The sequence below is a fragment of the Melozone crissalis genome, unplaced genomic scaffold (genome assembly GCF_028551555.1).
Source record: "Melozone crissalis strain CALT ecotype California unplaced genomic scaffold, PUWL_Pcris_2 ptg000006l_1, whole genome shotgun sequence".
Lineage (NCBI taxonomy): Eukaryota > Metazoa > Chordata > Aves > Passeriformes > Passerellidae > Melozone > Melozone crissalis.
Window position 1 is genome coordinate 43,231,230 of NW_026535784.1, and position 71,668 is coordinate 43,302,897.

The window sequence follows — 71,668 nt, forward strand, 5'->3', positions numbered from 1 at the left end:
GGAGGAAAAGACAAATACCTCTGGATGTTTGTCAAAGCAAACTTTTACCTCAGCTGCTCCTTTTGGTACCATTTCCCTATAGCAAATTGTGCTGTACACCTGTCCTCAGAACACGTCTGAGCTGCACTGAACCACGAGGTTTTACCCTCACTGGTCAGTTATTGGGATATGTAATTATAAAATTTCTGCTTAACTGGAAATCATTATGGACTAGTTTTGCTGCTATGGTGAGGCAGAGGTGTGTTACAAAAACATCATGATTTAACTCATCTAAGCACTGGGTACTTGAAGTAGTACTTTTTTTCTCCCCATCATGGTAGAGCAAGGCAAGATTAGAATAGAAACTTAAACTGAAATACCCTCTCATGTTTCAGCTTTAGAGATTGTTACTGAACATTATGTTCTGCAGCTGATGCAAAAGATATTAACAACTTAGCTGTTTATCTTCAATCATAGTTTATTAAGCTTTAGGGATGTCTTCACATTTAATTTAATGATGTCACTAATTAGTGCTAAGGATCACTTAAAGGTTTAGGTCAACAAGAAAACACCGTCACCTCTCACAGCTGGAGGCTGGGAAATGAAACTTTGAGTAAGTATACTCTGTTATGTTAGTGTGGTGTTAACATCATGCTTATGCTTTTGAAATAAGCAGCTTTTAAAAATAGTAAAGTCTCAGTACTGTTCTAGAATTCCATATGACTGTCCTCAGGGTTTAAAGTAAATAGATATAATTCATGCAGTGGCTTTTACCAATGACATATACGCCTTTGAGAGCCTTGTAAAAAGTCCTGGTCAAGGCTGGCAGGGATCACAGCCAGAATTTACAGATATTGCTTTATCTTTATGCTGCTCTTATTGTGTGTGTGTCTGTTGGATGGATGGATGCTCTGTGGATGGGTTCTGCTCAGTTGAAAAGTTGGTTATGAAAAAACTAAAAATGCACAATGGCTCTAGATATTTATTAGCACACCTTTAAAATTTTTGGATATAAATTAATATAGGTAAAATCTCAGAACTAGTAATTCAAGAGGACTTTGTGTAGAAGAACTTGGCATTTCAAGTGGCTCATTAAAACTGTTCTTCCTGCTTTAAACATTTTTAAATTTCTGATATGGAGAGTGAAGATGTTTAAATGGAAGATTGTGGAGTACACTGATTCAGTATTTGTATTTGATAGAGCCTGTTTCTCAGTCTGTTTCTGCTTTTTATCAAAAGTCTCTGCAGGTACTCAGCATGGTCATACTAAAAAGGCTCTGGGCAAGTGAATTTTGGGGTGCCAAATCTCCAGTATTGTCACAGTGCTACCAAGCTAGAGTCTTGTAGCATTACCTGGAACCTGAGGACTGCTTTATCTCTTTTATTTTTGTTCATGGCAGTGAAAGCTTGTGTTTGTCTAGGACTGTTTGATGCGCAATTCCTGTGGAGCAGCTAAAGCTTGCTGTCTTCCTGCCACAATGAAGAACTGTCTTTCCACTAGAGCACTTCAAATAGCTTTCTTTCAAGATGTCATTCTTTGAGAGAGCAGTTGATTTGCAGGAATGAAGTTTTATATCAGTAATGAAGATCCTTCTCACTCAAATGCTTTCTAGAAGAGTTTGCTCATATTTACACCAGCTTTCTCTGAATTTCTATCACTCTTAATAGGTGCAGTTAATTAATTTGTGCATGCCAAGTATTGAGCAGCCAGATCAACTTTTCTCTGGTTAGTCATCATGTTTCTTTAATGTTAGGAGTAGTGAGGATTCTGTGTGAGGGTCTCAATACTGTTAACAAGAATGTTTTAATGGATCAGATGGTTTTAAGCTTTTATTATCTATACCACAAGTAAAAAATAGATGTTTCTGTATTATTTTCCCACCCTTTTCCTATGTACAGAGAAATATGTGACTGCTTATTAAAAAGATAAAACTATGCAAGAATAGGGGTATATAGGGAGAAAAACTCTGGCACCAGTCAGGCTGTCACCTCTTCATGGCTTTTCACATCCTGAAATAAAATGGATTTGACCTAGGCAGGGAGCTCGTACACCTGTCAGACTTGTCATCAAATACAAGTAAAGATTTTAGATAAGTGTATGATCTTCAAGTTTGTAATTTTCCTTGTGTCTTTGAAACAATGTGAATGTAGGCCAGTATTTTTAAGAAAGGAACTGAATTTCAGCCAAAAGCTGAAATTTAAAGTGTATCATTCCCATGGAATTACAGAAAGCAAATGTGCAGCACAGTGCAGCAATCTAAAACCTTAGTGGAAACGTTGATAAATTTGACCAGAGACCTTTTGAATATTTTAGTAAAGGTATATTGCATGCGGTTGATTACGTAGCTGGTGCAGATGCTTATCCGTGGTGCACAAAGCCTAAAGGAGCCATAGGTTCCATAAGCAGAAGCGTTCCATGAGCATTGCTAGCAGCAGAACTGTGTTAGTGCCCATCCTTTTGTATGGCACGGGTGAGAGACGGGGGAAGGAGTTTTAAGTTACCACTTGTCCCAGCAGCAAACAAGTTTAAATTTCATAGGGAAAAAGCTGCAGCTCTGATCTGATGCACACTGAGCAGCGCCCTCTTCACAAAGTGATCTAAACTATTTTCGTGAAAAGAAAGTGCTAACCTCCCGCGTTATGATGTACTTTTAAAATAGAATAGGCCTTCGCTTTAGTAGTCAGAAAGGATAGGGGTAAGACCTGGTGTTCCGGTCACAAGTGTGTGATAAAAAGCATCACTAAAACTGTATTTTTGGGCAATGTTTTGCCGTCACTGTAAGGTACTGCGCCCTTACGTTCTCAAGCAGTTGTTTTTTGTTCGTTGTTGAGTTCTTCAGTAGAATTTTAAAGAAAAAATTGCAACGCCCCGTGGTGACAAGGGATACTTTGTAGCGTTTCGTAACCCGAGGATTTGAAGTGGCGTTTCCCACGGGCGAAATAAAAGGACGGGAAGCATCCCCCGCCCGTCCCCTCACAGAAAGGCGGCAGGAGAAGGGGCGGGGGGACGGGCGCAGCCGCTGCTTCTGCGCAGGCGTAACAGCCGCGCGCGCCTAAACGAGCTGCCCTGCCGGGCGCGCGACCAATGGGACGGGGCCGTGGGGGTGTGGCCCGGGCGCTGCCGTCCGCCGGCCGTGCGCGCGCGCCCGCCGGGAAAGGCGCGCGAGGTTCGAAGGCGGCGCTGGGCGCGCGCGCGCGCCGGCCCCGGTCCGGGATGGCGCAGGCCTTGGTGAGAGAGCGCGGCAGCGGCCGCTGTGTGTGTGTGTGTCTGAATGTCCGCGTCTGTGTCTATGTGTCTGTCTGGTTTGTTGTGGGCGGCGGCCGGGCCCGTCTGTAGCGCAGGGGCGCGGCCCTCGGCGCGCTCCTGAGGGGAGGGACGGGGCCGATCTTCCCCTTCCCCATGAGGAGACCGAGGCTGGCATTGGGGTTCTGCGCTCACTGCGGGTCCGGGTGGTTGGCACGGACATTTGTGGGGCTGGTGTGGCGGGAGCCCCGTTCCCCGGAGCGCACCGGTGTCTGTGCCGGACCCGTGTCCTGTTCCCCTCAGGCTGCCGCGGGAGAGCCGACTTCCACGGGAGAGTGAGCGCATCAAGAGCAGGGCATTTGTGCAGGCACGCTGGAATCGTGCTTGAGTTTTAACATTCTTCATGTGTAGCGCGACACGGACACAATAATAAATGAACTGGTAAAGGCTCTTTTAGGTCCTTGACAGGAAATTTCAATTTCATTAGTGCGCAGTGCATTGTGCTGCACTCTGCTGCGAAGGGAAGGGGGTTTAATGTCCGAGTGCCGGATTGACTGCGCAGTGTGCTTCTGTATAGTTTCTGAAGTGGTGGCTTTTGGTCAGTTGTTTTCCCTGTATCTTCCTTCTGCCGCTTTAAACCCATGTTGAAAATTTGCAGTGAAATCTATCCGTATAGCGTTTGTTTACTTTTGATACCGGAAGTAATAGCCAAAGGGGAATCACAATGAAATGCAAAATACTGTCAATATGGCAAACTTCACAAAAACGTGTAGAATTCTCTTGCGTTAGGATTAGATACTCTCCACGTTGCTAAATATTCTACATTTATATGAATCAGGCAGAGGTTATAATTGTTTTTCAGATAAACATTTATATTTCTTTGTGATGTTTTCCTGTCACATTTGTGAAGAACTGCACTCTGCTTTGCTGTTGAATTTTTCTTGCCCTTCATTCCCATTTTATCCTCTGCAGCCATTACTGGTTCCCAGGTCAGCAGCTTTATTTGATTACACAGAGAACGTGCTGCTGCTTGAATTATTACTGCTCTAGTTGTGGTAAATGGCTGGAGTCCTGTCTGCTGTTCGAATGACTGGTTGTACTTGGGTTTCAAATGTATGAAGAGGCACTGTGGCACTCTAAGAAAAACAGTGTTGCAATAACTCCCACTGTCCCACTACTTCAGGATGTCTCAAGAATCCTCAAGATCTGCTTGCTTGTTTTCCTGTCAAGTGTCATGCTTAGTAAAAATTGATTCTTATTTCTTCACAGAATCGTTTAAAAAAAGACTACAGAGCAAGATTCTGCCATGGAGGAGGGTAATTTGCATTTAAACACTTATTCTTAGATTCTGGAAAACTTACCTGATTTTTATCTTAGAGCTAAATGTCAAAACTACTTGATGTACCTTATTAAACTGATCATGTGATGTTTCCCAAATTTCTTGTATTTCTTAGTGGTAAGAGGAGCAAGCTCTGTGGGGAGACAAGGCTCTGAGGTTTCCCTTTGCTGAGGCAGCAGGTGCAGCTGTACCTAAGGTACCCCTAACTGGGCTGCCTGTGTAGGGAAGCAGTGATCTGTGCAAGCATGTTGTCTTTTAAGGAGTAGGGAAATTAAACCCAGGCAGAGTTCCAGCATATTTGGACCTTGCTGGTAAATGTTAGAGATGAGTTTGAGCATTTGCAGTGCTGTGATGTTCTGTACATGCGTGTTAGGAGTCTGTGAAGTTTTTGTTGCTGAAATTCATTTCTGGAAATGCATTTCATGAGTTTACCAAATGTACACAATTAGTTGTTTTTAAAGATATATCATGATCATTGTGGGAGTAAAACTCCATGGCTTTTCTGTTATTTTGGTTTTGATCAACATTGTCTGGCTGGTGAATCACTTACTTCTGCCCTTTCCATTTGGGCTGGTTTGAAATAATAATCCAACCAGCTGAGCTGGTCACTTGCTTATGGATAGTAGTACCTCAGGCCTGGTTCTGACTTTATCACTGTGCAGGCAACATAGCTCCAGGTCTGATTTATAAAAAAATTACATGTTCAAGTGAGACTCTAGTCAGCCTAAAGCTCATTTACCTCAGAGCTGTTGCAGTAGTTGCATGTGTTATTTAATGTAGAGAGAATTCTTCATTCTTATTATAATCTGTAGCAGTGAGGCTTTTTTTCCTGGAATTCCTACTTAGACAAATTTCTTTGCAGATATCAATGCATGGAAATGGTAGGTAAAAATGTATTAAAGTCTGAACTTGAAGAAATAATAACCTACAACATTTAGAAGTAAAACTTTGCTATGTTAATATTTGAGATGAGAGCATTTGGCATTTTTGATTGAAAATATTTTTCTCTCTTCATTCTAGAAGTAAGATTGATCTACAGCCAGGTCAAAACGTACTGAAACTCATACAGGATTGTTTTGAAAGTAAGCTCTTGTTTGGTGTTTTGCTTGATTTGCTGATAAAAGAAAATAATTATTTTCTTCCCTGTGTTATATTGAGTGGTAAGTACATAGAAATAAAAAATAGGGATAAAATAGATAGAAATAGTATTTCTCAGGGTTTTTAAGAACAGTCCCTTCTCAGCTTTTTAAAACTGTCTTAGCTGTCCTATAATCTCTTTCTCAAGCATCTGGTTCCTATCTTGTTTGGATTTACATGACCTTAATGAACCTTCGAACTTGTTAAAATAAATAAAACCTGGACAATTCCAAGATTCCCATATTTACTATTTACTAATTCCCATTTATACTTTTTTCTTCATAGGTTGCAGCAGTGATCTTACAATAAACTCTCCAAATAGCTCAACCTTTGTTTTGAAAAATGAGAAGAGGACTTCAATCCAGAGACAAAGGGTGAGTTCTGTCAGTGTCATTGTAGCACTGGATACAGGTTCATGGGGGTACAAGTTCAATTCTGTAGCATTTAGCTGTGTATGAACACTGTAAAAGTATGTAGGCTACAATTTAATGATCTATGACAGTTATTATGTGTGTTTTTTCTTAGTTTGTTGTGCTCTAATAGTAAATATTCTAAAAGTAGAATTATTTAATAGATTTTTTTCCTTGGGTTTTTACTAATGAAAGCTCCTTCAGCTTTTTGTCCAGGATAGTTAAATTTCTCATGGTCTGAGGCTGAAGCACGCTGCCTTATTACTGGTGCTGGATTTGGCTGTCTTGGACTCCACTGGAGTTGGTTGTGGTCACTTTGCCAAACATATGGGCACAGTTCTTAGCCATCAGATGGGCAATAAAATTGAAAGGGGATTTATGTAGAAAAGCAGCTGGATAACTCCTGATAGTTATCTCAACTATACAGTAACTTCATACAATAACTTCATAGGTCTGTAACTTTGTTGATGAGTGGAAACAAGGTGAAGACCTTGTTTATGTGCTGCCTGAGAGGATGATGCCAATAATCTAGAATGTATATTTAGTTTTAATATGTTGATTTTACTTTTTTAAGTAGGATATTCTATTAATGGTAGGGTTTAGAAGAGGCAACCTTATAATGTTTAATTTATTCTGATGTTAGAATATAATCTCAAATCAATTCTTGCTAAACCTCAGCTTGTCTTAGTAAAGGGTAATTAAACAGTTTAAATGAATTTATTCTAATAATAATAATAATAAGTAGTTTACCTTGAGATTAGCCAGATGTCTGGTTAAAGCTGCATATAGATTTTTACTGTACACACTGTTTTACCTGTTGTTTGAAATTTACAGTTACTTTTAGAGTTTTACACCATAGAAAGCGGAAGTGTTTAGGTGAAATACAACTGTGATTTGAATGAGTATGAATTAATGGAAGAACATGAGACATCTTGAAGTAGTGGGACAGTGGGAGTTATTGCAGCACTGTTTTTCTTAGAATGCCACAGTGTGAATTATATTAATGTTCTACAGAAATGTGTATTCCTGTTAAAATACTGTTGCTTTATCAAATATTTTACCTCATCTCATTATTTGTTCCCAACTATGACAGCCCAAGGCAGGGTCAGCCAGCTCTGTGAAAAGAGCCCGTGAGTCTGCAGAACCCTCACCTGCATCAGCACTAAAACCAGTCAGCAGCAGAGGTTGGTCACACTATTACTGAATTAAGGTTTTTAGAGTAACTATTTCTTGGGATTTTGTAAGGTTTTAAGTAAAAGAATGAAACTTGTTCTATGTATATGGCAGGACTGTCATGTGAATCACACCTGAAAGCTGCAACACCTGATTACGTAGCTACTCCTAAAAAGACAGAGTCTCCTGTGTCTAAAAGTGAAAAGAAAAGTACTTTAAAAGATATTGAAGCACCATGCCAGTGTCCAGCTGTGCCTTTGAACCCTGAGGATAATCGTGGGGCTGTTGGATCACCTCTTCCTGTGGAGGAAGCGAATAGTTCTCCTGCAATTAAGTAAGTAGAGCTGCACGTGATTGTGGTGTCATATTCCAGGTGTGCCCTCCCCCTCAAGGTAAATTGAGTTGGGATTGTGAACTCATAAAAAATAATTGAAAGCTTTTTAGGAAGTTCTATATCTGGGTTTAGAAAGGGCAGAATTATATTTTATTTAATATTCTGGTGATAAGTGCAGTACCCAAGTGAAGGAAGCCTGTCAAAATAAATGTAACTCTTTTTTGCAGGAAAGTGCTCCAAAGTATCAGCTTCTCAGATCATCTAGACTTCTTCAGTGAATCTTATTGACAGTGTTGACTTTAAAAGTTAACAAGAATTTGTTAAAGCAGAAATGAGCAGTCATTGTTCCTCTCGCTCTCAATGTACAAATGTTTTATTCGAAGTAAAATAGCTTCAGTTGTGATTATTATCTCCTTGTTGGAAGAATTGAAGCTGAACTGCAGCACTGGCCAGTGTCCTGGCCACAGTTCTGCTTTCCTGGAGGACTGAATCTCTGGGATAGATCATGGAGATGGATTGACACTGATCCCATTGACTCCCATTGATGGAGTGAGATTGGAAAGACTGTGCATCTATGACTAGGAAACCTGACAATTTCTCAAGCACATCCTCCTAAAATTAGGAATGTGTCTTGCTGAGCAGCCTTTACTTTGATCAAGAGTCACATGCTGACTCCATGTTGCCTGTGGGCACTTGCTACTATACTGGAAAGCCCTACTGCTCACCTGTGTTGCAGCAAGTTTCCAAAGGGAAGCTCGTTCATAGGAAGTGAGATGCTGTCAGCAGGAACATCTGTTCATCCTCACAATACTTTATTGTGCACTCAGGATTTCTAGCAGCATATTTGAATGCTGTTTCTCATTTGTAGATTGCATTTTGATAAGTGGAGTACACCAGCTGCAGCAAAGAGCCATGGAGAAGTGGAAAATTTGGAAGGACCTCTGCCTGGGAGAGATGAGCGGGTTGTTCCTGTGCGAGGAACAGAACGTGCTGCATCATCTGCCCGGACAGATAAGACCTTCTCTTCAGCTGTCTTTGCAGCTATAGCAACAGGAACATTTGGACAGAGGTTTGTATGGAGCCTTAATATGGAGCATATGATGGATGGACTTTATAATAATTCTTTTGAGGAACATTCTGTACTGTGTCTAGGTGTGGGGAGTTACCACTAGATTTGAAAGACTGAAAGTCAATTTCCCCCCCCCCCGATTGATATGAATGTTTTTTCCCTCCATTCTTTAGATATTCAGCCTCCATATCACCACCATCACCTCATCCTGTGAAATATCAAGAAATAGAAATAGAAAATGAATGCGAATTTTTAATTGATGAATCGGGTGGTGCATCTTTTACTTCTTGGCTTTCGATACCCACTAAGAAGAAAAAATCAAAAAATGATGGCTCTGCAGCTCCCATTTCTAAACCTCAGCCCTCTGAAAAGAAGAAGACACAGAATAAGAAAGTCAAGAACAGAAAAGTACAGGGTAAAGCACTTACTAAACAGAAACTGGATCATCCAGATATTGGAGCTTTTGACTTCAAAGAAACGCCCGTGTCAGATCCAATCCCTAGTAGTGAAGAAAATGTCCTTACAACTCAAAGCCGAAAGAGTCCTTGTGCGGGTAAGTTATTTAACAGCTCTTCAGACTTGACCTTACAGGTGACATTACTGGATTACTTTCTGGTGGTTTATGAGAAAATTATAATAAAGTAGATGATAAACATCAATAGATTTTTTTTAGGTGTTTCAGTTATGCAGTTAGATTTGGGTGAGACAGAGAGGCAGTGAGAGTGTCTTCACTTTTTTGCCACATCCTTTGCCTTTCCTGTTAGAATACTAACAATTAAATTAGCAGTGTTGCCTTTTTGTATGAAGAGTCATAGAAAGTAGGTACCCAGCAAGCTTTTGTTCCTCTCGCCATAGAAAGGCAGTTATATTTGGACAGGAGGGGGGTTGAGTGTTTTTATTTGTGAAGGATTTTGTAGCATGAACACTGAAAATTGGAAAGCAGACTGAATGTAACATTTCTGCCCCCTTTTTTTCTAGGAAATACCGGAAGAACACTGAAAAGTTTTTTGTGGACTTTAGTTTAGTGAAAGCCTTCTTTTAGCCAATGGTGATAAAACTGGTTTTGTGATACCTCTTCCCCCCCCATTTTGATTCTTTGGGGTTTTTTTGTGCATTCAGATGTTAACGCATGTCTTCAGGCTTAATGGGAAAAGGTATTCATGTCCAAATATTTTGTGTATTGACAGGAAAGACTGAAAAGGATGCACTTAGACAAGACTCTCCAAACCAGAAAAAGAACACATCCTGGAAACCAGAAGCTGAAGTACCGATGTGGTCTGGATTGGAAACAGAATCATCTGATGAAGAGCGGCGTAAAACAAGTATGCCAAGTGAGGATTTACCTTCTGTGCCGTCATCTGGGCATCAGAAAAAGCAGACTGTGTCACTGAAAAAGTCTCTCAAGTCTTCCAAGAATCTGCAGTTGGCTTCTAAAGCTTCTCAGCATTTAGCTAAGAAGAAACAAACTGCTAAGCAGAAACTTCCAAAAGTCAAAGTAGCTAAGAGAGAGACAGCAACTCCAAGGAAAACATTTAAAATATCTGTCCAGAAAAGTAGTAATAAAAAGCCTCAGTTACAAAGAGAAGAGAGTTCTAACAGTGGACCTGGTGAAGAAGAGCTTGAAAGAGAGCCTGTGGAACTGAATGAAGTATGCACCACATCTTTGCATCAGAAATTAGAGACTCCTGTGATTCAGAAGTTGACTAAGCCCAAAAAGCCTGGAAATGCATTACACATACCAGAGCCGCCTGGTGATGCCAATAACAGAACTCCTCTAAAAGCACTCCAGCATCCCGCGGAGAGTGTGAAGAATCCTGGAAAGAAATGCTCTGCCAAGTCTTTAGGGAAGATACCCAAAAAGGTTCCACGTAGAACCAATAAAGCTCCTCACTCAATCTCTGAAGGCTCTGAGTCTCAAACAGATTCTGACAGCTCTTCTGTACGGGACAGGGCAAGGAAAAAACGGAAGTTACCAGATGTGAAAATAAAAAGTAAAAAAAGAAAACGTAACAGACAGCATGGACCACAGTAAGCTTTTTGTGTGATTCTTTACAAATGTGGTATGTAACTTGGTAGATAATGAAATACATCTTGTCAGCTTCTAAGCAGAGATGGCCCAGTTCAAGTACATGGTAGTTTGAGCCTGGTTGAATAGTTAATAGAGAAACCAAGCAGTTTAATCAACATTCTTTTCTCAAAGCTTGGTGCCATACTTTTTGTCTCCTACATGAGGAAACTTGTTCTAGTTCAAGTCTTCTTGTGAGACTTGCAGAGCAGATCTAGTTTAACACAACCCCACCACCCATGGAATAACTTCACTGTCAAGTTGGTTCCTTTTTAAAAATAAATTTAGAAAATACAGCATTTAATTCTTGAGCTATATTTGTTTTTGTCAATCTAAAGACTAAGTTCAAGTGGTCTAAAACCTGGTTGATAATCACTGGTCTTTGCATTGCTTTTTAATTTTTTTTAATGTCTTTTTTATAGTTTTGTTCAGGACATAAAATTATTGACCTACGGGTTCCTTTCATTAAGTTTATTTAACACCAAATATAATAAGAGTGTTGTTTTCTTTTCTAGGAATTCCTTTGTAGCTGAGAGGGCTGTGAGTTGCCAAAGGTAATTTCCTGAGTTGTCTGAAACACGTTACTTTAATCCTACTTCTGGCCCATGGAGTTGCCCTGAGAGTGGGCAGCTGGTACAGCTGCTGTGTGCTGTGCCCTGCTGGTGAAACACTGAGTAGAACAGCATTGTGATTCCTGCTTCAGGGCTTTAAATACTGTGCTAATACAGTTAATAAACTAATACAATTTTTCTTCCTGTCATGAATAGGGGGTCATAATAAGCTTATTGCCTTTGGGGATTTCTTTCCTTTGAGACTTGCTTCCACATTAGTGTGTGATTTTTGAACAGAAGGATCAGTGCTCCTAGAACTAATGACAGCTGCACTAATAAAATTGATGTCAAGTAGGGTATAGAGCTCAATCTACAATCCAAACTCTTTGTGCATGTACATAGGCGTGTATCTTCCCCTTTTGTGAGATGGAAACTTAATAACGAAGCAAACAGGAGTGGCAGTCTGTGAAGTTAATAAATTCTTATGCAGTCATTGTACTGAAAATGTTGGGGACTTTATTTCTAAGGAGAACTTACTGCAGACTGACTTGGACAGATTTGCAGTGTAGATTTGCTAACCTAGGTAGTTGAAATGCACCTTTTGGAACTGAGGTGGATAACAGCTGAACTTCATTGGCACAGTAAAAGCAATGAAGCACAGCCTCAGATGGGGGAAGAAGGAAGGTCGAGGGTGCTGATTCTAAGGCTGTAGAAGTTCTGTGACAAGTGGCTTGATTGCTAGAGAATCTCTGTTGGAGTTATATGTATAAATTGTTGCCATTTTATGGGGAGGATTTTATGACAGGCTACATTTTATTTTCCTGCCCTTTCCTTAGAGTATGCAAAACAACTCTTTAAAGCTCTTTTAATTATAAATTATCTTTTATAATTATGGTATATAGAAAATTGTAAGGTAATGCTGCAGAGGTGGTGAGAAGGTCTGTTCTGGAATGGAGAAAGAAGTTTAGGAAACCTCTTTAGAGAGGAGGTGTGAACACTAATTGTCTGCCTGATGACTGAACTTCTGATGAACTTCTGACCTATGATTTTTAAGGAGTAGTCATTTGCTTCAGTGTGTAATTGGTATAGACTTGTTTAAAAGCAAAATAGAACCCAGCCCACATGATCTGGTAAAAACTTTAATTTGCTATGCTTGGAAGTGCTGTGGTGTTCCTTTGACATGTTCAAGCAGGTGTATATTTTTTCCTTTGCAGTGGGCCTGTTCTAGAAGATGGACTTGCTTCCAGCACTAAGTGTCCTGAGCAGGATGATATATCTTCAGGTAATGTTTGAACTTTGTAATTCCTTGCATTTTATGTATAAACTTCTTATAAACTGTGACTGACAGTTCAATAATTTGTGTTGTATTCAGCTTGTGCAGGAGAAGAAATGCAGATTTTATTGGCTGTGGTTGCATTTCTATCCAAGTGTGTGGTACAGCTTGCCAGCTTTATCTGGTTAGCTTTGGGAGAATGTAGCCCTCTGTGTTTTGGCATCATGCATACCAGGATAAAGTTATTCTTTCTAAAATACTTTGAACAAAATTTTCAGGCTCAGTTTGTACCAGTTTGATGTGTTCCCGTGTGATTGTCCTGTATGCAGACACTTCAGGTAAACCTGAGCCAAATTACAGCATTGATGGAGTCATGGCCTGTTCCCCAAAGAATACTTTGGTTTGGTGTTTTTTTCAGGGGGGGGTTATTTGTTTTGTTTGTTTTTTTGTTTCTGGGTTGGTTTTTTTTTTGTTTGCTTTGTTGTGTTAGGGTTTTTTTTTGTTAGTTGTTTGGTTTGGTTTTGTGTTTGGGGGCTTTTGTGTGGGGAGGATTATTATTTGTTTGGTTTCAGTTTTAAATTTCACTGCACAAGTTCCACATGTTGTTGTAATGAACATGAGCCCTGGAGATACAAAGTCTTTTCCTTAGTGCTTCAGAGCCAGATGTGGATGTCATTAGTCCATGCAATGCTTTTTTCAGATACCTACTTTTGTGTGTGTTCTGGTAAAAAATTTGTTCTGAAGTTAGGTTTTAGTGATATAAATCTGAATGACCTTGCATTTTGATCAGTAAAATTATGTGTATAGTTTATAATTTGTCAATGTTCACTTTATCAAGAGGGATAGGTCTGAGGAGTATTTACTTGAATGTATAGTTTTCAAGTAATTTTTAAGTTTACTCTGTTTAAAACTAATTACAGATACTGTTTATCTATACTGGATTTAATATATGTTTATAGCAAAAGGTGTTGGTGGAAGCACTGTCCTTGGGACTTCTGTATGTGTTACTTTTGGTTGCTTCTAGTTGGCATATTGAATAAAAGTCAGGAATAATAAATGCCTTTGGTGATGGGGTTTTTGAATGTGTTTTCAGATAATTCTGAAGACTTGAATTACAAATTAAGACATCTGTTGTCAGACGAAAGAGCAAAGCATAAAATAGGTAAGAGTATTTTAAAATATAATGTAAGTGTGTAAATGCAAGTGCATTTTCAACTTGATTTAAATGTTACTGAAGGAGACACAAACACCTAGAAATGGGTTCCTCTGTTCATAAGTATTTAGAGATAGGTTTGTTATTTCTTCAGGCCTTCAGCCCTTCTCTTAATTTGAAAGTTATTTTTTAAAACTCCTAGGGTTTCTCTTTTTGTTGCTCCATTCAACAATTGTCTTTTTAACTGCCACACTTTGGTTTTTCATGGTATTGTGTTAAGGAAACTTTCAGATCTGACCATCCAGGAGCCACTCTGGCAGTCACACTCCCACCACCACAGACTTGAAGTCCTGGGACTGAAACCCCTTTACAGTCGGTGGCTCCAGTGCCCTGACAGGTGCCCCATTTGACTCTGTACACAGCCAGATTTCCTTCCTGGCTTGCATCTGAGTTTCTCATGGCAGAGTCTCAGACCTCTGGTTCCTTTAAGTAATTTTATGGTGTAGCAACAGAGTAACAGCTTAAACTGGAACCAAGGACTATCTGGGCTTTCATACCCTCACGTTCTGTGTGCTCAACAGTCCGGGGTGCTGCTGGTCCTTCCAGCTGAGTGCTCAGCTCCTGCTGTGTCCCTGAGTGTCCGGTCACTGGGCTGGGCCACAGGTCCCCGTGCCCATTGTGGTTCAAAGGGTCAGCATCAGCTCATGGCCTCTTGCCTGAGGCTCTCCTGCAGAGCTCGATCTCTGGCTGGCACTGCAGCTCCACACCCAGCTGTGTGCACTGAATATATTCCTAAAAAACTGAGTCAGCACAAACTCTTACTGTACAGTGAGAACAGTAAGAGTTTGAATTGGTTTTGTTCAGTAAAACTGAGGGTGCAAATAACCTGCCTTCTGTGGTGGTCTGAGTCTGGATAGGATGGAACAATGGTCATGCAGTCAGTTGTAGTCCCATGCTTGTCTCTTTACATTATGGGTGTTTTTTTATTGGCTTCATTATTATTTTATGCACAACACTTTAGTTGTCTGCCTTCAAAAACTGTTTCAGCAACTGTTTCATATTTACCATTTTTAAATATTTAAATATTCTTAATTAATTTGCTTTGAGATATTAAGGGGCTTTTAAAAACTCTTCTTACAAACAATAAAATATCATACTTTATTAATATATGGCAGCTTACACAACTTCAAAGTTGAGACTGTGTGATTAGTACATCTGAAGATAAATATCTGACAAATCCTGGAAGTGTGTAGTTTCTTTTTGCCAAAGTGCTGCTCTTCTGGACTCTGGAAACAGGACTTCTGAGTGTGAAAGAGAAGGATGTTCTTAGGCAGTCTCTGTTACCCTCCCCATAACTGAGGCAGTGCCTTTTCATGGTTGCTAATGAAATCCCCCAGATTCAGGCAGGATTCTTTGTTGAGAACTGTGTCTTCACAGATGTAGCATGTTTGCTGTCCTTATCTTGAGCTCCTAATGTCTGTGTATCAGTGGTTCACTAAGATATATAGAATGAAATCTAGTGTCAAGTGAGGGTGGTGATTGTTTAGGAAAAAGGAGGGTGAAATACTGATTTATGCAAAAGAAGGCATTTGGTAATACTTGAATCCTATTTTCTTGTCATGATAGCAATGTGATAAAAATATCAGCTGGGAAGGGCTGACCCCCTTGTGATACAGAACAAGAGGAAAGAATACTTAATATTTTCTGTCTCTGAATTTTCCTTTCATACTTAATGACTTCATCCTTGAAATCAGTCATGCCTTCCAACACACCTAATGTTCGTCGGACAAAAAGGATACGGATGAGGCCTCTGGAATACTGGAGAGGCGAGCGCGTAAACTATATTATGAACCCTTCAGGTATTAGTTCCAAAACACCAACATTTGCTTCCTTCTGACAAAGCAGAATAGAAAAATCTGAGTTGATCTTGTGCTGTGCAAGATTTGAGATGCTTACTGTTGGGTAACTTTTTAAAAAAGATTATTTGGTCTCCAGTTACTTAGTCATCTCTCCATGTAGTTCTCTTCTGACACTCCTGTGTCAGCTGAAAATAATCTCAGCAGAGCATGTTAAGTACTTTTCCTTCACTGTTGAGGGAAGAACAGAACAGTTGCTCTGTACTAGTGGGTTTTTTATGTCAGAGATTGTGTGTGATACTGGAAAAAGAGACAATCCACTGGATCATTCATTGGAGCATTTCTTTTTGTGTAAGGATTGTGTTCGAGAGCAGATACTATAACATTTTATAGTCTCAGTGTTAAATACCCTAAGTGAGAAAATATATCTTGTTCTCAGTAATTTTTTACTGACAATTCAGCCTAGTTTAGTCCTTTCCTAATTAATTAGTTCACTCAAAATAGTATTTTTTTGTGTCTGTAAAAGTGATATTTTATCTTTAAAAATTAATTGCATGTGATGGCTTTCTGAAGTGTTCCTTGACTGAATTTGATAAAATAATTTTCAAAATGTCTCATTTTGTTGCATTGCACTCCAAAGTACTTAATGTTAAAAAGTTTTTTGTTTGTTCTGGCTTTCTAAAATGATCTGAAAAGTTGAGCATCAAGGAAGTCTATTCTCAGTTGAACTGCTGATTGGTTGTACAAGTTTGCATTCTTGTAGATTTACTCTGAGTTAGTGGACTTTGTTTAACTTCCTTTTGTTTCAGGAGGGCTTGTGATTAGTGGACTCGTGCATCCAGAAACAGAATCTCCCAGGAAGCGTAAAAGGAAGAAGAATTGTCCCAAGCAGAAAACAGATAAAAGAGGTAGGAACAAAGACTTTTTTCCTTTGGATACTTTAAAAAGTCTCTTTAATCAAATGCTCTACTGCTCTAAGATTTTTCTCCCGTAATCACTCAGTTCTCTCTCTGGGTGAAAATAATTTTATACCATAATTTATTAATGTGATCTGATGAGAAAAAACCTGCTCCTACTGGATCTATAGCAATGCTGTACATTGTTGTAGTAAAATGGTTCACTTTTCAGCGTAAGAAAGGAAGAAATGCTAGACATACCCAGAAGTGCTGTTGTGCCTTTAAAGCAGGGGCTGAAGAGGCTAAACTGTACTCATTCTGTGTTTAGATCATGATGCTAGTGGGCATGATTAAGGGATAAAAACTTGTAGCCATTTTGCTGAAGCCTGTAATACATCTAAAAATGCAGCAGAGAGTGTTAGTAGGGTTTCAAGCTATTGTAGTTTAAATACAAAACCACATCACAGTAGGTGGAGAGCTTTAAGAACAGTGCATAAAATGATTAAAAGTGGGCAATAAAGTGATGTTTAAGCAAACCTAGGCTCTCTGGCCAGTATATAATAAACATGTAAGTAGTGCTCAGAAAAGAGAGTCAAAGTCCAAAAGCCAAATTATTTTTGCTGTGCTCTCTGGAAGATGTTGTAATGCTACAGAGCCTTTCTTTATGGAGACTGTCTAGAGCTTTTGTTTGAAGTGGAAACATTTCTCTTTAAAGTTATAGAACTATTAAAACAAGTGCTAACAAACATGGAAAATGCCATATGGATCTAGTACTAAACTAATCAGGACTGACATAATCATCAGAGAAATAAGGAAGAAAACAATCACTGTTGGTACCAATTTCTGATTTTACATGTGTTTCATATAAATTTTATTCCTTACCTCAAAAAGAAAGTGGTAGGACTAGAGAAGGCTTAGGGAAAGCTCATCAAAAACCTAAAAGGACTTCCTGTAGTGAATTCTCCTCAATCCTGAAGAGGGTACTATGGAGGCCTCTTCCTTAGAGGTCTAAATCACCTCTGAAATCATGAGTGACATAGAGAAGGGAAATAGAAGTAAATGGTCTCGTTGGCGTTCTCTGCTTGTTTTTTTAAACACAAGAACTAGGAGGTATAGAAGGAAGACAGTGAGAGCTGGGTTATTCAGCAAAATAAGGTGACCATTCTCACTGTGTGCTTCCTGCCCAGAATATTATGCATAAAAGTATTTATGTAGTTTCAAGGCAAGAACCAGATACATTAAACGGAGAGTTAATAGCTCTACATAAAGTGTGGGAGATCCAGGTTAGAGGTGGAAAGTATTCAACTGAATATATTATATTGAGTATATTATTATGGCATTTTGAGGAATGGAAGGAGTACCTGCTTTGGGCCACTGATGGAAGACAGGATCCTGGTATAGATCAATATTTGGTCAAAGTACATTTTATATTGTAATATAAATCACTTGCAGCCCATGAGATCCTGAGCTGTTCATATTGTATCTTAGAAGAACTATTGGTTTCTTTAAGTGCCTTTGAACTGTCTTCCAGAAGTGATTGATTTCCTCTGTGGCAGACATTCATTCTCAGTCTTTCACTTACATCCTTGGGTCTTAGTGATGCATGTAAGGCCTGTCAGCCAAGTAGAATTTCTAGCACAAATTCTTAAATGTTACTGATACAATAAAAATTCTGTTTTTATAGCTATAGCGTTGTACCTGTTGCTGCTCCTTTTTATAGAGAGATGGTTGTGTTGGAACAAAGCTGTTCAAACACAGTAACTTTCTTCCTCCTCCTGATAGTTTTACTGTAAGAGTATTTAAGCTGCCATGAGTGCCTACAAAGTGCTATAGCTTGCCTTTAGCATGCTTCTTCTGTCTGTGTTTAAAGAAATTTCCTGTGCACTGTAGAGCTAAAATTGTCTGCCTAAAAGAATTCTGCAGGAGAGCTTTGGGATATTTATTCTGCCATGAACATTCTAAAGCATCCCTTTTCTGTTTGAAAAGCATAGTGTTGTCATCAGTTCTTGGGATATTTCTTTCTCTGGAAAAGTCCTTTTTATTATAGCAACAGTTCTCAGATTTACAACTTAGAGATTCCCATAGTGTTATTTCTTTAGAACAGGAAAATTGGACATGTGCTTATCTTTGAACACTTTCTCTCTTAAGTCCCCTGATGCCTATCAACAATACATTGAGCAAAACCACCTGTTCTTCACTCTTCATCATGTATTTCATATTCTCTCAGCATCTGTTGCTAGAAAAACACATCTCTCAAAACATAGAGTTTAGTTTTGAATAAATACTGTTGTTAATAGCATAGGATAAATAGGTGGCATTTCCCCGGGAAATTCCTAGGATTTAGAGAGTGTTCATCTATAACACACAGAAATTATTTCAATGAAAAAGATATTTTCAAGGAATTGTTATGAATGGTTTTCTTTATTTGAAGGAAGAGTATTCATTCTATTTACTCACTTATTAAAGGAAATTACTTAATGTGTAACATTGGAATTGTGGAAAAGATGTGGTTAAATTATTAACTTCTTGAAATCTATATTGATTACTTTTTTGGTCTTGTTTTGGTTTCTTTGTATCCTCAGATAGAGGAGAGATACCTGCAAGTTTGGACCACAGCCTAGCTGATGCATCTAAGCCAGTCATTGTACTGGACCCAGTAACAAATAATGAAGTGGATCTAGGTGAGTTGATGGATGGGACCAAGGGACTTCCTGAATTATGTAGACTTACAAGAACAAAAAATGTTCATGCCACATTGTGCATAAAAAGGTGAGGATCTGAAATACTCATTTCTCTTCTGGAGAAGGTTCTGAGGGAGACATAAGAAGTGTCATAATTTTTCAGCTAAATGTTGAGTCTGGCTTTTGGAGGTGTTTCACTGAAACAATATGTATTGCACTGGGCTTGTAACAAGACTAATTATGTAGTAGCATTAATGCTAATCTCCTGGACATTTTTTGTAGATTGTATAAACACTGCAGACAGTCAAAATTACTTCTTCAAAGATGAAGCAGTAGAAATACACAAAAATTTGAATACGTCTCTTTTTGCAACTGGTAGATTGATTCTGAAACCATATAAAGAAAAGGGACACCAGTTTGTCGACACGGATACAATAGTAAGTGTGCTTTTAAAAAGTTTTATGAAATGGACTTTGTAAACAGAAGATCTGTTGGGGTGGTTGGAAATAACATATGAGGTTGAGAGGTCTGCCCTGCCCCCAAAACAAATGAACATTAATGAATTTTTTACTGAAGGATCTTTGCATGCATATTGCCCTGCTTTGCTTTGTATTAAATCTGTATGTCCATCTGCTTCTACTTTGTAAATCTTGCAGGCCAGATAGAAATATCAGAAAAATAAAACTGGACCCCATCCCCCTTTTGAACATCTTATTTTTCATCAGTATGGGGAAAAGAGATTGCAGCTCTGCTGGCTGATTTGGATTTTTGTTTTTGTTATGTGTGTACAAGTGTTTTCTTGGATATCTTCTTTAAATGGTGCTAACCTTAGAACCCTTTGGCTTCCATTAAGGCTTTCCATATTATCCGTGGCAAAGTTATTGTGACATTGCATAACACATCGTATTGCCTGACTGTGGGGGACAGCTTCTATGTTCCAGCAGGTGAGTGTGTGTTTGTTGGGAGGTGCAGGAGCCTACATCAGCATGCTAGGAATCAAATCCAAACAGAATGACTGAACAGACAGTGGGACAGTACAGGGTGAGGAAGAATAGAATATGACAAAACACTGGACGTGGGTTGATCATGTAATGGTTGAATGCAGGGATACACATACCTCTTGTGACCTCAAAGTTTTGATGAAACTACCAACTTCTAAGAGTAAATTTCGCTTGGTTTTCTGGTTCTGTCACTAGCTGCAGTGTTGAGGAAACATTACAGACAGCCGAATGTTACTCATAATTAATATAATTGTTTCTGTCACCTTATGCTTGCTGCTCTTTTCCTATGTAAAATTATGAAAATCCATTTGGATCAGTTCGCCATTTTGTGCTTTGTGCTTCTCATATATACAAGGTTCAGCTATCTTGTTGAATAGGTTGTAACTTCATATGTTTTCTTGAGAATTTAAAGACCTGATTTTGTCCTTCTGATATAAAAGTGGCATGAATTCCATATGGGAGGCTGTTCATCAGTGGCTTAAGACACTAGTCTGGAGATTTATAGTAGTGTTAAAGCAGGCTGTACATGAAACTATAGAGAGCTTTTGTACAGCTTTCTTGTGAAGAGGCTTATTTTCAGAAAATGAGGAATTAGCCTATTTTTTCCCTGTTAACTTTTCAGCACAGTGTCCTGACTGAACAGTCATTGCTCAGTTAATGCTTGGTGCTTTGAAGCTGTTTTTTGGTGTTACAATCTTAAAAGTCTAGTGGGTCTGCAGAGACAATTTTGTCATTTGCTTTTTGGGAAAGCAGATTATATAAAATGCTGAAAGTTTTGTATGACCATAAAGATCTACACTTCATTCTTCCCTGCTTCCTGATGGCTGCTCTCAGTATGGCTGGATGGACAATGCAATGTTGGTGGCAGGTGATCCCTGTAATTCACTGTGTGGCCATATATGAATGTGAGGATGTTGTTCATTCCCAGTGTTCAGGGCCTATTAGATAATTCTGTTTTGTGGTCAGGTTAGCGTGCAAAACTCAAGTCAAGATCTGCAGATAAGTTTCCATGTACAGTTTTTATTGATATTTTCTGTAGGAATAAATTGAAGTAAATTCAGTCACCTTAAAGTTTTATTGTGGGTTTTGAGAGCTGAGAGTTCATGCCTGTTACATTCTTCTCAGTAAAAATCTTCTAAGCACAGATGAAAGTAAATGACATTAGGTGTATTCCTTGTAATCTCTTTGAAATGCACTGACCTGCCTGTAAGAGTGGCATGCTAGATTAAGAGCTAATATACCTTCTGTTAAAATGTATTAAATGGAATTATACTTGGCTGACTTAAAAAAGGAGAGGACTTAAAAAATTGCCAGTGGATGCTAAGGAAAACTTACTCTGTTTTTCTTTGTAGGAAATGGATATAACATACGAAATCTTCTAAATGAAGACAGTGTTCTTCTCTTCACACAACTCAAAGACAGGTGAAGAACTTTCTGCAAAGAAGTTTGCTTAAACATTTGTCAAATTTTTGTATGTTCTGAGGTCCTTTTTACGTACAAAAGTGTTTGAGTGGGCCCACCCTAACATTACAAATGAACACAGAGCAGCTGAAATCAAGATAAGAAGAGTTGAGGGAAAAAACACAGAAGAATGTTGGTTGTTTGCTGTCAAACTGAAATGGCATACTGAAGGGCCTTGCTCTGCATCAGTTACTGTTCTTGTGCCATCCAGTGACAGAAAGATAAAAGTATGAAATGTGTGGGTGTATTTGTTGTTCCAAATTGTATCAATATGCCTAATCTCCCTAAAGATGCTTAGCTCTTGAAAAAACGTTGGCATGCTCAGCTAACATCTGATAGATAGTCTTAACGACTGCCTGGTACAACCTGCTCAGAATAATCTCTGTTTAAATGACAAACCTGCTGTTTGCATTCCAGTAATTGTTGTCTAGGAGATGGGCTGCTGCAAGGCTGCTGTGCTGGGGTCCAGCTGCCTTCTCATATGCTAACGACAGGCAGCCCTTCCTTGTCTGGCAGCTGGATGATTAGTGCCTCCAATCTGAATAGGAAAATAGGAGCTCTTAAGTAGGAGCTGATCAGTTGTGTCTTTTGTGTGGAAGCTATGGCCTGATTAGCTCTGAACATTGTTGATAGCTTTATTTTGTGTAACAGTGATAGGTCATTGCCAAATGTATTACTCTAATATCTCCTTTTGATTTGCTTGCTGTGTTCCTGGATAATAATGAGGACCTTTGGGAAAGCTGTAATTATACTGTGTACTCCAGAAGCCAAGTCTAGACAGCAGATGGTATACATAGCATTTGTCTCCCAAGCTCTTCGAGGTTCCTTCTGGCTGAAGATAAGGATAAACTACAGCTCTTCTCATATGCTGCTTTCTCTCTCTGGTCATTGCTATCCTTGAAGAGAAGGAGATAAGGAAAATTGAATTGGAATTGTGAACTCTTAAGGACTTGAGGATTGAGCACTAACCTTGTAACCAGTCTTGGCCATGATCTTTATGCTAAATCTAGAGTATACATTAAAGTAGGAAAGAGGAATTGGCTTTCAGCTCTCAGCTAATTTCCTGTGTCTGTGAAAGGTCTTGGACACCAAGATTATCATGCCTCTGTGAAAGATCCTTTGGAGTGGGGAATTTGAGCTAATACTTTGTCATTCTCTTTGAAGCGCCTATGGTTAGTGCATAAGTAGACTGACAGTGGAAATACTTGGTAGAAGTTGTGTGCTTTCTTTTCATTCATGGTTAAGTCACATGTAGCTCTGAGAAGATGAAACAGGAATGTGCCTGTCTTGAAACAAACTATTTACTGTCAGAGTTCAGTCTACACAGAAAGTCCTTTTTTTTCCAGTCCTTTTTTTCAACTTTTGTAAGCATTTTAAGAATTAAAAAAGAAAAAAGTAATTTAGTCACTAGGTATAAATTTGATGTTGGCAGCTTTTCTAAATTTTGGGCTTGGGTTGGTCTCTTCAAGGTCAGCAAGATTCAAATAATGTCCTTCCTGTGCTGGAGCCATACCAGCTACCAGATGGGCACACATGCTGTCTCACTGCTTGAGGGGATCCCACCCACTAAAACGTTTAGTTTTTAAGTCTTTCAGCTCCTCAGGCCTACAGAGATCTGGAACTTCGCCACTTGGAAAAAGTACAGGGCTAGGATTAAACCTAAGGCTCTGCTTCTAACCCAAGCAGGTCTCCCAGCAGTCAGGCCATGGATGTGATGGTCTCTGATCCCAGCAGCAAATTGGCTTCAGTTAAAAATGAGAACAAGAAAACTTTTCATTCGTGTTAATAGCTAGGGAGTTCTGAACAAAAATGCTCTGCAGATTCTTTTTTGTGTTACCTGTCTACAGATTGGGTAGCAGAAGGATGGATACTTAAGGGGTTAGCGTAGGTAAGTTATGTGTATGGACTGCAGGGCTTGTGGTCCTAAAGTAGAGTGTGGGTGGATGCTGTGGCAGAGCTCAGCAGGCTGCTGCTTTCCAGGGATGTGTTTTCATTTGGTGGGCTGGGATGAGAAGTGATGACAGTGTCATAACAGGCACAGATGCGTCTTTGCCCCCTGCAACTTGGCAGCAAGATCATGAGGGGCTTTTCTTTTGAGTCAAGAGAAATAGTTCTTCAGGATGCTTTCTAAGGCAGATTTAATGTGTGCAGACCTTCTCCTGACACAGGCTGGAAAGTGCAGGTGTTCAAATGCAGGTTTCAGGTCAGCATGCCTGTTTGTGTTTTCCTAATTCTATGGCTGGGAGTGTCAAGGCGAACCGGGCAGATTTGGTAAAGTATGTCACTTTTTAGGCTGGATGGCTTTGTTGCTCTCTGGCTGGTTGGTTTCTTGAGACAAGTGTCCTGTGTAGTTTGCAGAGAACATTTTGTAGCTGGACTACATCTGAATATGATTGTGGTTTGCTTTTTTTAAGAAGCAGTATCAAGTTTGTCAAGAGATGTTCTCTGGAATATTGCTCTGGTTTAGCAACAATTCTATTATTTGTCAGTAGATGGGGCTTCAAGCACAGCTCTTAGTCCTTTGTTGGCCTCTGTGCTCAGGAGGGTCTGGTTTTTGAAAGGCAGGAAGAACAGTTTGTTAGAGGTGGAGATAAATTTAGTTGAATTCTCTTGCAAAGAGATGTAAATCAGTTGCCATTCACAGTAGGACTTAACTACTGAAGGTTGCTAAGTTCATTCAGTTACATGGATGTTGAACTTGTTGCAGCCACTTGCACAAAATTGTTCTTTAAAACATTAGTACACAGCAGGACCTGGGTTGTTCAGTGTTGGTCTGGATTGCATTTCAAATTTTCTTCTTCAACTTGGCACTTGTTAGAAATTTGCTGCTGTGTCATTAGCCTAAATATAGTGTGAGGAGGTGCAGGAGAATCTTCTGAGTGCCAGGACTCCTATGGCTGCTGAGTTCTGCAGTGTGTCAGTTAATAATCAGTTGCTAGTCAGAAGCAGCAGCTGATGTTTCACCTCTGCCTGGTCTCGTTTTGGTTCCTGCTTCCTACATTTTTGTGTACAGCAGGCCAAATGGGATATTGCAAAGAAATAAGTATTTTCTGAGATGTGACAAGTTAGTTCTTCCTGCAAACATGTGATTCTTTTTGCCAGCCTCTTTTCTGCTCTGCTGAGTAATCTCACTTCCACTGGCTACTGTGGTTTAGCCAGCTGCTTGTGGAGCTAGGCTGAAGTTGGTTAACCAGTGTTACCTGTTGTGGAGTCAAGTTGGGATCTTTGTCTTGAAGGAGACAAAATGTGAGATACACTTACTGTTCCTGGAGGATACATGCTGATATCATAGTGGGTATCCCTGTTTTTCAGTGTTTTAATTCATTGCTTTCTATCAGCAGTTATTGAGAGAGCTGGAAACAAAAGCCAAGTCACATATTTCAGCTTTGTGTTAATAGGTTCATGTATTCTATAGCAGGTACTATGGTAACATCCAGGGACTTCTTTTAAGAGGCTTAACTGAGAGGTCATGCCACAATAAAAAGCCACAGGTTTGAAGGCTGTGGCTCCCTTCAAAAAAATTACAAGTTAGTAGATTCTTTTGCAAATCTATCTTTTTGTAGTTGTATTTGGTTGGGAAGCTGTTCCTGTTTTTTAAAGAAAGCTTTTTGAAGCTTAAATTAGCAGAAGAGTGATTGCAGAACAATCTGCAAATATCCATATTTGTACAGCTCTGTAAATCTAAAATAGGAGATTGTGAGCTGAGTAATTACAGACAAAATAAACAGGACCAATAAAACAAACTGTTGAGGCACATGTACAGCTTCTTCTATTTTGCAAGTGCACAACTAAATTGGTTATCTGCAGATGATTTTAAATTAACATTTGGGAAATGCAATAGACCTAAAGAGCTATTTCCTCATTTCCTAACAGTTGAAAAGGCATTTCAGCATGAGGGAATATTTCTTGTATTTCTACTGCTGTATAGACTCTGCATGATGTCTTTTGTAATACAGGATTTACTTTAAGTGGTGATTGATTGCAGGTGATACATCTAGCTGAAGAGCATGGGGCCATGCCTCTTTAATGCTATTGACAGCTGTTGTAACTGAATATCTTAGTTCTTCCAAGCTGGTACCTTTCCTTGGCAGAATCCTGTCACTTCACAGATGTTCACAAATACAGTCAGAAGAGATCTCAAAGGCAAACCTTTTGGGTTGCATGGATGAGCTTCAGTTAGGATTTGACAACCGAAGTGAGTCCTGTGGTCCAGTTCTAAGATGAAACATGGTTGATTATCAGTCAGAACAGTGGGCTGCAGATCATTAGGAAACAAATATCTTAAAAGTTTTGTCTGCAGAGCTGCTCTGTGTTTTTAAGCCCACTCATAAAGCTCCTGTTCTGATCTGCTTCACTTGAGCTTCTGTGCCTCAGGAAAGGTACAGCACAAAGGGTTGTAAAACCACAGGTACTTTGCACTCCTTCTGCAGTCCTGTTTGGAGCACAAGAGCAACAGTGATTGAAACCAGGAGCTGGAAGAAACAAAGTGTTTACTTTGTCAGCTTGACTGTTGAGATGCAAGTTTAAAATGTTCACAGAAATTAATATCTAGAATAAGATTTTTATTTCTCTTTGCAGCTTGATAAGTAAGGACTTTTAAATTTGAAAACTGAAGAATTCCAGTACTCTTGACAAATATTTAGGAAGTTTATTAAATGGGTATGATAGCTGTTAACACACATTATTTCATTTAGCTTATTAAATTTTTTCACTGTGATGGTGTTTAAAGATGCCTTTTCCTGTGTTTTCAGTAACAGTACCTGAAATGAGAATTGATCAGGATGGCAGATGCATGGTAACCTGTGAGGGTGTCTTCTGGAGTAAACGTGCTGTAAAGAGGGAGGGGAGAGGAGTGATAGGAGAGGTGTGAATGTAACGAAGAGCTCTTTGTTAGTGCTCAGAGGTGTTACAGACCTACTGGTCTAGGTTATGCAAAGCATTTTCAGTGAAGCTCAATAACTTTGAAAATATTGATATGGGAAAGGTTTTCTGGTGTTGGTGCCACAAGGACACAGCTGTCTCTGCTGGTAGACCACACTCCTGGTTTGGGATTCTAATAGTGATCTGATCACCTGCATTTGAGAACATTGTGTCATCTTATCTAAAACTACAGGGTTCAGCTAATGAGCATGATGTATAATCCACCTAAGAAGAGGCCTGAATTGAATGAATTTTACCCTTTCTTTATGTTAGTAACACTTCTGTGTTGTAGTACAGTGGGGATAATTACAAGAATTGAAAGTTAATTACAAAAAAGTTCTTTCCAAACACTATCTGGACTTGAAATTTTATTGCTGACAAAGAGGGGGCTCCCCTAGGATGCAGTAGGCTATTCACTGAAGAAACTGAGCACTTCTATATTTCAGTTAGTGCCAAGTGAGCTCTGAGGCTAATTAATCAAAACAAATTCACAATTAAGGTCAGGAAGGAAGACTAATTAAGTAGACAGTTAAGAAAAGTGCTGAAGAAGGGAGCAACCTTAAGGGGAAAGTATGAGACTCCCAGTACTGGCCCATGAAGGACAATTAAGTGATAATTGCAGAGGCCTTTTTACATCTAGCAAATGCTGTCTGCCTTTTATTATGGCTGATTTTCTTAGTAGAAGCAGACATTTGCCTGATGAGCAGCTAAGCTCTACTACACACTTTTAAGGTAATTCACAGGTAAAGCAGAGAGGTTGCTGCAGCTATAAGTTAGAACTCAGCTCCCAGACTTGAATGGTATTTTAGATAGTGAAAAAGCCCCACCGTGTTTTAAAGACAAACTAAATGTTTGCTTTATTTCCCTCTTCATTTTGTGGCATACCAAGTCCATGTTAGCATCCCGTTTAACCTTTCAGACAAATTACACTGAGTGAACTATCAGAATTTAGAATAGCTTCATTTTGTTCATTTGCTCACCCCACTGAAACTCACAGAATCAATACCTTGTCATGAAATGGCTTCTGCTGCTTTTGACCTTGTATTGGGTTTGTATGGCCAGGTTTTGATAGTGGTGGGGGGTGGATACTGGGATGGCTTCTGTGGGAAGGCAGTAGCAGCTTCCCTGTGACAGAGCCAGTGCCAGACTGCTCCAGTGCTGTTGGATTTCTGTGCTGTTTAGATGGTCTGGGAAAGCCCTAAGATGGCCTTGGGCCCCCGGGGTTCGAAAGGACGAGAGGAAGCTTCAGATTTGTTCTCGGTCTCGGTGTTTATTAACTGCTTATCTAAAAGATTTTCTCTTGGCCTGACAGAGTTCTGCTCAGCAGTCAGCCATGGGCACACACACTGAAAGCCCCTGGGGCGGTCACCTATCTTTATACCCGGAGTTACGTATACAATATTTATCATTTTTCTCCAATACCCTCTATCCTTATTAACCAGTGTTCCCCTAGTAAGGTCCAATCCTGGAGTGCCAACTCCACCACAGAAGATGGAGGCCTAGAGGAAGAAGAAGAAGGAGAAGGGCACGCCCCAGTACCTCCATCTTGCCTCTGTAGACCCCCCTGTACAGGGATCTTAAACCCTGTATCTCACACTCCAATTAACTTGTCCCTTCACCATTCACCCCAGTGAAATCCTCCCGTCCTCATACTGATGTCATCTCCCATGTGGGATCAAAGTCCAGCCACCAGACATTTCTGGCAACATTCCAGGACTCCCGAGCCCCCCAGGGGTGGTCTGGTTCACCCTGCGCCCCAGTTCTGAGAGACTGAGATCCCACACAGTGCCAACCTGCCGGGGCCAAGGCTGAGCCCACCAGAGTTGGTGGTAACTACGCCGTGGTAACATTTAAGAATGAAAAAATGTTACTGTGCAGAAGTAATTACTGCCAGAGAAGAGAGGAGTGAGGATAAGTGAGAGAAACAGCCCTGCCCACACCCAGGTCAGTGCAGAAGGAGCCAGGATGAGATCCAGGCGCTGGAGCTGAGATTCCCCTGCAGCCTGTGACAGTAATGGGTGAGTGATCTCTCCCTGTCCTCACCTCAACCCAGGAGCCTCTCCTTGTATTTCCTCTTGCTGTCCAGCTGAGTGAGGAGAGTGACAGAGCAGCTTTGGTGGGCACCTGGCATCCAGCCAGGGTCAGCCCACAGTCCTGCACTCATGCTGCAGGATGCATTTGTGGGTTTTGCTGGAAAAAAAAAGAGGAGGAACCTACAACACTGGTATTGTTTTAACTGAAAATATTTAACATTTTCTTCTGAAGAACTTTTTAAGTTAGTAAAGCTAATCTCTGATGCTGAGGCTTTTAGATGAGGTGCAAGCCCCAGATTTCCTGCATCCCTTCTTGCTCGTTTCCATTGAACTGTGATGCTAATGAAATACAAAACCTCTCTTAATTTATTTGATTTAGCATGGGCTATAGATTTGCGTAAGTGTTCCCTTTTTTTCCCACCTCATATCTGGAATTTGAATTATTACAGAAATTACAGTGGAGAGGTCACCTCAAGTATATATTGAAATGTTGATAACAATTTCCTTTTTTTCATTAAATTCCGTGTTATTACTATGCCACTGTGATGTACTGTGTCTTTATAAGCAAGTTGGCAGTTGTCTTCTTGAAGTATCTCCCCCAAGTTCACTTTTGTCTCCTTTTTTTTCTTCCTTCTCTTGGAACAGGCTGCAGGATGGGGCATTCACCTGCTGCTGTTTCAGCTCAACTGTTTCATCAAGTTTCAATCTGCTCCTTCATTTTTTGTCTTGCTGCCTAAACTAATTTCCTGCCCTATTTGGATGTATTTTCCTTACCAAAGCTTTCTTTGCTGTCTTTTTGCCACTTGCAAAGATTGAATAATTTTTTAGCTCAGTTCCGGGTGTTTGGATTATTTCAGAGGTGTTCTTGTGCGTGAAGGTTCCTTTGCTACCTCTCCTGCAAGTTTTGTACAGGGCCTGGCATAGCTTCCAATTTTCACCCTCAGAGAGGTGATGCAAAGCTTTCTTTGGCCTCTGTTCTTTGAAGGACTTTTGTGTAGTTTTAATCCCAAGAAGGTTGGCTTAGGATGTCACTGGCAAGGTGTTTGTATTGTCATCATCTGCTGTTTTCCTGGCTGCAGAAGCAGAACTGAGACTGCTTCAGGCCCACTTGGTTGCCCTTGAACCTCGTCCATCTGCTGAGGCTGGCTCTGCAGTGCTGTAAGAATCCATCCTAGCACCGTTCCCCATGGCCAGACTTACCCTGGAGCACCGTGGTATTGTGCTGTTTGCTCCTCTTAGAGCACTAATTCAGCGTGCTGGTGACTTCCTTTGCCTTGGCACAATCTTGATGAGTGTCTGCCATCACTTAGGCACCACGCCATACCCTGATTTTGTGTTGGCAGGCTCGTCCAGGCATATTCACCTGCTCTTACATCTTCATGCCTCTTGCCAGTGGGAATGCCGCCTGGCACCAGCTGGTTTTGGCACAGAGGTGTGCCCATTGCTGCCTGTGTGGGTGTGGATCTCTTATGTGCCCTCTCACACCCTCTTGCTGCTTGGCTTTTCTGGTAAATTCCAGGAGAAAGTAATCTTCCAGGTTTTTAGTGTTTCTGCAGTGTCTAAGGAGCCTAGATTGAAAGAGATGTGTTGGGTAGCCCCTCAGGATCAGCTTCATACGTTTCTCTTGGAGATGTGCTTGGCCAGGTCTCAGCCCCATGTGACATAGCCTTCCATGTGGAACAGTTCTGTCCACAGAGTTCAGATCCCATCATCTCTGTTTTGCCATTCTTAGTGCCCTGGGTGGGAGTGTGTGTTTGCAAAGCACATCAGAGTGTTGGTGTGCACACTTGGCATCCTCATTCTTCTTGCTGTGGTTACTGCAGAGAGGTCAAGAGGTACAGAAGAGATCAGGAAACACAGGCTTGTGTGAGTGGAAAGTGCTTTTCTGAATCCAGGGCAGCCAGCTCTTGATGGTCATGCTTGAGCAGAAGTGTTGGATCAAATGACTTCCAGAGGTCCCCTCTGGCCTCAGACATCCTGTGAAGTTGCAACCTGCTCTTCTATAAGTTAAGTTCACACTTTTGTTGGGAAGTTGGAACCTGTGCTATGGAAGCTGCTCTTACATAAGTTTAGTTCATGCTTTTGTTGGGAAGACCCTTATTTCTGTACCTCTCAAGTGGAGAGCAGTCTTCCATGTCACACCAGTTTTGCCACCAGAGTGTGGGATGTGCCTGAGCCCCAGCCACTGCCATCCCTTTCTCCACGCTAAAGGACAAAACAGGCACAGTAAGTAGAGTCACAAGTGTCAGCTTTAACCTTGCCTTTCTGTCTTTGCTCTAAGGAGTCCCTCTAGGGCAGACACACACCTTGGTTTGATGAGAAGCCCACTGCTCAGGTTGGGTGAATTAGCTACCACTTTTCTGCACATACACCCCAAAACATTTTGCTGTATTTGGATAGTGGCTTATTATTTTCACCTGCGGGTCTTAACAGCATTCTTTATTCTGTGCATGGGCTTTAAACCAGTTGAAAATTTGGCATCTTGCATAGTCCAGGCTATCAAGTGTCTGCTTTTGCCATATAACTCTACATGAGGAGTAGCAGTACTCAGCTGTCACTTGATGTGGGGAATTGCATCAGTTATTATTCTCTCAGCAAGCATTTTAGTTCCTAGTTATTTTCCCTACTGTTAGCAGCTTTTTGTGACCTTTGGAACTGCGGACCAGAGATTGTTAACCATTTGTGTAAACCCAGGTTAAAGGGAATTCAAATACACACAAGATCTTTATAAAAATAACAAGAAACTTATGTGCACATTAACTACTGAGGCCTCTTGGTCCTTCACAAGATATAATTTGTACTTGAAATGGCTTAGGAGAATTCCTGGAGAGCAAGTGTCAGTGCCACAACCAGGTGTGGCTTTGACAGCTCCAGGTTTTGCACAGATGAGCACATTTGTCAGAGACCACTATTAGTGGAATTAAATTAGGCTAATGTGCTCTTTTGAGCATAATTGAAATAATCCTAATGTTTTTATTGATTTGCCGCTGGAGTAGGTGAATGTTGTGATGTCCTTGCTGCTGTGAATACAATTTGCAGTTGTTCCACTTTACTGTCTTGTAACTCTCCAATATTATGGCACAAGTAGGCCTATTTTTAACTGTGTTAATTTGAACTAATTGCTGGGTTTTTTTATAATTTAGAGGAAGAGCAAGAAATGTGTTGATGGACACCTCTTCCCCATAACTTTACCTGCAAATTGAAGATCATCTAATGCAGAAGCGTTCTAAAGAACATTCAACATTTTCATCGGACACCCCAGTTTTAGGGGCATGTTGTTTCATTGATCTTAAAGATCTTTCTTCAGTATAAATGGTAAATACATAGTTTGTTATTAATTTTCTGTTGTATCAATAAATATTAAGTAATGCAAATCAGTTTTGATTTCTTTGTTTTTAAATAATTTCAGAATCAGTTTTCTAGCATTCCATGTGGTTTTGAAAACGCAGGTAATTGCATGAATTTGACTTGTAAATATTTGTGAATAAATATGTGTGTTATCTTGAATGGCTTCAAGGATGTAATGAACTGAAATGTTTCACTGTTTCTTTGGAGTTGTTGAAACATTCGAAGGGAGTTTGAAAGTAAAATAATTTTCAAAGTTTTCAAAGGATAGAGTCATAGAATCATTAAGGTTGGAAAAGACCTTTAGGACCATTCAGTTCAACCATTAACCCAGCCCTGCCAAGTCCATCACTAGACCATGTCCCTGAGTACTATGTCTTTTAAATACTTCCAGGGACAGTGCTACCATGTCCCTGGGCCGCCTGTTTCAGTGCCTGACCACCCTTTCAGTGAAGAGACTTTTCCTAATACCCAGTGTACACTTCCACTGGTGTAACTTGAGGTCATTTGCTCTTATCCTGTTACTTGGGAGAAGAGACCAAGCCTCACCAGGCTACAGCCTCCTTCCAGGTGGTTGGAGAGAGAGAAGGTCACCTCTGAGCACTTGGCCTTGTTGAACCTCAGATAGCAATGGAGGTGAGATTTGATAAACAGTTGACAATGGCTTTGGTTGCAGTTTGAATCCCTGATGTTCCTGCCAAACTTACACAGAAACATCTGGTTGCAATGGTGCAGAATTTTTTTGGTTTTCAAGTAAATCATAATCAGAGCTACATTCTGCTGCAGCATGTGCTCATTCAGGGCTCTTTATATTTGGTATGTGATGACTTATGCTCTCCTCCACATTTTATACAAAATTTTCAAGGTGTTTCCATTTAGCCAGAGATGGTGCTCCCTGAGAACAAATCTTGCCTAGTCATCAGAGTGAAATAAAATAAAAACACCTCCCATCCCTTCAAGGGAAGTACGGTCCATTAGTTTTTCATTTGCCAGGAGCATCAGTTTTTAATGTTTTTCCCTTTCCCTTTATCTCCTGGGAATATCAATCTGCATAGATGTATTATTAATTCCACAGCAACGAGCTCATTTTCTCAAAAATCTTTACAGTGGGTAGTAAAAGTAGGTCTCCCCAGGAATTATTTAATATCCAAATTGAACTCAAGTGCCCTATGCATAATGCTGGGTGGCTGTTGTGGTTGGTAGTGGTGGTTGGTTGTCTTTTCCTAAAGCATCTTTGCCTCATCTGAAGTCAGATGGTGATAAGGTGAGTATTATAGGGTTGTTCACCATTTAAAACTCAAGAGTCTGAATGAGTATCAAAAATAATTCTGGAACCAAAACAATTTTTGGAGGTTGGAGGGTGAGGAAAAATCCTCTTGAATAGCAGCATACTATGCTATGAATGATAGTGTATTGTTGTATAAGCATTGCAGAGAAAGGGAGCAAGAGAGGCTTCCCACTCTTGGAAAGTTCTGGGAGCTCTGTTCATTCATTCTGGAAGCATTCATTCCTGTCAGCCATTCCCCAGGAGCAATGGTGAGCATTTTGCTGGCAGAAGCCTTGCTGGAGAGCAGTATTTCCACATGAAGCCCTGTCTTGTTTTCAGTAAGTATTTACCATTCACTGAGGCAGCAGAGAACCTGGCTCTACAGCTCAGCCTCCTGTGGCCTCTTCTGTGCCCCTGGGTAAGTGCACATCCATGCACAGTGCTTGTGTCCCTGGGCTGTGCGGGTTGGGAAGGGGACGGTGGTGCTGGTGTTTTCCAGAGAGCCCACACCTGGTGTGGGCTGAGCGCAGTGTAGGTCACTGTAGGATCCCTCCAGGGCAGGACTGGATCTGGAGTCTCTCTTTCCTCACCCTGACTTGCTTGGACTGAGCTCTTTTGCTTGTGGTCTGACATGAGGAATGAGGAATGGTTACTGCTTATGTTCTTTGCAGTGTTTAGGAGATGCTTTCACTCAGAACAGTCTCACAGTCTCTTGTTAATTGGCTCAAACCAATGCATCGAACAGAAATAACAATAACCACATAGGTCATGTGCTGTATTTTGATAGTCAAGAAGATTGTCTTTTTCTTTTACCTGCCCTAACCTGGAAGCATCAGAACATTTGCCCTTGTTATGCCAGTTAGACTCAGTCATAATCTCATAGAAGGAGGGCAGTTCCAGTAAAACCTGCACAGTGACCCAATATAAACTTTTTGGAAGCAAGGAGCTTCTTTGTCTGTTAAATGGATGTATCACTTGGAGTTTGTCTGTCCCTGGAAGGTCACAGTTTGAGGAGCTATAAGAAGTGATAAACAGGTGAGGTGCACAGTTAAGGGGGCACATTGGAAGATGAGGCTTAATTTTTTTTTTTTTTTTGCATGTAAAAGAATTCAACTTAAATCCTTTTATCTTAGGGGATAGAAAGCAAAGTGCAGCTCTTAAAAATTAGCCCAAGTAATCTGTGTTTCCCCACTGCACAGCAGGAGGAGGTAGGATGTCCTGTGGCTCATACCAAGCAAAGGCGCTGGTATTTATACAGTAGCCCAGTTTTGGGCATGGCATGTGCCACAAGCCACACAGTCACTGCCTGGGGATTGCCAAGCCAGTTCTGAGCTCGTGTGTTTACTTGTGCTGTGACACGTGGTGGGCATAAAGGCACATGCTTGTACTTGGGACTTGGGAGCAGCCATGGAAGCTTCTTGTTGTTGAGTGGTCGTGGAAGAGATTATTAAAAGTCACATTTATTGCATGTCTTTGGCAGCTCAATGTTGATTTTACCATCTGAGTCTCTTGTGGATTTTCAGTATCTTTAGTTAAACCAGTTTCTCTCATGTAGGAAGCCACTTGGTCACGCTGGTATGTGGTCTGCTGGTGCACATCTGTGAGTGCTTTCTCATGGTATTCAGCTGTTACTAAAATAAGATTTTCATCCCTCTGCAGATAAGCAGGTCTAACTTGTCTGCTAAGGATAGTGTGTTTTTTTTATTTTTTTTTTTTCTTCTTTTCTGTTTTCAGCTGAGTGCTGTCCATATGCATGCGTAACTGAAAGACGATAAATCAAACCATTGCCAAGTGTTTTGTGGCCTAAGGAATTAAGATGAAAGTGAGTATGAGGTGCAGACAGCTCTCCTGGCTGCCTCTCTTCACACTGAGGAGAGCCCTCCTGTGCTACAATAGCCTTGCTTTGCTTCAGGTGCTGACCCAGCCTGGTGAAGCTCTGCCACACACCAGTCCTGCTGCCATTGTGTCTGCTTTCTACTGCTCTGAGATCTCAGTCTGTGCAGGAGACACAGAGAAGCCCATTTCCAGCTCAGGCTGATTGTATTTAATCCTTTTTTTCTTTTTTCCTTGTGAAGGAAGTAAATAGAACTAATCTGTGGGATTTACAAATGGGAGTTCAGCCAGCCCTGATGAGGATTCATGGTCTTGAAGTCCTGGGCTTGATTATTTTACATTTATGTCATTAAAATCAGGCTGCTTTAGGTTACTCTGCTAAATGTTGCAGAAAAAAAGGTACTTGAACTAGCATTGAGCCAAGGATACTTAAACAGAGGGTAGCCTTGTAGCTTCCCTGCTGCTGGTTGCATTTCTTCTGCACAGGCACACAAGGCAGTGGGTGCAAACACTTCTGAAATCACAAAAAGTATTGAGTTGGTGGCTTTTGGATGTTGGTCTTTTGCCTTCTCTCCCTGAAAGGAATGCAGCCAATTTGACCAAAACAAATCAGTCAGAAGATTACATGGGCTTTCAAAAACAACTTTTCTTTTTCAGATTTTTTATGTCGCTCACATCACCTTGCTCTGAATGAATGAATGCTGTGCTGTTTTGGCATGGGGTTTGTTTGCACTTTTTTTGGCAGTTTAGCCTCCAAACAAACTTCTAATAGCAACGCCCTGTAACCTTGGCAAGCACAGAAACTGTAATATGAATGCAGGAGCAAGTGGACACCAAACTCAGTCAAAATACACTCAAAGTAAGATTTGAAGAATTTTTTTCTCATGTTTGAGAATGCCTGTTGCTCTTTTCCTTGTTCCTGTGTGTCGTGGTTCCCAAGGGCCAAGCGTCCGCAGAGGATCGAAGGCACATCCCGGGAGCTGGTGGCAGGACTGGGCCTCTGCTGAAGGCCAGCCAGGCAGCCCATTCCACATGGAGGGTGGAGGTTCCATCTGCCTTCCACCATGTCCAGACTGCTGGGACAGATGCTGTTTCCCAGGGAGCAAATCTTGCTGCGTTGCCCTAGGCTCCAGAAGGCAGGCATTGGAGGAGGCAGGAAGCCAAGCCAAGCTTACGGAGTTGTTGGAGGGATGCAGAGACATGGTACTCAGCCAGAGGAGGATGGCACCAGCACCTCTGCCCTGCTCAGGAGGATCTGCTCATTGCTGGTGTGCACAGTCTGCTGGGGGCACTGTTTGCTTTTTCAGCTGGCTCTGATTTTGAGGGTTCTGCTCTGCCCAGAAGGATATCTTGCTGCTGTCTCTTATCCAGTAGCTCTGCACTAAGCCTCCATTCACTCACCTTCTCAGAGGTTTATTCCTGTGATCCTGCATAGTGCTTTTTTTGATTATTGTTTGTATTTTTAATGAGTTGAGGAGAAGTGTCATCTTGTTTATATCCATGGAAACTGGAGCCATGGGTTTTGAGTCATTAAATTTATACCTAGGCAGGACTGCTGTTGCACTCACTGCCTGCTGCATACAGACATATGTTTTCATTTTGAGAGCTTGTGTTTACAGAAGACAGCAACTGAAGTCCTGGTTTAGATTGTTCTTTACAGCCAGACTACTGTGGTCTGAATGCTGCAAGAGTTAACTTCCAGTGGAGCACATACAATGGTATCAAGTTTGTAGCCCAAATGTAACAAGCTTACTGCCTCTGCAGGTGAAATTTTATTTCTTTTGTGGCACACAAGATAGGAGCTCACTAGAATGGGAACATGGGTAGGGAAAACCCAATATTTAACTCAATGTCTTCCCTGAATGACAGCAGAAACAGGACTCTGTACATACCTGATATAGAATAGTCATCCTTTTTCATCTCATGCCTTGCATTCCTTCACCAGGTATGTATTCAAGCTCCGTGAGGGCAGTGGTGCATTTGTGTTCTGTAAATGAAGTTTTGTCATCACAAGACATAGCTTCTGTTTTCCACTAGAGGCCAATGAAGCACAGGACAAGGCTGCTGCAAGGCTTTCATGGAAAACCCCATCTTTTTTTCCCTTCCAGACCTGTTGCTGAACAGTGGTATCTCCATCTTGATGATTATTTTTTTCTTTTAGAAATAGTTCTCCCTCTAATGAAATGGAATTCAGTTGCTGTCTTCCTCCCAGCATTTTGTTCCCAAAACCTTCAGAAAGTACAAGAATTGGCATCTTGATTTGCTGATAGGTGTTCCTTCCCTGTTTTCAATTCCTAGCTGTTAACTACGTAGCAGCCTCCATGGAATAAAGGGCACACTGAAAAGGCAATGGAAACAGTGAGTAATGCCAGTGCTTGGGACTTTTAAGGGTTTCAGGAAATGGTACATCTGGAACTACTGCATTTTACTGGGGAGCTTCCTCCATTTTTTGCTTACAAGTGACCGAGGCAGTGACATCCCATTCCAGCTGAGGCACAGGGTCTTGGCCCTACTCTGACATCATTCTGCCTGAGTGCCTTGGCCTCCTGACTTCTCAGCTCATATCTCAATCCTGAGTAATAACATTGGTCTTTTACAAAGTTTTTAAGACGTCCAGAACAGCAAAAGTCCTCAAATGTGATGCTGGTGGTGCCAGCTCTGTGTCAGAGCCAGAAGAAGCCATCTGGGATAATGTTTCTTTGCCTGGGAACTACCCCACATTTTCTGTCTCAAGAAAGTGAAGAATAATGCTGCCTAATGTGTTGGTTAAAGCCCAAAATGTTTACAGTAAGACAAAGGCACTGCTTGGGCCATTAGCTTGGAGGATGGTTTAGGATTTTGTTGCTGCCTGGCAGGGGTGCCTTGTGAGTGGCACATATGTGTGAGCCCTTCTGGATGCCACACAGCTGGGCCTGGTTAGAGCACTGTGCTTTGGCTGCTGATCCTAAACCTGTGAGATTTTTCTGGAAGCTGTAGGAAACCTGACTTTAGAGGAAACTGGGCTTCTCCTTTGGAAGGTAATACTGCTATGAATAGGCTGCTATGGTAGGAAGCAAACCTAAGGTGGGTTGCAGCTCCCAGGGTTGCCTGAGCTAGCTCTAATCACATGGTGGCACGGCTTAATGTAGCCCTTTGAGCTAGGGCACACCCATGGGCCCCCCAAGGTTTATCAGCATCTGCAAGCTCCTGACCCAACCTATGACCCAGAAGAGCTCTGCTGCAGCTTTTCTGTGGTTAGAGAGGGGAGGTCAAGCCCAGGCAAATGCTGCATGAGACAGGCTGTAACCCTTGAGGAGTCTCCTCTTTGCTGCCTGTAAAGGATTTCCTAATGTGGCAGGATGGGCTGCTTTGAAGTTTATACCACAGAACATGGTAGCTGGCTCTTCCAGAATAAATGGTGTTTGCAGTATTGCACTGTTTGCTAGGCAGGGGCCTCTGGAAACCGCCTCTGAGTTGCCAGTGGCTTCAGTGAATATTGAACACCTTACTGTCAACTGCAGAAAGCTGATTTATTACTATTATTTACTCCTCATTAGCACTGATGTAACACAGCAGGGAATCGAGAGCAGCAGCAGCTTCCTGGCCGTTATCTGATGCTGCTGATGGCCATGTGTGTGCTGTGCCATGGTGTTATGTTTGTGCAGGACCTGAGATCAGGGGGGGTAGCAGCTGGCAAAAATAGGGAAGAAAAGGGAATCTAGCTAAGCTTTATTTATCCCCTGGTGCAAGCAGTGTCAGAAACATTCAAATGGTGTAATACATAAATTGAAAAATAAGTAGGAAGCGAGACTGACATATCAGCTTTCAGTCTAAAAGAGTCTACAGCTACATTTGCAAAATGAGCAGTTTTGTGTATTACCGGTCACACATGCTGTTTAATTTTCCTTGTTCTCCTGCTGTGCATCTTCCCTTTCTCCCATAGGTGGATGTCAAATAATGTGTCACTGGGAATCAATGTTAAACGCTCAGTACCTGTTTTAGAACAAAATCATTAAGTTTGAAAAAGATCTCCAAGACTATTGATGATCATAGACTTAGCAAACAGCACCCCTGTCCGAGCCATGACCAGCCAGGAGAATGCTGTGGGAAGCAATGTCCAAGGTTTTACTTGAAGTCCAGGCAGACAACATCCACAGCTTTTCCCTCATCCACTAGTCGGGTGGCCTGGTCACAAAAGGAGATCATGCTGGTCAAGCAGGACCTGCCTCTTGTAACCCTGTGCTGGCTGGGCCAGATCCCCTGGTTGTCCTGTCTGTGCTGTGTGATGGCGCTGAAGACCATGTGAGTAAACTTCCCCAGCACTGAGGTCAGGCTGACAGACCTGTGGGTGTCTTATTTGTTCACCTCCTCTCAGCTGGGGCCTCCCTGATTAACCAGGACAGCAGGTAAATGATGGGAAGTGGCTTGGTGAGCCACTTGGTGTTCAGATGTACAAGATTAGGACCTTATGATACAAGGTGCTATGCAAACAAAAGCTCCAGAATCTCTATTCTACAGTGTTTATATTCTAACTGACAAGGGGAAAATAATTGTAAGTGTAATTTTCCTAGTGTTTGTACCCTCTTTGAGGCAGTGGAGCCACCCTTATAAACCAAGTTAATATTAATTATTCTTCATTTTCTGAAGAATGGTGTTACAGGGTGACTCCCTTGCTGTTACTGAAGCACTGTAAAGCAGGTGTGTAGACAAAAACATGAGCTCCTAATTTCTTGGTGGAGTTTTCAAGCACATCTCTCTGCTGAGGTTTGCCACATCAGAAATGTTCAAATGAGAAAAGGGGCTTGGAGCATTTTCCTAGCTTTAACTGCAAGGTGCTATTTCCCTTGGCAGGTGACAGTACCTCCTGCGCTGCTGTTTCACCCTCATGTGAAATGGGTGATTTGGAAACTTGCACTTCAGCAACAGCGGAGAAAGAGCCTTGGGTTTGACAGATGCTGAGCAGAAGCAGTGAATCTTGCATCATATGTGATGCACAAATGGGGGATACTTTCAATGCTTCTTAGAGGAATGTTCAGCCCTATTTTCTTGATGCAGGTGTTAATTCTAGAGGTTGATTTTGTCCAGGGAATAAGTTCCTGCTGCTCCTTACAGCACAGGCTGACTTTGGGTGGAGCTGGCAGCCCTGCAGCCGTGCTCAGGCTATGGCACATGGAGGTGGCAGTTCTGTGTTTGGCCAAGGCAGAGATGCTGGCATCGACCCTCAGCTGCTGTTCAACTCAAGCCAACAACTGCATCAGGGTGCACTTCAAGCTGCTCTGACTGGGAAAAGTACTATTAGATCAGTGCATGTTGTATTTTATACTAAGCCTTTCATGCCATCCCCAATATCACAAGTCAGTGGGATGCTTGCGAATGAGCAGCAATGTTTGATCTGGGCCTGTAATTTTGTTAACCATTTCCCCTTATTTTAATTTACATTTGGGTGATTCTGTGAGAAACTATAGCGGAATTTAATAACACTAATATTAAAAAACCAATATCAGGTCTGCATATTTCAATCTGATTAGTAGTTTTTCTCTTGATTAAATTATGCATTTTTAATGCAAGCCCTTCATTTGTCTGCAATAACATAGCACTGTAACCCTCTGTGTAAAGCGAGCACAATTCAGTGCCCTTTTTGCTCCTGCCGGTCCTGGATGCAAATTTCCTTGTTTCTCAGTAATCTTTTCTCTGTATCCATCATAGCGCTTGCCATTGCTTGCCTAGAATAAAAGGTCATTGTAAATCCTGATTACTCTTGAAAGTTGCTCACACATTTATTTCCTAGGCTTGATATATTTCATCCTCTTGAACGTCAGAAATAGATTTAATCAAACATGAGAATTTGTCTGGGAGAAATAGTTCGTAATTCTTTTTTCTTTGTGTGGCTTTTTTTTTTCCTCCCCATATAAAATGGTTTCCCCAACCCCTAGAATTTAAACTGTTTTTCTTTTTAGTTTGGAGAGCTGACGCAGAATAGTTATTCTTTGTCAAAATATTTCCTTTTTGTTTTTATTTTTTACAGGGGATACAGAATTCATTCTGCACCTCACTGTAACATTTCAGTGATTCTCCAAAGTCACCAAAAGCACACCAAAAGTGTGGTTAAAATGGTAACAAGAGAGCTCAGGATCGCATTGCAGTCAATAGCAAAAGGAGTGTTGGGTTCAGTGACACCAGGACATTGTGCTGCTGGGGTTATTTGGTAAGTACATCTTGTTCCTGATGCCCTCAAGGTTTATTTAGTATATATTTTTTTGTGTGAGGTTGATGGCAAGTTCTGCCTTTTCCACGTAAAGAAACGAAGGTGGTACCCAGTTCACCTCTTTGTGAAAACCTTAGATTGATCTGGAGAGCTGTGAAAAAGGGATGGCTGGGGCCTCAGAACCAACCTGACGTGCTTTTATCTTAATTTTCAAACAGTCTTAAAATTTTCTTCTTAAATTTTGCTGCCTGCTAGGAGGCAACAGTCCTGTTTGCTACTACTCTCATGTATTTTTCACTACCCAGTGTCTGCACAAGAGTAAGCCAGCATGATGAGCATTAGCTGCCATTTTTGTTTTAAAAAACTTATAAGATAATGCTATTCTCACAATGTAGTCTGACAATAATTTTCCAAACACCAGGCAAAATGCTGAGCTGTGAACTTAAACCCACAGAGAAAAAAAAAAAAAAGAAAAGAAAAATATGTTCTACCAGAAGATTCACAGCCAGCTTTAGTGTTATAATAATTTGATATCCTTTTTACCACGGATTTGTGATTTGTTTGCTTTTCCAAGCAGGACTGTTTCCCCACCTCTTTTCCCTTATATTCTCTCATATTCATGTTTATCAGTTACACACAGAAATAAAACTGCTTTATGGTGAATACCCTCATTAATGTGCTTTAAACACTGTTGACTTTAAAACGATCCACTCCAGAGCTCCAAAGGCATTTTCGAGATTAAAAGTATCATTCCCCTTTTAGCACAAACAATGTGAAGGCACCAGGTAGAAGACAGAGATAGGGGAAAACCATTTCCAAAGCTGAAAGGGATTCAGGAGATTTAGCTGCAGCCTATCCGGCTTAAAATAAAGTTACAGCCCTGTCCTTTGCTGTGGCTCACGTCTCTGACAGCAAACGTCATTAAAGCCGTAGGGAGAGGCATCGCTGCTTCTTCTGAATTGCTGAAACTCAACGACCAAGAAAATAATGCCAACTAATGCATCCCCTCTGGGGCCCAGTCCTTTAGTGGATTTTTGGTTTTTTATATTTTTCCCCCTCAATTTGGGCAGGGAATACTGTGAAGGGGAAATTGTGCATCAGGAGGCGATGTCTCTGGGTACTGGATATAAATATTGTCAGAATTTAGAGCTTGCCCTGGCTTTGAGGATTCAGGTAGTTTTCTGAAGGCAGTAAGTGCCATTTAAACTTTCAGATGTTTTAAATCAACTTCCCAACGTGTACCAGCATGATCTCCTACCTCATTTACCTGAAATGAGCCTTAAACTTAATTCTGCACATGGATTTTCCCTGAACTGCCTTTGCTTTCATGTTCAGTTTCACTTTCACTGAAAAAACAAAAAGGCAAATTATTCCCTTCACTGTCAGACCACATTTGGGGACTTCCATACTCAGCCCAGCTTTACTGCATAGAAGTCTCCCTTCTTTTTGTGTTTGTGGAAGAACCTGGCTCGTGGTCCTTTCTGCAAGCCAGAGCTCCAGGCTCCCAAAAACTCACCTCTGCTTCTCTACAGTTGGAATTCAGGTGCCTACCAAAGCCATTCTCTCAGTCCCCATCTCAGCTGGGCAGGGAAGAAGAAATATATCAAAATCCTGATGAGTTGAGATGAGGACAGTGAGAAATCCACTCAGCAATTACCATCACAAGCAGAACAGATGTAACTTGCAGAAAAATTTAACATTACAAATCAAATCAGAGCAGGATAATGAAAATAAACACTGAATTTGAAAAACCTTCCCCCTTCTTTCATCCTTCCTGGGCTTAACTTTACTCCCAAATTTTCTACCTCCAACCATGCGGAGAGATGGGACTGTGGTCAGTTCATCATGTTCTCTCTGCTGCTCCTTCGTCTTCATGGGGAGGAGTCCTCTCACCTTCCCCAGCTCCAGAATGGGGTCCCTCCTACAGGAGAGAGTCTTTCATGATCGTTTGGCAGCATGAGTCTTTCCCATGGGCTGGAGCTCTTCACAAACTGCTCCAGTGTAGGTCCCTTCCATGGGGTGCAGTCCTCAGCCGCAGACTGCTCCAGTGTGGGTTCCCTGTGGGGTGACAAGTCCTGCTACAAAACCTGCTCCTACACAGGCTCCTCTCTCCACAGGGTGACAGGTCCTGCCAGGAGGCTGCTCCAGCGTGGGTTTCCACAGGGTGACAGACTCCTTTGTGCATCCACCTGCTTAGGTGCGGAGTTCTTCTTGGGATCACTTCTCACCCATGTGCCTCCCAAGGGCTTCAGGGACACAGCTGCCTCACCATGGGCTGCAGGGAAATCTCAATTCTGGTGCCTGGGACACTCCCTACCCATCTTTCTGCACTGACCTGGCTTTCTGCTGGACTGTTCTCACATATTTTTGCTCCATTCTCTGGTCGCAGTTGCTCTTGAGGTAACTTTTGCCCCTTAAATCTGTCATCCCTGAGGTACTACTGTCACCACTGATGGGTTAAACCTTGTTCAGCAGTGGCTTTGTATTGGAGCCGGCTGGGACAGACTCTGTTGGACATGGGGGAAGCTTCTGGCAGCTCCTCACAGAAGCCACCCCTGTAGCACACCCTCCTGCTGTAGCCTGCCCAACCTGGCCATGCAAACCCAACACATGCAATAATATTGCACTTTTAAGGGTTCCCTGCACAGCTGCTTCTGATTTTACCCCTGAGCCCATGTAGGTGAGCTGCAGAACCATTCCTGTGAATCAAAGATGCCCATCCCCATGGCTGCCCCTGCTCCTGGTGCCTGCCATGCATGCTCAGAGCAATAAGGCAGCTGTCAGTGGCAGCCAGGCTTTGGGGATTACCCACACACATTTTGCTCCTGTAGAGCCTCTATTAAGGATGCCATTCCACGACACATATTTCAGTCAGTATCTCAGCACCACGGTTGCCTGCGTGGAAGAAGCCGAGGAGCTATGACTGTGAAATTGCCTGCAGCTCTTGAGCACAGGAGGCAGCAACTGGTTAATGATTCCTTAGGCAGCCCTGGCAGATGTGTCAGGCTGCTTCACAACTGCGCACCTCGTGGGAGAGCAGCGCGCGAAGCTCCCTCCTCCGAGTGTCCCCTCCTGTAATTATTCCAGAGCATCGTTTCTGTTGTGTCAGCAGCAACAGACGGACCAAGCACTGCTTTGCAGGACTAACCACAAAGGAGGAAGATTGCAATTATGTGTCTGATGATTCCCCAGGGTAGGCACGGTTTGAAGAGAGTTTGAAAGAGGTGGGGTTATGATGAGTGTGGCCATGGCAGATGAAAGAGTGGATAAAATTACCTTTCACCTTGTCTAGTGCTACTGTTTTGTGTGACACTGCTTCCAGTCTTGCCTACAATGGGAATCCAAAAAGGGCAGCTGCAAAATGAAGCGTCCATTTGGCATTAAACTCACCAAGTTGTTCACTGCATGGTACAAGTTGAGTGAGCAGATAAAGAAGGGTGCAAGGCCACATTAATTTGATACCAACAAAACAGCCTCCTCTTCCTTAGGCTTGTAAAGAGCTCTGGAGAGTTCCCAGTCAGAGCTGAGTGCCTGGACTTTTACAGATCTAGGTTTAGGTGGAAATCTCCTGTAATTGTCTTTTAAATCCTACCCTAGAAAGAGAGAAATATTTTTAAGACAGTCTAGCCTTTCTAACCCTGTATTAAAATAATTTTGTTGCCAAAGCCCTATTTACCAATTATCTATTTAATTTATATGTTTATAGTAAATGTATAATCAGATTATACATAAGCTGATTTATTCAAGGAGACAACTGAAAAAGATTAAACACTTCTGTGCTGGTCATATCCACATTGCAACAGCAAAACTCATGCCAGAATCCTATAGGAGAGGTAAGCAGTCCCTGTGCTGCCATCAATAATGCCAAACCTCATTTGTCAGGGAGATACTGTGATGGCTGTGCACTGAGCAAGTCACATATCAGCTGGCTCCAAGGCTCCAAGAAAATCTTCCCAAAAAAACCCAAATGAGCCTGCCTTCCTTCCTTCCTTCCTTCCTTCCTTCCTTCCTTCCTTCCTTCCTCCCTCCCTCCCTCCCTCCCCTACTTCATTCCTCCCCCGAAATTTGATGTTTACCAGGAATGATTTTGTCACCACTTCAAAGCAAGGGAAAAGATTTTATACTTAAAAAATAATATCAACTGCTTATATTTGATTTTGTCTTACAGTAATGGTGGAAATAAAGCTGTTATGATCTCTGTGACAGTCACTACTGCTAATGCCTATCATAAAAGCCAGTAAAGAGGCAGATATGTTGATTTATCATGCATTGCTGCTCCCATATATCTACTTTCTAATAAAAATCTGTGGAATTATTGCTTACACTGAGCTTCATGTGCCCAAATTTGTATAGCTAACTTCTCCTGGAAGATTTCAAAGCTTTATTTATGGGAGGCTTTTATCTAGCTGTAAGAAAAGCACTTGCAATGGGAGCATGCCTACCCTCGAGACTCAAACCCGTTAAGCGTACAGATTTATGCCACCCAAATTCCCCAGTGGAAAACATGCTCTTTATCTGAGCTCTCGACTAAAACCTGGCTCCAACACATGTTTGCTGGCACTGAGGATGCTGGTAACCAGGGATTTTTGAGTGAGCCCCAGCTAAGTCATCCAGCAGGACCTCTTCAGGCAGGACCACATGTATCACCTAAGATCAAGCCTTCCCTCTAAAGCCCCTAAGGGTTATTTCACAGCTGTGGTTTTTTCCTCCCAGAAGAATTGCTTTCTTGCCTGCTTCTTAATCTTATCACAGAAGGATTTTTTTTGGATTTTAGAAATTAAATTGTTTGTTTTAGAGTCTGCTACCTGCACAAAGCATGTGCTGAGAAGAGCAATGTATTATTTTGAGCCAAACTATATTAAAATGGTCCTTGGGACAAGATGTCTCCCTATCTTTTCTCTACAGATTTTGCAAATTATGATGAATTTTGTCAGATTTAAGAACCAAAGAAATATACTAAGTGCCAAGCTTTATCTTCACAAGGTTATGAGATGAAAAAGGTTGATGTCTTGGAGAAAAACACCTGTTTAAGGATGGAGGTGAATGCAGTGAGGAGCCAATTCCGGTTTTCAGCAGCAGTTTGGAGCTGTGTCCATCCTACCTGCCCCCCTGAGCCCTTGGATTCATGCTGAGAGTATATATTCCCCTATTCCCAAGTGGCATACTGTCAGACCTCTGACTTGGATCGTGGGGAAGGATCAGCACACACTGCTGAGCTAAAATGACTTGGTTTTGGACAAACATCCCAAACCAGACCCAGCTCTGGAAATTCCTCTGCACTTGTGTTTTTCCAGGTTTGGACACCATATCCTGTCCATGTTTTTGCAAAATCTCAGCAAGCAATCATACAATGTGTAATCCCTTGGGCACAGCACTGGAAGGGACGTGCAAAGGACAACATTCTCAGTACATGGCATTACTTAAGGGACAGGTTTGTGTAGCATCCAGCTACATAGTTATCTTCAAAATAGTTATCTTCAAAAGGTAACTGCTGGTCTGTCTTACCCTGAAACCGAATTGCATCCTCTTAAACCTCTCCTTTTACTTTGTGGATCTGTTAGTGAAGTGGGAGGTAGCCCACTTCATAGCTTAAAAAAAAAAACAGATGAAAAAAATTGTTTGGTTGGGAACTCTTAAAAAACCCAGGAATGTCCCCATTTCCCATCCTGCTTTAGACTGAAGATTTCAAATTAATTTTCTTCTCAACATTGAAGCCTCCTTCCTCTTTCTCCCTAGCATATATTTCTTCATTTTTGAGGTTATTCCAACTTTCTTTTTAAAGACATGGAGATCATCTCCAGCACTAATAAGAGGTTAGCAGAGCAATCAATGAGAAGAGAAGGCTTGATCCTTTAGGCAAATTTGGTCTGAGCCAGTTAAATATTTATATGGGAAGAAAGCAAAACTCTCCTCACATATCTGTCACCTGTGCTGGAGTGAGGGCTGTTTGCTATAAGAATGCAGTTTGGGCTGATGCTCTATTTCCAAGTCTGTCCTGGAAGCAGTTTTGCATGAAACAAAGGACAGATTTTTTCATCTAGTATTTGGAAACGTGGTAAAACTGGCAAACAAAAAAGAAATGCCCCAATTTTTAATTCTGGGAGCAGTTGCTTTCAGCAATATGAAAAGCCTGTCCTCAAACATGGAGTGAGAAGTTTCATTTTGAATCAAACAAATTGTTTTGGTTAATTTGAAGTGTGTCATATGGTACTGCTCACATTTTGTATACCATGGGTCCTTAATAACATGGAATAATTTGGAGGATTATTCCACAAGTGGAATAGATTTTTTAAAATATTTGCTACCATATGTGGCTTCCCTTGCATGAGAAGCATGCAAATAAGGAAATACATGCTGAAGAGTTTTATGCAATTTTCACCCATCATTGTTCTCCTTGAATAGAACAATTCTTCACTATATAACCCTACACATGAAAATATTCAAGCAAGTAAGTAGTTCTGATAAAGTTGGGGCATTTGGACACTTAGCTTGTGGTTGAGGATGGGGATGAGAGACCACAGGTGTTCACCAAGGCATTTGTCAAAGCCTGTGTAAGTACAATGAGCCAGGGACCATGAGTCTGTGGTCTGCACCATTTCTTCTCTGTGCCACAGAGTGCTGGGATCCATAGCATGAATACTTTTGCATTGGTACTTGGTGGGTGGATGCCCCATGGGTCTGTTTGTAGGACCATTCTGCTTTCATATTTTGTGCTGTCACTGAATTTGCTGGTGTGTTGGCTCAGACCAAAGCACTTCTTTTCTGATCTTCTGTGTTGCCTTCCCCGTGCAGTCAACAGCTAAGCAGCGGTAGCTGTGTCAGCATTAAGTCCAGCAGATTTACACTCCAAATATTGGCATGGTGATGTTTATGCAGCTGCCCCTGGAGACTGTGGATTCCTTAGAGATGCCTGGAAGAAAAAAAAAACTGAGATGAAGGGGAGTTAGAGAAAAAAGGCCTTCAAGAAATATCCCTGGAAGTACTCCGTGGGAAGCAGTGTGGGTGTCCTAGGGTGCTGGTGAGAGATTGATGGGGCAAGGTAATTTTATTTGCCCATCCTTGGACTTTGCAAGGCAGAGCTGCAGCTGAATTGCTGGGTAGTGCTTCCCATGCTGGAGCTGAGGGAGGCTGTTTCCATTGGGTCTAATGGGGCTACAGAAAAACCTTCTGATGCCTTGCCTGAGATGGTGTTTAATTTAAAGGAAAAAGTCTTTCTGGTCAGAATGACTGCATCCCTCCCCTTGGGCCATGTTCGGCCATGGTATCAGATGCTGCCTAAGAGGTGCGGATGTAAAAGCCATCTGTAGTCACAGACATGTGACCCAGTGGTTAAGTAATGGAGCAACATGCCAACACAGCCAGCTGATCCCTGGATGTGCATCCAGAAAAGGTTTGATTCCAGTTTTGAATTGCCTTGCTGGTGCTAAGTGGAGCTATTGCATTACCAGCAATTAAGGCACTTTTCCCCAGGCTGCTTGGCCCCAGCCCATCACACGGCGCAGGCTCACATGGCGGGTGGGCTGACCTGTCGCAGAGGATGAGGATAATGGGAAGGTTTCCTTATCCCACTGAAAAATGAGCCTTTTTGGAACACTTTGCAGAAGTGTCTCTGCACCCTGGGGGCTGCACCCTCTGCAGGAAGCTTTATATGGAGTGTGGGAAGATTCATGGAATGCTTTAATTGGAAAGGGACCTTTACAGGCCAACTTCTCTGCAATGAGCAGGGACATCTTCAACTAGATCAGGTTGCTCAAAACCCCATCCAGCCTGACCCAGCCATGGGGCACCTATGATCTGTCTGGGCAACCTGTCCAGTGTTTAACTGTCCTCATAGTAAAATATTTCTTCCTTGTATCTGGTCTGAATCTACCCTCCTTCAGTTTAAAGCAATTCCCCCTTGTCCTATCACAACAGGCCCTGCTAAAAACTTGCCATCCCAGGCTGGTTCATTGCTCAGCTTCAGTTACAGACAGACTCTCTCCAGCCAGTTCATAGCATCTGCAGCACTCATTGCAATAATTTTTATTCTGCTCTTTTTAAGGCATGCTCTTTTCTCTAGGAGAAGATAGGTGTAATAATGGTTTCCCAGACTTACATGTAATGAACACGGTATTTCATACATGCCTTAGAGAGTTAAAAAAAAGGGGCTGGTTTGAATAACCTGTATGTAAGCAGTTTTTAATAAGGCATATTCATGTGCTGAAGTGAATCATTCTGGTCCATTGAGTAAATATGTATTAAAGTAATTTTCAAAATACTTTCCTGCAGCCAATGAGCTGGAAAGGGTCAGTCCAACCATGCACAATTTTTCAATGCATACATTTATTTATGGAATAGAAGGAGGAACACAAAATTCTTTGTTTACCTGCCTGGCCAAATGCATCTTTAGTTTATTTAGCACAGCTATAATGTTTGGAAGGAGAGTCAGGAATGCTTTTTCCTGATGTTGGGATGCTCAGTGGAGGGGTCCAGATTCACCACATGAAGACGAGAACTGTGACCACACCTCTCTCTCTCAGCAACAGCTCCCATTGCTTTTGGCATAAATTCCCAGGATACAGGAGGCCTTGAAGCAAGCCCAGGGGAAATGGGTGAGGTGCTCTTGGTTTGGGGTTGTTATTGGGATTGTGTTTGAGCAGAAATCCACGGCTTGGCCTTGATTTTTCCAGTATGCAGAGCAGGACTGGAGCACCTGGAATCTTTCTGGCAATTTTGCCATTATGATGTTGTTTCAGCATCATGGTTAGTCTTTGGTCATTTAAATTCCAAAGAGATAATGCTTTAGGAACCTGAATTTGTTTTTTGATGAGGATAAAACATGGGCAGCACCCCTATTTTTGAAGGTGTGTAGCAGGGAGGCTGGAGTCAGTAGCAGAAGTGTGATTAACCTTGGATTCATTCACATGTTTTCAGATCGATTTTCATTTCACAAGAGTAAATCATAAAACATCTGGGACAGTTTGACATAAACATGCAGGCAGCAATTAGTCCTAGCCTAGGGGCAAGAGGGCAGAGAGGGAGTTCTTGCCAAAGTCTGAACGTTTGTGGATTACTTTATGTTTATTGTACATGTGTGGACTTAACACCTGGAAATGGAGGCAGAACAGCAGAAATGCCCATTTTCCACTTGAAGCTCCTAAACAACAGAAGCAGTTAGTCATTTGCCTCCTCTGGAGAAAAAGAGCATTTAACAAATATACCCCAAGCAGGAATATGCATGTGTGCCACATTCCATCATTAATGTATCTCCAGCCAGTGTGCTTTATAAATATGCACAGATGGCTCGTGTTGCTGGTTAAGATTTACAAATTAGGTGGTTCATATTTTTAAACAAATCCTCAAGTGCTAATTCAAGAAAATGTCATGACTCTTTAACAATGGGGAAAAAAAAGTCTAGTTCAAAGGCACAGCTGTGGGACATCATGGGAGTAGAATAAAACAGAAGGTCTTTCCCTTCAGGAGCTGGATATCATGTATTTAAACCATTATTTTTGTGCTTACAAAGAGAAGTCTGAGTCTGGTGTCACCTTATGGACCTTCTGCCTCCTTAGATGACCAGAGGGGCTGGGAGCCATGGGTTGCTTTGCATCTCTTGTTGCCCCTGAGTGCTGGTGGGTGTGTTACAAGAGCAGCCAGCAGCTCCAAGAGACTGAGGGAGTGTGATGCTGCTGTAGCACAGCAAAGAGAGATGCTCTGTCCCAAAGAATCTGCTCCCTGGGAGTGGTTATATCCAGGTGTGTGTGTGTGTGTGTGTGTGTATGTGTATGTGTATGTATGTATATATGAAAAAAATATAAACAATATACCCACCAGCACATTTGGGTATTTGGGTGATGACAGATGGTGTTAATGGTGATAATAATTATGCATAATTTTCTTTTATCTGTATTTTTACTCACTATTGCAGTGAAATGGACATCAAACTATTCCTGTCTGTGCCTTCCTTCATACAAACAGCTGGGGGGAACCCTTCATTTTAGTTATTATTGAAAAGAAAATACTAGTGAATTAGGTTAAGGGGAAAAAAACCCAAACAACCAGACACTAATTGAAGCAGCACTTTAAAGTTACTAGAATTCTCTGTGTTGTAACCTCCTTCTGATCACTGTGTGAGGTTCCCTGAACTCTGTAAGATGCAGAGCTGGGAAATAGCTGGCCTCTTGTGCCAATACGGGGGAGTGACCAGTTTCTGTTTTTAGTGTGATTATATGTCCTCAAAGAAGGGAAGGCTGAATGACAGTCTTTTAAAAGAGGTGTAAAGTTAAGAGGGTATGTGGGATCTCAGTCTCTCAGAACTGGGGGGCTCGGGAGTCCTGGAATGCTGCCAGAAATGTCTGGTGGCTGGACTTTGATCCCACATGGGAGATGACATCAGTATGAGGACGGGAGGATTTCACTGGGGTGAACGGTGAAGGGACAAGTTAATTGGAGTGTGAGATACAGGGTTTAAGATTTCTGTACAGGGGGGTCTAGAGAAGTAAGATGGAGGAATTGGGGCGTGCCCTTCTCCTTCTTCTTCTTCCTCTAGGCCTCCATCTTCTGTGGTGATGTTGGCACTCCGGGATTGGACCTTACTAGGGGAACACTGGTTAATAAGGGTAGAGGGTATTGGAGAAAAATGATAAATATTGTATACGTAACTCCGGGTATAAAGATAGGTGACCGCCCCAGGGGCTTTCAGTGTGTGCCCATGGCTGACTGCTGAGCAGAACTCTGTCAGGCCAAGAGAAAATCTTTTAGATAAGCAATTAATAAACACCGAGACCGAGAACAAATCCGAAGCTTCCTCTCGTCCTTTCGAACCCGGGGGCCCAAGGCCATCTTTGGGCTTTTCCCCAGACCATCTGAACAGCCCAGAAATCCCACAATTGGCGTCCGCTGTGCGGGCTATCTCCCACCAAACCTTTCGGGGGGGGGAAAGCCCTGAAGAGCTGAAGAGCCAAGAGAACAGCACTGATAACTCCAGAGGAGGGAAGCCTGAAGAAAGAAAGAAGAAAAAGAAAAAACCGGCCGGGAGAAGCTGCAAAAATCAGCAGTCACTGAGAAATCCCATCTCTCAGCTTCTGCTGAAGACAGCTCGTAGCAGAGCGGCCTGGACTGGGACCAGAAAGGCGCCTCTGATCCATCCCTCGTAATCTGCTGGACGGAGAACAAGGGCCTCCAGACCACGCTGGCGACAGATTCGGTAAGAAGGCCAAAATAATACTATGGGGGCAACACTCTCCCAAGAACAACGGGAAATCTTATCCACCTTACAAAGTGTAGCAGAATTATATACAGAAGGGATCCCAAAGAAAGAATTAAAACAGCTGTTATTATGGGCAAGGCTCAATTACCCACTTGCAGAGACATATCTTTTGTTCGAAGTCGGGTTTTGGCAAGAGATTAATAGGCATTTATATATTTTAGCAACAAAAAAAGATGAGACAGCGTTAAAGCTACTCTCGCCGGCAAGAATCATGTTACAAGGTATTGCAGTCCAGTCTAAAAAACTGGAGAAGCAGCGAGAAGCTGCGGCACCCTCAGAGGAGGGGGCGGAGTGGCAGAGCTCCGGGAAAAAATTAGCTCTGGCTTTGAAAGGCCAGGGGGAAAGGGCTCTCGAAAAAAGAGAGCAGGAAAAAATATTAAAACCCCCGATCAAAAAATGCAACAAACCCCAAGGGCGTCCTGAAACTCCAGAGAGTGTGGAGGAGTCAGGAGCAGAAGGGGGGGAGCAGGAAGATAAGGGATCGGGGGGGGGGCCTGCTCGCGGCGAAAGCGGCGACGCGGCGGCGGCGGCGGGCGCGAGCAGCGCCGGTGAGGATGAGGACACGCCCGCGGAGGGCGAAACTCGCAAAAACCGGGGGATAGACTCACATACCAGCGCGGGGGCGGCGAGCGCGCAAGGCGGGCTGAGGGAAAACGCGCAGCCCCGGAGGGCCGCCGCGGCGGGACGCAGGAGGCGCGCGGGTGTAACGTCAGAGCCGGTGCGACGATCAGCTCGAATCGCGGGTAGAGCCGGGGTGCCGGCGGGGGAGGCGAACACAACATCAGAGGAGGAGGGGTCGGATTCTGGGACAGACCGAGGGGCGGGAACCTCGGAGGTGAAACAGGGGGGAGACGATGATGACGTCACCTTGGGGGACACCGGAAGTAGCTCAGAGAGCACGCACGCGCAGAGAGTAAGACGCGGGCGGGCCCGAGCCCGGTCCCCTGTGACGTCGCGGGTGAGGAGGGGCCGTGTTAGGGATTCTACGTCCCGCGGCTCCACACCGTCTCCAGATCTGGTGCCTTTGGTCTCGAGCCTCGGAGTTTCAGTTCCTTCCCTCCATGGGAGACGCCGAGCCGGAAGAGGAAGTAGGGTAGTCGAGATTGCACCGTCATCCGAGCCAGGGGGGCCGGTGACAGCGCCACCTAGTGGCAGGAGGGCAGAAGTGCACGACATGCCGGGTCGGCTCGGCGGAGCCACAGCGCCATCTCGTGGCGAGACTGCAACAATGCAGCAATTTTTTCCAACAATATATAAAAAGAAAAGCACCTCGAAGAAAACAATGTTAACACGACAAAGGGATTATCCATCCACTTCGGGATTTCATGAAGATGATGAAAGCTCAGATGAAGAACAGCTACAAGGGGAAGATGTCATAAGGATCACAGCATCGGAAGGTGTCCCAACATGGATGCTATCAGCAGCAGAAGCAGCAAAAAGCTTCTTGCATTCATTCGATACAGTAAAGAAGAAATATCAACAGGATCCTCGAGTTTCCTTTTCGGATTTAGGAGCAAGGCCAAAAACCTCAAGGCAAAAAATGAGACACTATGAATCACCGATGACATCTACAACACCATTATTCATGCAAATCCCAATGGAATCTGATGAAGAGGGGTTTCAAGAGCCGGTGAAGACAATGGATTGGAGGCAAATCAGAAAAGCATTGGAAAAGGAAAAGCATTTATTCCCGGGATCAGGGGATTTGACAATGCCAGTGACATATGATGCCCAGGGACAGAATCCAAGGTGGGAAAGGATGGGTCATGAGACACTCAAAGACCTAGGGAAGGCAGCTCAGACTTTTGGGCTGAACTCACAATACTTCAAACAGCTATTAAGAGGGACATTCTCTATGTATGATCTCACACCATATGACATTCGAAGTATTGTGGCAATGATCCTCACTGACACACAGAGTCTTGTCTGGGAAAAAAGGTGGAGAAAATATCTTGCTGAGTTGCGGAACAGATACCAAGGTGGGCCGAATGCGAACCTCACAGAAGGGCAATTAGCAGGGGATCCTCCAGATGACAATCCAGGGGAACAAGCAGCGCGGCTTCCACGGAGAGTGTTAAGCGACATCAAAGAAGCAGCGCGATTGGCAATCATGCAAATTACGCCGACAGGAACTCCGGATGTCCCGTTCTCTTGCATCAGGCAAGGTCCCACAGAGCCATTCATGTCATTCATCGACCGACTCACGCAAGCCGTGGATCGACAGGTGACAACAGAAGAAGTGAAGAGGCCTCTCTTGGAGAATTTAGCTTTCGGCAATGCCAACCCGGATTGTCAACGGGTGATTAGCACCATGCCAGGACGGCCATCCTTGGCAGAGATGGTGGAGGCATGCAGCAAGGTGGGGACGCCTCAGCACGTCGCAGCGATTGTAAAGGATGAACTAAAAGAGGAATGGGAGAAACAGCTAAAGGGACGCTCAGAAGGGCAATCAGAGGACAAGACATTGGAGAAGATGTTCGAAAAATTACTTCATCAACAGGACGAAAACATCAACAAAATTCTCGCGGCAATGCAGGAAGAGAACAACCCCCAAGGAGGACAGTGCTACAGATGCGAGGGAGATCATTAGTGCTTATCCAGACTGTCAGCTTGTGCAGCCACCTTCTTCTACCGGGGCCATCAATCCGCGGGGGCTGCAAAGTCTTCAGTTGTGGCAAGCTGATGTCACGAAATACCCATCTTTTGGGAGGCTCAAAAATGTTCAAACAACACATAGGCAAAGCTAAGGGAAAATCCTTTGGTTTTGATCAGAAACCCAGAAACAGGTTAAATAGAGGGTCCTTTCAAACTAATCATTTGGGGAAAGGGTTTTGCTTGTATCTCCACAGATCGAGGTCTGAAGTGGGTGTCGGCACGGCACGTGAAGCCATTCCGAACGCGAGAACACGAGAATGCTGATCCAAGAAGCAGAGAGACGAGTACTCAGACAGAAGTCGAGACTCAGGCTGCGAAAAACGACCCAGAAGAGAAATGAAAAGAAACTAAGGACTTTGGGGGGTTTTCACATAAAAGCAAAAAAAAAAAAAAAAGAGGGTCTTTTGGTGCAAACAGAAGGGGGAGATGTGGGATCTCAGTCTCTCAGAACTGGGGGGCTCGGGAGTCCTGGAATGCTGCCAGAAATGTAGAAATGTCTGGTGGCTGGACTTTGATCCCACATGGGAGATGACATCAGTATGAGGACGGGAGGATTTCACTGGGGTGAACGGTGAAGGGACAAGTTAATTGGAGTGTGAGATACAGGGTTTAAGATTTCTGTACAGGGGGGTCTAGAGAAGTAAGATGGAGGAATTGGGGCGTGCCCTTCTCCTTCTTCTTCTTCCTCTAGGCCTCCATCTTCTGTGGTGATGTTGGCACTCCGGGATTGGACCTTACTAGGGGAACACTGGTTAATAAGGGTAGAGGGTATTGGAGAAAAATGATAAATATTGTATACGTAACTCCGGGTATAAAGATAGGTGACCGCCCCAGGGGCTTTCAGTGTGTGCCCATGGCTGACTGCTGAGCAGAACTCTGTCAGGCCAAGAGAAAATCTTTTAGATAAGCAATTAATAAACACCGAGACCGAGAACAAATCCGAAGCTTCCTCTCGTCCTTTCGAACCCGGGGGCCCAAGGCCATCTTTGGGCTTTTCCCCAGACCATCTGAACAGCCCAGAAATCCCACAAGGGTAAGGTCTGTATCAAGCCTCTATGAAGATGCTTCTGGAATAACACTTTGAATTTTCCATGATTGCCCTTCACAATGAAAGATGTAGGAGCTTCCCAGAAGCTCTGCCCATACCCTTTGACAAAGAAATAACCAGAAAGTGATTTGATCAAAGACTGAATGTAGCCATGTTTTCTTTAGCTAAAGAGCTCTTCAGTCGAGCACACAAGGGTGCATTGAGATCTGAAGGCTGAAAGCTGAGGGCTACAAAACAAAAGGCAGATTTTACCAATGAGGAAATTAACTCTGGTGGCAGCTCACTGAGATGTGGTGTGTGTCCTTTTGCCTTAAGTCTTCATAGCAAAGCTCTGTGCTCTCTGAGACATGTGGTAAAACTCAGACTAAAAGTTTCCAGCCCAGCTGCAGGCATAGCTGGGTAAGAAATTCCCTGCTCACTGTTTGTAGATTTCAGACTCTTAAAAATCTTCCTGGCTGGGCTTTAGTTTGGTGCCTGTGTGAGGAAAAAATACAAAAGCTCCTTTCAATCTAACACTGGGAAATAGTTTCAGAAGACCTTTGCAATCAAGGTTTTTTTAGTAGTTCCTGTTGGTTTCTCATCATGATTTGAACTGTGCTGAGCTGAGAGAGGTCCAGGAAAGCTGAACTATGCTGAACTTGACAAGACCTCCTCTCTCTGGATTCACTCCCCCTTGCACTTCTTAATTTGATAGCAGATACCGTGTTAAACAGCTGATGGATAGTCAGAAAATTCTTATTTTATTCACTTGCCCAAATTAACACCATTTTCTTCATCACGCTCATCAGACATATTTCACATCCAAAGTGAACTTCATTTTTGATAGTGATGGTGCTGAACAATTCATTTTCATGGCACTTAGGCTTGCTTAGTCATCAGGAATAATCTTCTAATTGTTTTCCATCTCTCAAAAATGATAATTTAATGATGATTGATTTAAATAAGTCACAGCTGCAGGAAATACCCCTCAGCTCAGGCATGGGGCTTCTCTACTGGCTGCAGAAGGATCACCTTATGCCCTTCTTCTTGCTCTCCTCACAGGGCTGTCAGGGCTGTTTTTCCCATTTCCCCCTCACTATTCGCGGTTCCTTTTTGCCCTTTCCCGAGTGCATTTCCCCCGAGGCGCTGCCAGGGCGCTGTGCCGTGCTCGGGTGCGGGCGGTCAGAGCTCACAGGGAGCTCCTCTCCTCAGGCCGCACCGGCATGGACACAGAGCCGCAGGCACGGAGGTGTGAGGGCGGTGCTAGCACGCTGCTTTCCACCGGGTGTTGGCTAAAAATGTCCTCCAGCTGAGCTTCTCCCTCAGGCCTTGTGCCAGCGGTCCCGGGGCCCAGGTGCGGCTGCTGTGCCCAGGCTCACCCGAGGGGCCACCTGCCTCCACAGGAGGGAACAACTCGCCGATCTCTCTTGACAAATGTGGTCTTAAGACTGTGAATGATAGTTGTTTTTAAATTTTTTTTTTTTCCTTGAAAAGGCTGAATTATTGCTTGGTTTATTTTTAAGTAAACTCTTCTTCGTGTGGTCAAGCTGGTGACTTGAGAAAAAGCAAGAGGCAAATGTGTGCAGCACCCGATGCCCAAGGACAGCCCAGGGTTTGCTCTGAGCCTGCAGTGCTGAGGGGAGTTCTCCCATCCCTTCGGTGCTTTTTTCTCGTTTTCTGACTGCAATTCAGACATCTCCTTCAAACAGGACCACTAAAAGGTATGTGCAGTTGGGTTTTATTTCATTTTTATTTCTCTGATGTCTGGTCTGGCTCTTTTAGCAGCTTGGCATTTCTTTATCTTAATCTTTTCAGTTTGCTAGCAAGGAGAGGAAGAAATGTACGAATAGTGGAAAAAGACACGTTGTGGCAGCAGAAGTTTCTCCTGTGATAGCAAGAGCAGCATTACATCCCATTCCTATTGGTGAAAGGCTTTTGTTCACATCTGGACACTCTTGTCCAGGATTAACTTATTTTTTTCCTTTCTCTGGGCATTTCTTTTGCCCCTGTTCCTGTAAGACCTAGAAGAAGTGTTTTCTTAGTCAAAGACAAGTGATTCTACCCTACAAAATTATTTGCTGGGTTAGAGGCTTTCAATAATGCACAGAAGAATTAAAACAGAGATGCTGCTGTCAATGGCAAAGGGAAAGGGAGCTGCCTTGAGGGCACATTCAATAGGCTATGGGAGATGGGGCACTCTTGGAGACCTCAGAATACCCATCCAAAAAAGCCCCAAGTTAATTTTATTGCCCTATCTCCCTTTTTCCACCAAGAAAGTTGCAGCCACTGGAACAAATATTCAAAAGAAATGCAGTGGGGGACTTTGTCCATCTTGTGAGGGGCCCAGGAGTTGAGAGTTTTGCCATGAACAGAGGATTTCAGCTGAACAAAAGCAAATGCAGAGAAAATTGGGCAATTGAAACCACATTAACCTTTGCAAGGTTATGTTCACCCTATCTTCTGCCACCTGGTGCCATGGTCTGGGTATGGGGAGCAGCTATATGTCATCCACCCAGCCCTTGTGTGCCCAGTGTTTATCATGGTCAATGCATGTGTGTTGAGATCCTTCTCCACATCTCCATGTGTATCTGGTTTTTATAGCTACCACACGACTTGATTTCCCACAGGAATTCCTCATCTCTGGTCTGTCTATGCATCTCCATTCCACAGTGAGCTTTTGTACTGTGGCTTTACACTAAACTAAGTTTCTTCTCTGTGTCTGTAGCTTTCAGCCTGATGAGGCTACGTGAAAGTCGTCCATTTAAAATCATGGTTCATAGTTTTTTTGGTCTTTGATTGAGATTTTCTGCATTGAGACTCTGTAGAAGTTCATTTTCAGGCAAAATTTGCATTGAAATCAATGAAGAAAACCAGGGCAGTTATTAAGGTGCCTGAGAACAAAGTCAGTTTTAAACACTGAGCTCTGCCAGTGTTGTCTCTTGCAGTGCACTGAGATGCACTCACTGCTAATTGCATAATAAATCAGGGCAAATTGCAAGGTGCTGTGGTGCTCCAGAGTGGCCTTTGCAAACCTGCAGCCTCTGCTCACCAAGCAGCCCTTGCCCCGTGTGAACTCACTGTCCTGCTGCTCCTGGAAGCATCAGCTACAATTAGTTACAAGCAGATAGGAAAAAGTGTGTGCTGGTGGATTGATGAACCAGGGACCCCTGGGGTTTAAAAGGATTAATCCTCTTAATTTCAATAGCAGTGAAGCTTTTTAATTGCTGAGATGGTCTTCCAAACATTTCCTAAGGGAAAAGCTGATCTTCCCCTGTTGTGAGGTTGGCTGTCTTCCTGGGAATAGATACAGCTCGTGGGAACTACAGGTAAGGGCTGGACTGGATCTTGGGTAAAACTGTCCAGTGTGTTTCAGGGACACATGTGTCCCTTACTGTGGTGGATAAACCTCTAGCAAAGGATGAAACTCATGCAAATAAGAGGCAGCTGTGGCTCCTTGAGCCCTGAGGGGTTCATGGCAGTGTGTGCTGGCTGCCTCCCATACCAGGAGCTGTTGCTGCAATGGGGATGATGGTGTGTTGCAGAACACTTGCAGTGAGGTTTCATTTACAAATAATTTAGTAAGGCTGTTCTGGTTTTACTTATTTGTTTTTGAAGGGCAGGCCTTCCCTGCTGAGTTGTCAATTGCCAGGTTTCTAGGAGTGTTTCCATCCTTTCATGGTGATCAGAGAAAAAAAGATGAGGGATTGCAGCAGTGGTTCTGTGTCAGTCCTTGGGGATACAGTCCTTGGTGTGAAATGTATAAAGACCTTTTTATATGATAAATCACAGCAGGGACAGGCATGTCTGTCACAAACAGGTTCCTACTCTGCAAGATGCTGAACAAACAGGGAACAAAAACTGGCTATTGTCCTAGCTAGGTCAGTGCATATGTAACCTGAAATCTGTGTGCACAGCTCCTTGCAGTGCTGCCAAACACAGAATGGTGCTCCCACCCCATGTAGATATTCTGAGTTTCAGAGGAGTTCCCAAATAGAGCCAAATTCTGACCCAAAGCTGCCAAGTCAGAAGGAAATTTTTATGTAACTTTTGAATGAATTTTGAAGTAAAATTAAATACTTTTTTCACAAATTTAAAATTTTATATTGTACTTTGTGCATTTCATTTTTAATGATACCTTTTTATTATAAGGTTTCTAAACAGATGAAGTGGGAAAAAAGAGATTTCTAGAAGCCTAAAATATTCTTCTTCCTCCTAATTTTTTGTTTGTTTGTTTTTGGGGTTTTTTTGCAATCAGGAGTTTTTGTAAAAATGGCTTTAATTTTGACAAAGTGTTTGGTTTCTGATGAAAAACTGGGTAGAAAATCTCCAGACAGTGTTAGCAGCAAAGACTCTTAGTCTCTATAGTTTAAATCTTGTTAGTGTCAGGGTTTTGAAGTTAACTCAAGGATCCAGACTTTTTTGGGGTTCAAAATGAAGAAAGTCCAAAGCTGTAAAACCTGTCCTATCTTTATCTGCACATGGCTCTGCCCTGTTTGTTTGTTCCTTCTGAGAATGAGTATTTATGTGTGTGTGTGTTTTGTTTAGAGTTTTATATGAGGGCAACTGGTGAACAAGCACACCGGAGATAAACTGTTTCTCCATGAGTTTCAGGCTGAAGCCCAACCTGATTTATTAACGTTTTTCCCTATTTGTAACAAATGTTTTTCTATTTCCCCTATCGGCTGGTGACACCGTTTCTGTGGTAAATGAACTGACATGTGAAGGTAATGATGACAAGGGGCTGATAATGGATGGTGAGTGGAAAGGGGGAGTTCGGTGCAACAACATGCCCTACTGAGGTTGATCCAAGGACACCTATCAATCAAAATGGTGACAGCAGTCAGGGAAATTTAATTGGAGATTCATTGAACCCTTAATGATGTGACAAAGAAAAATAAGGAGGCTAAAAAAGGCTTCTGGGCTTTTCTTCCCCTTCATTCTGCCAGTTCTCAGAAGGAGAAGGGGACCGTGGGATTGCCAAAGGCGCCTCTTGTCATTGCATCTGTGCGAGGTAATCACCATGCTTGGAAAGGGAGCAAAGCTGAGCTGGTGTGTATATATATAATACATGTGTTTCATTGCTTCAGTTCAGAAAGACCTTTTCTTTAACTCATGTGGCAGGCCTACCTGCCTCTTGATCGTAATGGGAGGTGTGTAAAAAAGGTTAACTAGGTTACCTGTGCCTTGCATGAAAATGGTGAAAAGCCATATACTGGTGTGGGCAGTGTTCCCCACAGGAAGCTTTATGCCAACCCCCTTTCTCCTAATCTTGTTTTATCACCAACAAACATGATGAGTTGCATTTGGGAGCGTGCAATCTGCTGGAACTTGAGAGCTGAGTTACCTGGCTTGAAAATGATAGGATAGATAAAAGGCCTTTCAAAACTAGCATGGGTATTTAGTGCATATGGATAGCTCCTCTTGTTTGGCTTTTGCATACATTTCCATGAATAATACATTGTTATTTTTATAGTGGAAGGCCCAAAATGTGGAATGAACTCTCTGCAGATGCAGAGAATCTGTTAATTTCTTTTCACCCAGCAGTTCTCTCTCTTTGAATATGCCATGTAAGAGATGGCTCTTTGGGTTGGAAGGACTCTGCTGGGAAAACACTTCATACACTTGAGATATTATTTTTTTTTGCTGTTGTTGCCTAAAAAAACATTCCCTCCCCTGTTTTGATTCAGCTTGCTTAGTCCAGTGTTGAATCTGGGTAAAATGATAGTGAATGGTGTGTTTTATCAGAGAATGGTGAATTTTATCTACATCTTTAAGTTCTCTTTAGTCTGATCCATTCCCACAAGACAAGACTAAGCCATGTACCTGTATCTGTCTCAGTGATAGTCCTGAAGTACAGCAACAACTACTGTAGACACATCTAAATATTTGTGTTTGTAAAGAGCTAAATGCGTTTATATTTGGATATCTAAAGAGCTAAATACCTAAATGTTGTGTCACGAGCCAAGTCACTGGGCAGATGCAGCCATTAATGTGATGGTCAGAATTTGTTTTGGCCAAATTTGTAAAGATATGGGCAGAATTTCTTTTTATGAAAACATAAAGGGAAAACCTTCTTGATTTTCCCCTCCCCTCCTGCAGTGAGCTGAGAAAAGCTGATAGGAACCGATCAGGATGTAGAGCGTACGATAACACACAGCATAAGATGGGATTCAATAATCCTCATCTTATCTCTTCTTATTTCTGAAGCTGGTGATGTGCATCGATAATTAAAGTGAATGGCAAACTGCAGTGCCACTCTGACCTCTGGGATACCAGTTGTCATTAATAATAATGCAGTCAGACAATAAGGTTTTAGCACCACATTAATACAGACAGGATGAGAAAAGGGGGATAAAACCAAAGGGATAAGCCAAACCCCTTGGTTTCATCTGGGTATCCTTTCATGCTGATCTCTCCCTTCATGCTCTTTGATTCCAATTATTCCCCTCTCTTCCCAGGCAGGAATATTTGTTTAATTATGCTATGGGATGGGAAGAGCAAGGAAGAACAGATTTGGATCTACCTACCCTTTTTGGCTCTACTCTATTTGTATTTAGTCCACAGAAATCCATGCTTACCTTGTCAGAGGCTGCATGTGGAGACCTTGCCTGCCCAACTGGACCTGCAGATTGGCTCCATGTAGTTTTAGTCAAAAAGTTAAGGGCCCATGCTGGAAAATTCAGGCACGATTCCTTTCCTGCCAGGTGAGTGTGGCTCACAGCAACTTTGAGTTCACACCAAAACTTTCAGGAAAGAGCACTTCTCTGTTATGCTGTTGTCTGCATACCTGTGTGGCTGAATTAGCCTGGGTTTATCACTGTGCAGAACTTTCCTGATGTAAAGTGAGAGCATCTGCATTTGCCAGCCTTCCTGTGCCTGCCCTATAGCCCACAGACACTTGTGAGATGCAATCCCAGAAGAGTCAGAGGCTGTGTATCATTCCTACACATAAAAAAGGGTGAAGTTATTTCTAAAAGCCTTCAACTTTGCCCAGGCTCTGCTATTGTCAAGATAGGTGAAATTTTGCCACCAATTTTTATGACTAATGGGCTTAGAATCCAGTCAGCCCTCTACCAGTGTCCTCTACTGCTCCTCTCTGTACCACAGTTCAGCAAAATGCCTTGAACCCCTCAAAATGCAGGGGTAGAAATGGAAATTTTGTGTCATAATGGTGTGTGTATATTACAAATAATTGCAGTCAGAACTGGACTGGCAATTGCTTTGTCCTGCCTAAGAAGGGGTTTCACAGCAGTGTCCCCCATGAGCACAGCCCATGGGAAGAGGCCTCCTTTTGTCTTTCACTGTGACTTTGCTGGTACTCCCTGTGCACAACCAGTGGGACCGCACAAGCTGTTGTCATTAAGCTGCCCAAAGAGCCTTGCCATCCATGCATAATCCAGCCAGCCTCTAGATAATGTATTCACAGGCATTTTTGTATAGTTAAAGACTGCTCCTTCTCCCCTTCTCCATACTTTCCCAAATGCAGAGCATTTTCTCTTCCCTTTGACTTACAGCCTTTCTGTGCCCTTCTTGAAATTGGTTCCCTCCTCTCACTGCATTTCCAGTTTGGCAGTGCTTCCCACTGCCAGCACACATTCTCCTAAATTTAACAGCTGCCCTTGAAATGAGATTAGGCTTTTATATGCATCTGGCACCAGACAGATTTGTGAGAGGAGATTTAGGATGTTATAGGGTGTTTAGGGCCACACAGGGTGTGCTGTCTATGGGAGCCTGTTAGCAAGAAACTGATGTTAATCTGTGGTACAAGTTGTATGCGCTTCATCTGCTTTTACCACTCTGTTTAGCTCTCAGAAACCCAAATTGGCACTAATCCTAAAATTGTTTCTTTTCCAAAGGGCATTTCCCTGACTCCTTTGGCATACCTGTATCTTTGCCCTTTGGGACAGCACCATTGAATCAGCATTTTGATTATGGTTGATCTTCGGGCCGTAGCATCAATGTGACCACTGGCACTGCGGCTGTCATTGTGTGCTATTTCCCCCCTTGTATTTGTACTGCAGGAAAAATGTGCAGAAAGGAGTGATTTGGGAAATCATCTGGATGGGAAAGGTAGCCCCAAACACATTTATTTCAGAAATGGCTTTGCCCTAGAGCTCCATGTCCCAACAGTCCTGCAAACTTGGGAGGAACAAGAATCCTTCTCTCTTCTTTGCCATTTCACCCAATCTCCAGTTAATTTGATCTCTATCTGAGACCACCAGGGAGAGAACATCTATTAAACAATAAAATAGACCGATTGTGATGTATTTTCAACCGCTTTGGGGGAATTCTACAAAATTAAGTATCAGAATTGTTTTTCTTATTGGCAACTATTGATCTCTGGCTGTGCCAGTTTCTCTCATTAACACTTTTATTACCTTGTCAATCACAGCACAACCTGCACTAACCAGAGGCTAAAAGGATTTACTCTTATTAACAAAACTGTCTGGTGCCTCAGAGCAATAAAAACAGCTGAAACCACTGGGGGAGGGAGAAGTCTGCAGAGATTTTGGTACCATTTTAGTCTGGAGACTGTGATTCAGAGGGGAAAAAAATCCATAAAATAGCAGCCAGTTTCACAGCTGATACAAATGATCAAAACCTGTAAGAAGTATCAGAGCCATGGGGCCGTCTGTCTACAAGCATAGGTCCAGCCAGAAATTCAGGGTAATATCTAAAAATAGAGTAACACTAAAAATTCTGTTAGTGAGCCAGAAGCCTGGTACATGAAGCTGCAAATAGTGAATGAGGCAAAGCCTGGCCAAGCAGACACGTGGTTCAGGGGCTGTGACTGGTTTCCACAATCTGAGAGTGCCATTTTGGGGACTCAGTAACTTTGTAGGCCAGTCCCTTTGGGTGTCCCTTCACATGTGTCCATACAGACTGGAAAAATATATTTTGGGCTTTTGAGAAGCACACAAAAGCCTCTCTGTGAGTGGGACTGACTGTTGGCAAGGATTGGATGTCCACTTGTCATCAAGCTGGGGGTATCTGATATGTGCGTGATAACATGGTGACAGAAAATGAGATAGTGAGCTTGCTACTGGTAGCTTTCAGTAATAAGAATAATAATTAAAAAATCAGTTTCTTCTTAGAAGTATTCCAGAGTTGGTAGTTTGAAGGACTTGGCCCTTGGTATGATCAGAAGCAGAATTCAGTTGCTTCAGGACAGGGTGTCCCAGCAGTCTGAAAACAGACCCTAAACTGCAGCGGGACATGGTTATCGAGCTTCTGAAGAGGCAAGCCTCTCATCATAACTTCTGAAGTGAGATTCTTGATAACAGCTTCAGGCAAGAAAGGGTCATGTTGCTTTTACTACCGAGGTCTTCTCTCAGGCTTAAGCACCTTTAAAGCTACTGTGTTTAAAAATCCCTTCTTGTTGTCTGTGGTGCTACAACATTTGTAAATAGAAGAGTTTATCCTTAATTTCTAGGTGACAAAATAGAAGCCTCAAGTTCTAGTGTGACTTGCATAGCTGACCCTCAAGTTCACTGTGAGAATGTGCTCTTTCACACTGATTGGGACAGATGCACATCATGGGAATGCAAAGGTGGTGGGAATAGGTGGTGTCATCCTGAGTATTTACCATCCTTCAATACCTGAGCACTCAGCTTGCTTGCTTTCTTAAGGGAATATTTCATTTAAGGAGAGCAAACTCCTGGTGTGCTTGCTGTGAGCTCAAGGCAGCCACCACACACTGTGCCTATGGAGCAGAGCCCCAGCCTGTGCCTCAGGCCATGGGACAGGTTATGCTGCGTGTGCTGGACCACAGGACATATAAAAACCCCTCTCCTGCTCTACTCCTCAAGACCAGGCTGTGTGATGGAGTCACACCTGGATCCTGGCATCGCTCCTGAGCTTTACAATAGGGCAAGGAGCATCTCCTTGCCGCATGTCTTCCTTTGCCTTGCTATTGCTTAGCAAGGCTCCATGGTCTTTCTTTTTTTAATTTTATTTTTTTTTTGAAGAAGAGGGCTTCTTTTTGACAGTGTTTTTGAAACATAGTGAGATTTTCTCATTAATACTATGGAAATATAGTCCAGATTTTTTGTCTCTTTCCTAACCTCCAAGGTCACCTAGACACTTCAGGGATGCAAGACTGCTCACTGGAGTAAGAAAGCAATTGACAAAAGGCACAAGATGGGTGAAGACAGCCATTAAAATCCTGCTCTGGCTCTAAATATAGCAATCTTGCCATGCCAGTCTCCTGTAATTTGCATGTTGAATTAGCATCTCATTAATGTCTTATTAGGGACACTGGAAACCTAATGACAAAAACAAACGCAGCATGTGCGAAGAAGAATAATAGAAGGAACAAACTGAATAGAAGAGCTTCTCCCCCCTTTTTTTCCCCCTTGTGAGTATTCAAATGAAGGCTCAGCTGCACTCTGTCAGCCAGGCTGTGGTTTCTGACCATTTCAGTGTCATCAGAGCCAGGAGGCTGGAGGTGCTCCCATTGCACGGGTGATGCCAAGGGCTAAACACCCAAGGGACATCCACAGACTCACAGTGGCTGCTGCACCCTGGCATGCCTAGCACTGATTTACATGCAAGGTCAATTTTAGTGGAGACTCCCCAGACCATACACCTGCTTCCCCAGGACTTCAAAAAGTTAAGCGTTTAGATCAGAGATCCTGAGCTACAGGTTTTGAAAAAAAAATCTTCCCAAGAGATGAAGAATAAGAGAGGAAATTTATTGGGCTTTTCTGGGATCCACACAGGCTTTAGTTGAGTTCAGGATTTCCTCTTTCTTAGCTCACCTCTATCTAATTTTCTCAGAGCTCACAGCAATCAGCCCAGCCACCACAGTTCATATGAACTCTCCTCAAATGACCAAGCACTTCAGTGTGCATGCTCCTGTCTCTGATTTTGCTGTTAAAGTAATATGGTACCAATTAGATTACCTCCCTGTGGAAGTACATTGCAGCTGCAAAATGGACATTGTATCATCAGCACCTTTCCCTTCCATCCTCCCAGGGGATGGAAACACGAGGCAATGCAAGTAGCATAGTGCCAGCAGCCCCTCATTTCTCTGGTGGAGAAGTGTGTTTAAAGGATGCTGCCCATGTTTTCTGAAAACTGCAGCAGGGGATTGCTGCTGGCAGCTTTTGAGATCCTTGAAGCCAAAGACCATCTGATAGAGAATAAGAACTCTCAAAAATGAGAAACTCAGAAGCTGAAGCTGGGAAGTTTAAGGGAGAGAAATGGTAGGAAAACTGTGTGTGTCAAAGGGAAAAACACAGTGTTGTATAGGGCACAAGCGGGCTTTGCTGTAAGGGCAGGATCAGGCTGCAGAGCAGGTGAGGGAAGGGATGTGAGTCCTCCTTGCTCTGAAACCAGCAGTGAGTGGCATGTAGGCTGCAATTTGGATAGGATAGGTTGCAATTAAAATCCAGCACATTAAAGGGAAATCAAACACTTTTAAATTAAGGAACACAAGTCAGCTCTGGTCAGCTGTTTCCTCATCAGATTTAGCTGTAGTGTATTGGATTAGATGATTTAAAAACCAGCACCAGTAATGCAAACCATACAGAGCATGGAAAGGCTCTTCAGTTCCTCTTTATAAGCATGTTACAAGAAATAATTTGGGTCTGTATTTATGTGAACTGTTGAGTTCCTGGGTGCTGGCATTGTACAGCGTGAGTTACTCTAAGCCTGTTTTGCAGCCTTGTGCTGAGAGAAGCAGAAGTTATGTGTTCCACATTGCTCTCTGACACAGTGCATGGAGCCTCCTCACAAGGTGAATGAGCTCTTTGTGTTCTCCACCATTGCATGCCCACCCTGGCTGTCATTCCAGAAAGTCCTCTACATGTTTTTCCACAGAGAAGAGATGGCAAGAAAAGAGAAAGTGTTTAGTAGAGTGTGCAAGGATTTGTGACTCCTTGTGGTGTTGTGGTGCTTGGGTGCTTATGGTGGTTGGCAGCATCTCTTGACCTTGCCTAGTGCCTCCAAAGCATGGGATTGAAACAGATGATAATTTGGTAATGGGTAACGAACACATTCTGTCCAGGGGTTTTCACCTTTTCTGCACACTGCCATTGCACAGTGCCCTAGATTCCCTCTGTGTCAGGGGATACTTCAGGTTCTCTCTCCTCTGAACCACCTTGTAGTAAGTTTCTCTCTCTGCAGAGGCTCACCCCTACGCAGAAGCGCAAGTACAGGAAATCTGTTTGCTTCAAACTGTGACCCTCATGTAGAAGGACAACTGTACAGTGGAGGCTGCTACTGGGCCTTTGCCATTTTCCAGATAGGAGGGTACATTATTTCAGTCAATCAGTAATCCAGCCATAAATTTTAATCTTTCCTGTCTGGAATTTTAAAACAACATGACCCAAATCCTCAGGAAGCTCTGCTGTCACTCACAGCCCTACTTTCCCCTGCTGCTGAAAAACACCCAATCTGCATCAGCACATTGGCAGTTGGCATCTGTCTCTCACAGCTCTTTTTTACATAGGCAAAGTGATCTATCCTTTAAGCAAGGGTTCACTAATCATATTCATTTATTCAGGCACTGCCCTGCTGCACGTTATGAAAGAACAGAGTTGCCTTGCCAAACGTGTATTTCAAAGCTCTCGGGAGCAGAAATCTTCAGGGACAGAGAAACATGCAGGAAAGAGGGGGCAGTGATTTTTGGTGCTCATATGTGTCATCACATGATGTCAGGGCAAGACGGATGAGCACCCTGCTCTATTTTGGTTCATTGAATATGCAGAGAGATGACATGTTGGGCTTTTGGTCCTGGTCCAAAGTGTTATTGATATGCTACATTGGCACACAATGGTCTAAGTGTCCTCAATGAGTGGAGTTGTGCTTTGCTAGTGTGCAAAGCACTTGCTTAGGAACTAAAAAGCCCAAACCAATGCACAACATTTCTGCTCCACTCATGGAATCTCCCATGAGGGCAGCATCCCTTATAGGAAGATGGACAAGCTTTGGGTAAACTCCAAATTCCTTTTTCAACCAAAAAATTAAGACAACTTGACTTATCATTTGTGGTCCATGGGGTTCCTCTCATTTTGGAGTGACTGTGACTCTACCACCATGCCTGCATTGAGCCTCAGTGCTGCAAGAGCTGGTTGTGTTCCCTTACCTAGAATAGTTGCTTTCCCTGATTGCAATGAAGAGGTGCCCTGCATAAAAAGGAGACTTGATTCTGAAGCACTAGATGCTGATCTTTGCCATGCTCAAAAGAATTTGGGCTGTTTTTCGGTGTCACCTGACCTTGGATGTTGCCTAGCGTTTAGTCTTTGAGGCTGTCACTTCCTGTGTGATAAGATAATCATAACAGAGCAGAGCTGACAAGTGGTGTTTTGATGTAAGCAATGGGCAAACAGACAGATCAATAAGTGCTGAGCAAGGCACGCTTCACCTCATATCATATCGACTTACTGCAAAAATAATGGGGCAACAAAATGAAAATGTGTTGTGTTCTGAGTTATGGTCAGTGGTTATATATAATATAAAACAATATATTAACTCAGATGGGACTTGCTGTTGAAAAAAATAGAAATCGGCAGGCACAAAATGTACTGTCTCTTGGTGTACATGGCAACACATCGAGATTAATTACACAGAATATGGGAAGAAACGAAAGCAACAATAAATTTTATTATTATAACCATAGAAAGAACATGAGAAAGATTTATGGCACTAAGAGCAAAATATCTGTGTCCTCTTAGTCCGACTGTCTAATGTGTGAGAGATTTATGAGGCCAGTGAGTAATGATCAGAAGTATTTATAAAATTTAGCATTTGTGAGGTTTTGTTTTTGCTCTCATTGAGGCTGTTTATGAGCAGCGGAAGGATGACTCTGGGCTGACTGGCTGTTGGTGGGAGTTGTGCTATAGGTTGGTTATAAACATTTTGATGTCAGCAGCTCTGATTTCTGGAAGCCAGATGGCAGCCAAGGTAGGGAGAGGTACAAGAATACACTGAAGGAAATCTGGTGTGTTTAGAGACTTTGGAGGTGTAAATGAAGGTGCACTGAAGCAGGGAGGCACCCTCTAGTGCTGAGGGTGTTTTTTATGCACCAGAGACTCTTCTGCTTTGCCATCTTTTGCTTTTGCTGATTAATCCCAATGGGCACACCTGCTGGTTCTTGATTTCTCCAAGTGCAGACAGGCATTCTGTATCTCCTACTGCATGCCCACACCTGGAGAAATGATGGACAAGTGGATAAAGGAGGCTGCTGCCAGGAGAAAGGCAGAGTGCCTGTGACAGGCAGGTGGCAGGAAGAGAAGGGTTCTGGCAGAGAGCAGAATAGCTCACTGCTGGGCATTTATTGCCTTTGAAATGGATTGTGCGTAGCCAGGAAATAGGACGTTTCTCACAGCTATGTGGGCATCTATCTTATCTCTCAACAGCCTATAGCAAACTGCCTACTCAGAAGCTTTGCAAGATAGATGATGATTATGGCTGCTTGGTTAATTGTGATATGACATGACAGGGAATATAATTTACCTTGATGATAATTATCACTGACCCAGGTAGTTTTACAAAGCTTGGACAGAGTGTAGAGGGCTGCTCTTATGGATCAGTTCCTTCCAGAAAGGCTTTTCTAATAACTTCAGTCTCACAAGCCCTTTCTGAGTGTGCAGGGGTATTTTTCATATGTTTAATGTAAGAATCCACACATAGAAATAAAAATTTAGAAAAAGCCCAAGGTAATACTCTCAATTCCCCCCCCTACAAAAGTATGTAAATCTGGAATGCCTTTGCAGTGGGTTTTGGCAGCACAGATATTCACAGAATCAAATAGCCATTGGGGTCACAATGTTGAATCCAATTGTTCTGTCCTTCAGGACTTGCCAGGGTTGCTGTCCTTTAATTTCTTTCTTCTTGTGAAGCAGGGAAAATCCAAACTTTTGTCTTTGCTGCGATCTGAGGTCAGGGATGTAATAAGACATATAAGCACAGACTGGAGGGGTGAAGTATTTTAAAGCAAGCTGCAGCATTTCAAATAGTTAAGTAGCTTGCCCAAATTTGTCAGGAAATTGTAAGATTTTGAAAAAGCTTCTTTTTTTTTTTTTATACCATCATTTAAATGATTATCTCAAAATATTGTTGTCATCAAAATACTTCTGTGACCAAAAGGAATTATCAAAATAGTTTTGTGCAGACAAAAGCCTGACACTACAAATGCAATTTGCAAGAAAACCCCAGGTCATTTAAAAAAAAAAAAATCTGTATTTTGGATACTTAAATGCTAAAGAAAAATCCCGTTTCTGAAAAAAGAGATGCTGAAAAATACTTGAATATCTGTTATTCAAAAAGATCTGCCAGGCAATCCTGAACTTACATAGATAAAAGAGGTGACTTCATTATTTCAAGTAACCCTGGCAGAAATGAGAGCAGGATTTGGCATAGTGAATAGATTCTTAGTATTAAAATAAGTATATTCAGGCAATTCATCATGATGCCTGATTTCACAGAATTATGCAGAGGTCTCAGCAGTGACTAGTGCTGTTGAAAGGAAGGGAAGGCCTGTTATTTAGATGTGAAACTTCATTGGAGGCTCCTGTTACTGACAGCTTT

At 42.4% G+C, this 71,668-nt stretch overlaps 1 protein-coding gene across 1 annotated transcript; it reads left to right on the forward strand.

The window, feature by feature from the left end:
* Positions 1–3,132: 3,132 nt before the first annotated feature.
* Positions 3,133–32,018, forward strand: CENPC (centromere protein C). Its single transcript, XM_054295892.1, has 19 exons — positions 3,133–3,208; positions 4,493–4,539; positions 5,583–5,644; positions 5,985–6,073; positions 7,203–7,293; positions 7,397–7,616; positions 8,485–8,685; positions 8,859–9,238; positions 9,873–10,713; positions 11,266–11,304; positions 12,516–12,583; positions 13,668–13,736; positions 15,482–15,586; positions 16,393–16,491; positions 19,062–19,160; positions 19,443–19,597; positions 20,014–20,104; positions 21,514–21,583; positions 31,719–32,018. The coding sequence occupies exons 1-19, from the start codon at positions 3,194–3,196 to the stop codon at positions 31,759–31,761; spliced, it is 2,784 nt and encodes a 927-aa protein (XP_054151867.1). The 5' UTR covers positions 3,133–3,193; the 3' UTR covers positions 31,762–32,018.
* The last annotated feature ends 39,650 nt before the right edge of the window (positions 32,019–71,668 follow it).

Excerpts from the sequence above, each read along its gene's own strand:
- CENPC (XM_054295892.1), top strand. Across the intron at positions 10,714-11,265 it reads AACAGACAGCATGGACCACA|GAATTCCTTTGTAGCTGAGA; the intron begins GTAAGCTTTTTG and ends TTTCTTTTCTAG. Across the intron at positions 20,105-21,513 it reads CAGCTTCTATGTTCCAGCAG|GAAATGGATATAACATACGA; the intron begins GTGAGTGTGTGT and ends TTTTCTTTGTAG.